Source organism: Nematostella vectensis, chromosome 4 (genome assembly GCF_932526225.1).
Source record: "Nematostella vectensis chromosome 4, jaNemVect1.1, whole genome shotgun sequence".
In the NCBI taxonomy this organism is placed as follows: domain Eukaryota; kingdom Metazoa; phylum Cnidaria; class Anthozoa; order Actiniaria; family Edwardsiidae; genus Nematostella; species Nematostella vectensis.
Genome location: NC_064037.1, coordinates 14,966,841 through 15,038,929, shown reverse-complemented (window position 1 = coordinate 15,038,929; position 72,089 = coordinate 14,966,841). Strand labels below are relative to the sequence as shown.

The 72,089-nt window shown below is 40.2% G+C and overlaps 5 protein-coding genes and 1 long non-coding RNA gene across 6 annotated transcripts in view; 3 read left to right on the top strand and 3 right to left on the bottom strand.

Moving 5' to 3' along the window:
- Positions 1–3,481, top strand: part of LOC5507273 (sushi, von Willebrand factor type A, EGF and pentraxin domain-containing protein 1) — a 32,468-nt gene extending 28,987 nt beyond the window's left edge. Inside the window, exons 7-8 of the mRNA XM_048726515.1 lie at positions 1,886–2,217; positions 2,325–3,481. Coding sequence (XP_048582472.1) covers positions 1,886–2,217; positions 2,325–2,468 — 476 coding nt within the window. The 3' untranslated portion in view covers positions 2,469–3,481. The remainder of the gene's footprint in view (positions 1–1,885; positions 2,218–2,324) is intronic.
- Positions 3,482–6,876: 3,395 nt separating this feature from the next.
- On the bottom strand, positions 6,877–10,920 carry LOC125561811 (uncharacterized protein K02A2.6-like). Its single transcript, XM_048726262.1, has one exon. It carries the CDS (start codon positions 10,918–10,920, stop codon positions 6,877–6,879), a length of 4,044 nt encoding a protein of 1,347 aa, XP_048582219.1.
- Positions 10,921–27,438: 16,518 nt separating this feature from the next.
- On the top strand, positions 27,439–37,779 carry LOC116619888 (fibropellin-1-like). Its single transcript, XM_048726261.1, has 8 exons — positions 27,439–27,796; positions 28,966–29,225; positions 32,250–32,418; positions 33,120–33,233; positions 34,220–34,333; positions 35,316–35,438; positions 36,412–36,525; positions 37,508–37,779. The coding sequence occupies exons 1-8, from the start codon at positions 27,715–27,717 to the stop codon at positions 37,642–37,644; spliced, it is 1,113 nt and encodes a 370-aa protein (XP_048582218.1). The 5' UTR covers positions 27,439–27,714; the 3' UTR covers positions 37,645–37,779.
- A 5,626-nt stretch (positions 37,780–43,405) lies between these two features.
- Positions 43,406–44,063, top strand: LOC5502308 (neuropilin-2). Its single transcript, XM_048726514.1, has 2 exons — positions 43,406–43,791; positions 43,879–44,063. The coding sequence occupies exons 1-2, from the start codon at positions 43,429–43,431 to the stop codon at positions 44,020–44,022; spliced, it is 507 nt and encodes a 168-aa protein (XP_048582471.1). The 5' UTR covers positions 43,406–43,428; the 3' UTR covers positions 44,023–44,063.
- An 18,421-nt stretch (positions 44,064–62,484) lies between these two features.
- On the bottom strand, positions 62,485–65,688 carry LOC125561836. Its single transcript, XR_007307520.1, has 2 exons — positions 64,936–65,688; positions 62,485–62,713 (listed from the first exon to the last, which is right to left on the bottom strand). It is a non-coding gene; the product is annotated as an uncharacterized LOC125561836 (long non-coding RNA).
- A 163-nt stretch (positions 65,689–65,851) lies between these two features.
- LOC125561835 lies at positions 65,852–68,807 on the bottom strand. Its single transcript, XM_048726376.1, has 2 exons — positions 67,800–68,807; positions 65,852–66,797 (listed from the first exon to the last, which is right to left on the bottom strand). The coding sequence occupies exons 1-2, from the start codon at positions 67,915–67,917 to the stop codon at positions 65,887–65,889; spliced, it is 1,029 nt and encodes a 342-aa protein (XP_048582333.1). The 5' UTR covers positions 67,918–68,807; the 3' UTR covers positions 65,852–65,886.
- Between the last annotated feature and the right edge of the window lie 3,282 nt (positions 68,808–72,089).

Here is a 72,089-nt window from a genome sequence, read left to right as displayed (position 1 = left end):
TATTTTTCGTCCCAATTTTTTTTATTGTAATGCAACATATTTTATACAGTAACTATGAATGAAACACGTTAAATACGACATTAGCTTGGTGAACCTGTAAAATAACTATCGAAATAAGATACATTAACATCTCTTCTTGCAGTTTGCAAAAAAAAAATTCGGAAAAATATTAAAATTTCTTTTCTCTAGAATAAAAAGTTAAGGTACTGGTAAATCGCGAAGCTTACTCCCAGAGTGAATGCGTTATTTGTCCGTGACTTGTAACGATACAAGAAGAGAACTTTCGCTGTTCAGTTCAGTCATTCTCTCATTGGCTTAAATCTCGAGAAATAAGACTCGTCATGCCACGAATTCAACTTAAATGATTTTTCAGAGACGTAATACGTTTCGTAACATTTCCAAAACTTACCCTATCGTGGTCAGCATGGATGCGCCTTCATCTAGTATTTTCTTAGCGGATCGCACATCCTAAAATTTAGTGACATAAATGCCATACGCTTCTTATTTTATTGATTTGTGAGGCAGTTGAAACGATTTTCAAACGTCGCCTGCTCCTTTTCGACGGAGGCTCCTCGTCCGCTCTACATCATTTCCCCTATGTGTTCAGCGTGTTCCGTGTTCAGCGTGTTCCGTGTTCAGCGTGTTACGTGTTCAGCGTCTTCCGTGTTCAGCGGAGCGTACCTAATTCCCCAACTGCGTCGGTCAAGGAGTAAAATGGCTGCTTACTCGTTTTAATGGCTAGCGGCCAGGGTAAATGATTTAGCTCGGATGTTTTGCCACATATCTAATGTTAGTGTACCCTGGCATAGGTCTGCGAGATAAAAATATTTCGTTACTCGCGAGTTTCGACGGTATTTGAGTGCTACCGAAAATGGAGCCTCCAACCTTGTCTCTTTCCTTAGTAGGGGTACAGAAGTCATAAATTCCGTTAAGAACCCCCCCCCCCCCCCAAATCGTATATTACACATAAATATGACAACAAGGCATGCTCCAAGTTTTAAAGCAATTTTATTGGCAATATTTTACAAAAAATCGCTACTTCAATACACTTGTTTTACCTCTAAGAATAACAGCTGATTCCAAGCTACGAACAAGCTTAAAAACCATTGCCTGGGCTACCTGTGATAGACGCCGATCTTGTGGCGTTTGAGCTCTTTTCTCAGTTCAATAACGAGGGAAAAGGCGTAGTATTGGCGAAATTCTCAGGCAAGATACGATCGGAGCAGAATAACATCGGTGTTCGGCGGCCTGCTCCAATCTTTTCGAGTTCTTTGGACAAAACGAACCCATAGCCCTCTTTTTCGCCTAGCCTCCGGATTCGAGCTCCCTAGAGAGAGGAATTTGTGCAGACGCCTTTTCCCTTAATGGCAATGTTATTACAGCCAAAATAATGCAAGTTGCTTTTTTTTTGTGCTTTTAAAAGAGTAAGAAACGCAGGAAAGAGTGAATTCCCCTACTGATACTATACGATTTCTGTAATTTGATTCTTCTTGTGTCGTAACTCCCCCTATGTCTCCCTGTGTTTATTTATGGTAATTAGTGGTAATAAGGTTAACCGAGAGGGGACTCGGTCAAATCAGGAGCGCAAAAAGCGGGAATTTTGAAGCTAGTAGGGTGTCTCCTAAAATTCGTAAAAAATAAAACCGAATGAAAAACGGTTTTCGACTCTGCACTCATGAAATAATTGATTTTTATTCATCAAAAGTTGTCTGAAACTGAGAGTCGATCTTTAAATTTGATTTTGCCGACGATCACCCACGTCTGTTTTATATTGGAGTCCTACCCCCGGTCTTTGTGGTCCTCTATGTTTTCCCCCTGGGACGGGATATTTCGCGCGTAGATCGGAGAAGCAAAACAACTCATAATTTTTTGTGATCCTTTCAAGGTTGTGATCTCGCAGCAGTTGGAGTTCAGAACAGAAGTGTCATCCCAGACATAAGCTTTTTCGCATCGAACTACTGGCAAGAGTCTGGTTTTCCCTCAGACTTCTTTTCACCAAAGAATGCTCGACTTAACGGGGATCGGTATTGGTCTGCTGCAAATAGAAATGTTCCATTGTACCTCCAGGTTGATTTGCTGTCGTTATACATGATTTGCGCCGTGGCAACACAAGGCGGAACAATTTCGCATTACGATACAAGAGCCACAAGGTACAAGCTTTCCCTCTCAAAACCGGGGTCTTCCTGGCAAATCTACCAAGAAGGTGGCACAGACAAGGTATGTCATCTGTGTTTAGGGCCAACGAGCCTGACTGTAATCGTAAACAGGTATAATAATTGAACATAAAAACGTAAATACTCAAATTAATTTGTTATATTAAACAGGAGTTTCAAGGGAACTTAGACAAGCCAACAGTTGTGAAGAATGCCTTGGTAAACAGGCCAACCGCCCAATACATCAGATTCATACCAACAGCGTGGGACTATTGGCCTGGTTTTCGCGTTGAAGTTTTCGGAATTCGTCAATGAAACTATCGTTTCTTTTCCAGTATCTAGAGACAGATTATCACGACTTGAAAAACTCAATTATTATCCAATACCCATGTATTGACTACTGAAAAGGCAGACCCTAAGTTCGTGAGGAGGGAGTTTAATTTCATGTCCAGGGGAAAGCGTGACTGAGAATTTACTTCATTAGTGTGATTTGTATAAATGATATCTCCTTGTTAGTGTGATTTGTATTAATGATCTCTCCTCGTTAGTGTGATTTTTATAAATGATCCCTCCCCGTGTAGTGTGATTTTTATAAATGATTTCTCCTCGTTAGTGTGATTTGTATAAATGATCTCTCTTCGTTAGTGTGATTTGTATAAATGATCCCTCCTTGCTAGTGTGATTTGTATAAATTATCTCTCCTGGTTAGTGTGATTTGTATAAATGATCTCTCCTTGTTAGTGTGATTTGTATTAATGATCTCTCCTCGTTTGTGTGATTTGTATTAATGATCTCTCCTCGTTAGTGTGATTTTTATAAATGATCCCTCCCCGTGTAGTGTGATTTTTATAAATGATTTCTCCTCGTTAGTGAGATTTGTATAAATGATCTCTCTTCGTTAGTGTGATTTGTATAAATGATCTCTCCCCGTTATTGTGATTTGTATGAATAATCTTTCCTAGTTAATGTGATTTGTATAAATGATCTCTCCTGGTTAAAGTGTGATTTGTATAAATGATCTCTTCTCGTTAGTGTGATTTGTATAAATTATTTCTCCTGGTTAGTGTGATTTGTATAAATGATCTCTTCTTGTTAGTGTAATTTGTATAAATGATCTCTTCTAGTTAGTGTGATTTGTATAAATGATCTCTCCTCGTTAGCGTGATTTGTATAAATGATCTTTCATCGTTAGTGTGATTTGTATAAATGATCTCTCCTCGTTAGTGTGATTTGTATAAGTTATCTCTCCTGGTTAGTGTGATTTGTATAAATGATCTCTCCTCGTTACTGTGATTTGAATGAATGGTCTCTCCTTGTTAGTGTTTAAATAATATCTCATTATCTGTGTGGTTTCCTTGAATGATGGGGGTTTACCCCCATGGTCTGCCTTTTTATTGTTTGAGTTGTGTCTTTTCATTAAAAAATTGTTACGAAGGTAAGATAATGACAAAAATGTTTGGGTCAACCCCCCCCCCCCCCCCCCTTGGCAGAAAGCCAAAAGGCTAGATATTTAATCCCGGTGTAAATCCGTCACCTCTAGACGCTGGAAAAACGGAACCCGTCTTTGGGGTTGGATGGGGTAGTGTACAAAAACGGTTCCCTATCCCTTCCCCCTAAGTAATAAGGGGTAATATTATAATAAGTAACTTATTATAAGTACTTCAAAATACTCAATTAAACGGAAGAGTCTTCAGAAATTACATCATGAATTGACATTTTTTTTCAGATAGGTATTATATGATACCTATGGCTGCGCTACCCCTCCACTCCCCCCCCCCTCAGCTAATCCTGTTGACGCGCCTGCTATTATGTTCTTTGTTATGATTACCATAAAACGCAAAACAACGAACCCGCGAGTTCCTAAGTCGAGATTAGGAAACTAATTGGCTGACTCACTCGTCCGTTCTTGCTCATTTATTTTTTTAATCTGCCTAATGACATATAAAGTAATACAGTTAGGGTCATAACTAAAATTGGAGGTATCAGTTTACCTCATTATATAATAATAATAATAATAATAATAATAATAATAATAATAATAATAATAATAATAATAATAATAATAATAATAATAATAATAATAGTAATAATAATAATAATAATAATAATAATAATAATAATAATAATAATAGTAATAATAATAATAATACTAATAATAATACTAATAATAATACTAATAATAATAATAATAATAATAATAATAATAATAATAATAATAGTAATAGTAATAGTAATAGTAATAGTAATAGTAATAGTAAAAGTAATAATAATGATAATGATAATGATAATGATAATGATAATGATAATGATAATGATAATGATAATGATAATGGCAATGGCAATGGTAATAATAATAGTAATAATAGTAATAATAGTAAAAATAGTAATAATAGTAAAAATAGTAATGATAGTAATGATAGTAATGATAGTAATGATTGTAATGATTGTAATGATTGTAATGATTGTAATGATTGTAATGATAGTAATGATAGTAATGATAGTAATACAGGGAAATACATGAGAATACAGTGTAATACAGGAGAATACAAGGAAATACAGGGGAATACAGGAGAATACAGGGAAATACAGGAGAATACACGGAAATACAGGAGAATACAGGGAAATACAGGAAATTACAGGGAAATACAGGGAAATACACGAGAATACAGGAGAATACAATACAATACACCAAAAACTGGAAATCGACTCTGCCAAATTTTCGTCTTTAATAAGACTTCTTCAGGGCAGACTGAAGAAGGTGAATCGTTACAAGCTTATTTACATCAGAATAGTGGCGCGAGACGCAAAAACTTTACAACTGACAAAAACGCGCATTTTCTAGAATAGCGCGCGCTATGGATAAAAAGAATTTACACATCTCTACGTGGGTTCCTACTACAAAAAAAGTCATCACTATTAAGACCCCGCGGGTAGATAGACTTAAGCCGATAAGCCCACTGGCCTTCCCTTTCCCTTAGCTGAGCCTCAGAGTTACACTTATCTATAAGTTGTACCATAACATTATTAAGACCTAAATGATTGTCGCAATGAAAATGTTGATAGATAAGGTCATCCTTAACTCTTTCACTAACCGTTAACTAGGGTGCTTATTTAACCTTCTTTTATGATTATTAAAACGCTTCCTAAAACTATTGATAGTAGACCCTACGTATATTGCTTACTACACATAGAGCAAGTAATTAGATAAACAACAAAATCTGAGTTACAGTCCAAGTCAAAATTAATGACATATTTCTTATTAGTAACTGTACTGCGAAACTCCCGCCCTGTCTTAAGAAAGTTACACACCCTACACCTTTTACCGCCACACTTACCACAACCTCTAACCTGAGTACTATCCTCTTTAAGAGAGGAGTGCACCAACATATCCTTTAAACTCCTAGGTTTCCTATAAGCCACCATAGGTACCCTACCAATAGCACCCCTACATCTACTAGAAGATTCCAGAACTGGCTGTAAATTACGAAGAATACCAGGTAAATTAGGTAAAGCTGGATGAAAAGTGACTACAAAAGGTACACGATCATTCTTACCTTTACGCCTGTCTTTCAATGTGTCGTCCCTAGGAATACGTCTAACCCGGTCAACTTCCCTCCCAACAAACCTGCTGTCATAACCCCTATCAACTAAATAACCTTGTAACTCTAATACCCTCTTTTCGAAAGAAGAGTCTTCCGAACATATCCTACGAATACGTAGTGCCTGCCCAAAAGGAATGCCTTTCTTACAAGCAGACGGATGACAGGACGTATGAAAAAGATATTGATGCTTATCAGTAGGCTTACTATACAGATCTGTAGATATAAACCCATCCCTAAGAGTAAGTGAAACATCCAAAAAATTTACCTGACTAGTAGACCACTCAAACGTAAATTTTATAGTTCTATGTATAGAGTTCATGTGAGCCATAAACTCTCTCAGAGCGTCCTCACCTTCAGTCCAGATCATGAAAATGTCATCGATATACCTACGCCATAAATAAGGCTTAACTGGAGAAGAGTCTATGATTTCATTTTCCACTTTAGCCATAAAAAGATTAGCATATGATGGTGCCATTCTAGTACCTATAGCCGTACCAAAATATAGAATACAATACAATATAACACTATAATTTGATAATATGAATACACGAAAATGATACACTTTAATATGGTTACATGAAGTACTTACCACCTCACAGTCGGAATTTTCCGATAACCATCTCCGGAAAGTGTGAGATTGTCGGATAAATCCAAGATAGCGATCCGACCGACTAAATATCTAGTCTTAGTCTACTCAATTTAGTTTTAGTGTTTATTAATTTATATGTCGTCAGGCAGATTAAAAAATTAAATGAGAAAGAACGGACAAGTGAGTCAGCCAATTAGTTTCCTAATCTCGACTAAGGAATGCGCGGGTTTGTTGTTTTGCGTTTTATCTCTGGTAATCATAACAAGAAGGTAAACGTTTAGCAGGCGCGTATTCAAAATTAAGTGGAGGGTGTAATAAAAGGTGTTTACTTCAAAATTCGGTTGTTTTTTTTACAATAAAGCTCTACAAAATCAAATCTACCGAGTGAAAAAACTACAACATAAGACAACGAGGAGCCCTATGCTCGGGGGGCCCATAAGATAAATAAGGGGCCACAGGGGGCCCAAAACAAATAATATTATAACATCTCCCTTCTCAACAAAGTGTTAGGTTAAGTGTTCAATAAATGTTCTTAACAATGTTCAATAAGTCTTTGTGGTTTTTTGATAACCCTGCCAGATGCTGTGCTCATCGGTGTCGTCTCGTGTTGCCTCTCAGAAGACTTTGGTGGTGTAGGCGATGCTGTCACATTATTGCTTAACTGTGTGGGGTTGTTGGTACTTTCTGGTGGTAGTTGAGGAATGGCTGGTATAACAAAAGGACTTGTGCTCATCGATTGATCATTAGGTGTTGAAATGATTTGTCGTCGATTTCTCCTGAAGACACGCCCACGCTCATCTCCTAATAAGTACGATCGGGGCAATACTTCTGCTTTCCTCCACTCAGCCTCCCGGTTTGGACGGATACGCACCTTATCTCCAACTTGTAAAGGAGGGAGATCATGACTATGACTATCATAATACCTTTTTGAAACACTCTGACGATGTTTCAATGTCTTCACAACTTGATTTGGGTCAACAGGCTGAGGCAGTAGCAAACGTCGATGAGTCGGTAGTTGGGTACGTGTTCTCCTACTCATTAGCAGCTGAGCTGGAGACACACCTAAGTCATCAAAGGGTGTATTCCTGTATTTGAGTAATCCTTCAAAAGGATCTTTGTTGTCAGCAGCCGCTTTCTTTAAAATCCGTTTTGCGGTCTGAACTGCTTTCTCGGCAGCTCCATTTGATTGTGGATACTCTGGAGAGCTTGTGGTGTGACGGAAACCCCACTCATCTGCAAACTTTTTGAACTCATGTGAACTATTAAAAAGGTTTCTAGTGTTACTGTACTGGGAGCCATTGTCGCTCAGAACTTCCACCGGGATCCCAAATCTTGCAAAAATCTTCTTTAAGTTATTGATAACACAATTAGCAGTGGTTTGGCGTAACAACTCAATCTCAAAGTACTTTGAATACAAATCGGTAACAAGCAAATAGGAATGTCCGGCATATTCAAAGATGTCAGTACTGATCACTTGCCAAGGCAATCCAGGAACCTCACGTGGTAGTAGGGTCTCTCTTGGCTGTTGGTTTCGGAAGGCATTACATATGGAGCAGGAACTAATCTTGTCTTTGATCTGTGCAGTCATTGAGGGCCAGAAAACATATTCTCTTGCAAAACTGAGACTTTTGTTCTCACCCATGTGTGCGCCATGAATTTCTTCTAGCACCTCTGCCCTCAACGATCTCGGGACAATGATTCTGTCTGCTTTGAATAACAAACCATCTTCTACGCTAAGTTCCTCTCTAAAACTCCAGTATTCTCTCGCTAGCTCATCAAGTTGATGTTTTTCTGCTGGCCAACCTTTAACGACATATTCCATGACCACTTGAGAGGTAACATCGCAGTTTGATGCTTCCTTGAATTTTTGCAAAGTGCTTGAATCTACACCAAGACTGTCAATTAAGTTGATTCCAATCATCTCTTCTGGTTCACTAACTGGTTTAGTGTCACTAACTGGGGCTCTGCTTAAGCAATCTGAGATGAATTGTTTCTTTCCTGGCACATAACGAACATCAAGGTCATACTTTGTCAGCTTTAACAACATCCTCTGCAATCTCGGTGGTGCTTCATTCAAGGGCTTTTTGAAGATGGCTTCTAGTGGTTTGTGGTCGGTTTCAACTACAACACGACGTCCATAAACATAAGTATGGAACTTTTCAGTTCCCCAGACAATTGCCAGAAGCTCTCGCTCGATGTTGGCATACCTTGTCTCAGCAGGTGATAGTGTTTTTGAGCCAAATGCTACAGGTCTTTCGTCCTGCAGAATCACAGCACCTAATCCCGTGCCACTTGCATCAACATTAAGCACTGTCTCTTTGGTGTTGTCAAAATAGGCTAAAACTGGCGCTGAGGTAATGACTGCTTTGAGCTTGTCAAATGCATGCTGTTGAGGTGTCTCCCATACGAATGCGGTATCATTCCTTGTTAGCTGCGAGATAGGGCCCTGGAGATCAGCTTTATGTTCAATAAATTTATCCAGATAGTTTACAGTTCCTAGGAAACGTAGTATGCCATCTTTATCGGTCGGGGCAGGCATCTCGTTGATAGCTCTTACCTTTTCAGGATCAGGCTTTAAACCGTCTGCAGTAAATAGGTGTCCAACGTAGCTGACTTCAGGAACTCGAAGTTTGGCTTTACGTGGATTGAACTTTAGACCTATCTCACGGCTCCTCTTCAATACTGCAATCATCTTGTGATCTAGCTCACATTGATTTCCACCATGTATCAAAAAGTCGTCAACGATTATTTCTACTGGTACTCCTGCGAAGAGTCGGTCCATCTCTCGTTGGTAAATCTCGGGCGCGGAACTTATGCCGAATGGGAGCCGCAGGAATCTGTATCGACCCCAGGGGGTATTGAAAGTCAGGAGCTTCGAGCTTTCTTCGTCTACTGGTAGTTGCCAAAAACCGCTGCATGCATCCAACGTTGAGAATATTTCAGCACCGGTGAGTTTGTTGGCAACCTGTTCCACTGTGGCCATCGGATAATGGGGTCTCTTGAGGGCTCTATTGAGGTCACGTGGGTCTATACATATTCTGATGTTGTCTTTGGTTGGTGGGCTTTTCTTTTCTTTGCCTTTTCGTTTATCGATTACTAACATCGAAGAGACCCAAGGGGTATGTTCTTCTTCTTTAACAATGATCCCATCTTCTTCCATCTCTCTCAGCTTCTGTTGAGTTGGGTCTAACATGGATACTGGGATCTTTCTGGGTGCGTGTATAACTGGAGTTACTGCAGAGTCTACCTCTAGGTGTACTTTGTTGGGTAACATTCCTGGTTTGTTACTGAAGCAATCAAGGTAATCTTTCAGAACAGGGTCACTTGTGAGGGTTGTGGTACTTTTGCTTTGTTCTCTGGACAAGTCGATGTTTGATGTTTGTGCTGATGGTGAATCTAGCAATGTGAGATCCATGAACTGTAGGACTTCAAGATCAAGGCAAGCCTCACAACTTAGTAGTGGGGTGAACTCTCCATCAACTACAAGATATAACAGATCTATCTTTCGATCTTTGTACTGTGTTGGAAGGCGGACACATCCTTTAGGGTAGATGGGCTTAGTCGCAAGCCAGCCCTTCAAAGGCTGGTGTACACGTTTCAACGGCTTGTTGGTGATGCTCTTGTACAAGTTGTAGGGGATGACAGTAGCCTCCGCACCCGTGTCTGCTTTCAGTTTGACCTCTTTTCCTGCTATCATGACTTTTATCAGGCTCTTTTTGGGTTGCTGGTTCTGTAACACGCTTCCGACTTCAATGGATCCAAAGTATGTGTGGGTTTCGTTGCTGTCACTTGAGTCATACTCCTGTTCCACCACATGCACTTCTGGATCTTTTTTCTGTTTGTTTTTACACATCTTTGCAAAATGGCCTGTTTTGCTACAAATCTTGCAATTCCTTTTAAAGGCTGGGCATCGTGTTGGGTGTGCAAATGAATGGCGATATCCACAGAACTTACAAGACGGCTGTTCTTTCTTAACTTGGACTGGTTGCACAGACACTGTTTTACTTGGGACTACTGTCTGTGGAACAAACTTATACTTCTGCAGCTCAGTCGCCTCATAAGTTCTGCAGTAATCATGCGCGGTTTGTAGGGTAAGGTCTGGCTTTTTCAACAACTCCCCTCGCAATTCATCGCTGGTTACTCCCCCCACAATACGGTCTCGTATCAATGAATCTCTAAGTGCTCCAAAGTCACAGTTTAATGAAAGCCGTTTTAGCTCACTAACAAAGTTGTCAATTCGTTCACCCTCCTTTTGGTTTCTAAGATTGAAGAGCAGTCGCTCATAAATGACATTCTTAGCTCCTCGACAAAGTTCATGGAACTTTCGGCACACATCACCATAAGATTCATTACTCTCGCCTGCAGTATACACAAAGTGGCTATACTCTTCAATTGCACTCGGTCCAGCACAGTTAAGTAACAAATTAACTTTTAACTTATCTCCCTTGTCGTCCTTTCCTTTTGCAACCAAGTAAATTTCGAACTGCATTAGGAACTTTCTCCAATTTTCTGATGCATTCGCATCCAACACCAAAGGTCCCAGAGCTCGATGATACATTTCCCCACTTTCGGCCATCGTTTCCTTGTTTTGTCGACTTTTCTTTAACAATTAATATTCTCCAGTGGTTAACCTCTTCTGACACCATGTAATAAAAGGTGTTTACTTCAAAATTCGGTTGTTTTTTTTACAATAAAGCTCTACAAAATCAAATCTACCGAGTGAAAAAACTACAACATAAGACAACGAGGAGCCCTATGCTCGGGGGGCCCATAAGATAAATAAGGGGCCACAGGGGGCCCAAAACAAATAATATTATAACAGAGGGGTTGCGCAGGTATCATATAATACCAGGGTCTCATAAGTAGGGGCATTCAACTTCCCCATGTTCTGGTACTACGCAGTCTCAGACAAAAAGCTATTCTCTCTTCGGTAGTTTGACTTTTTGTTGCTCTCTCTATTATAAATACAACCCTACCTATGACTGTATGACTTTGAATTCTAGATTGAAATTCTTTTGGTAAACAAACAAAACCGACGGATGATAGATAAAAATGTATTCTTCCTAACTGAAATTTGCGCGTGCAGCCCCACGTCACTCGCGCGCGCGACCAACGTCAAAGTAGCTAATTGGCCCGTTCGTGCTACGAACTTTAAAATTTTCAATTAAAACTCGCAGAAGAGTCTACGGAAATTACATCATGAATGGACATTTTTTTCAGATAGGTATTATCAGGGGCTCATAAGTAGGGGCAATCATCTGTATAATATAAAAGTCACAGCGTTTCCTAGGATCAGGCTATTTTTAGACGCGCGGATTAGCCAATCAGGTGCGACCTTGGTGCTAACGTTTTGGCCTCCGCGTTTTGGCTGAGCTCAACTGCACGCGCAGTCTAGACAAAAAGCTATGTTTTCTCTTCGGTCTTACGAATTTGTTATATATTCAGATTGCTATTGTCCTGCGCATTTAAATTTTGGCTTGCAATTTTTTTTGTTGAACAAAAAAAACCTACGGATGATAAATATTCTTCCTAACTGAAATTTGCGCGTGCAGCCTCATGTCACTAGCGCGCGCGACCAACGCGTCAACTTAGCTGATTGGCCCGTTCGTGCGCGCGAGTCTAAAAATAGCCTGATCCTAGGAAACGCCGTGACACTTATATAATGCAGATGATTGCCCCTACTTATGAGCCCCTGTGACAGCCCAAAAAAAATGTGACCCCCCCTAAATCCGTGCCCAGAAAATCTAGCCCCCCTACATGTTTGCCGCCCCCCCAGTGATTAATGACCGCTCCCTTATAATAAGTTACTTATGATGACGAGTATTATCCATGTATATCCATGTAAACCCTTAAAATTAATTGATATAGAAAGGCAGGTATCAAAGACATGTTGCATTGTGAATAAAACTTCATATGCTTAGAGGTACCAGGGGCTCATAAGTAGGGGCAATCAACTTCCCCCAAGGAACGTGATGTTAGAGAACGAATCCCCCGTATTAGGGTATGTTCCAATGATGACGTCCGTGAAAGCTATTTTTAGAACAAGCAGTTATTTTTAGATACGCCTCTGATTGGTTAGCGCTCACGTTTCCTAGCAACATGAGTCAAACGCGCGATCACATCTTTAGCGATGTGAACCGGCAAAGGCTGTTATGGAAATCTTTTTGACCGAAAACCATCCTTTTTTACAAACGCTGTGAAAATGATCTTCCATAGAGTACGCTGGATCCAGTCAACCGTTTCTCGGACATTGAAATGAATAGAGTGCCTGATTTTAGGCTCGGGGATCAAATTCCCCAGTAAAGGTTTTCACGGCTGATTCGCAAATTATAAGTAAAACAACAATCGATCATAAATCTGTGTTTACAACACACAATTCTCTTCCAATTCCCTTTTAATGAAAAAGATACATCCAGAACTTAATACCATTATATTCACACCGATATTGGGGTTATTTTAATAACCTGTCTTAAAAGACAGGTATTTCACAAATGAAAGATTTCAACTCTCCATAATGAAGTAAATCTTATTCCGGTGACAAGGGTTTCAAGAAACCCTTGATTTCTGAACATTTGCGGGAAGAATTGAACTTCATTCATCTTAAAATATTGCAAATCAAAGAAAAATAAAGGCATTCTTGTATTTAAAAACATAACATAGACTGAGAATGCCTAAGTTTTCCATCTCACCGTATTGAAGAGAAAAAGAACTTGTTTAGGAGTCAGCCTGATTGAATGAACTCCAAATTCGCCGTCTACCCGACGTCTTCCCGTTCAATTATTTATATAACATTTAGATAACTTAACATTAGATAACTTAACAGATACATGGACACCATCCTACAAGCAGCATTGTAATCATGAGCCATGAGAAGTAGCTAAAAGGACAAAAACAGGTAGCGAACGAAGTCAAAAAGTGCAGAGGGAAAAAATTGTGAAAATGTACTATAGCTCGCGAGTGCCCATGACCAAATATGGCGCGATAAACCATATATGGATGCTATGATTGATAAGCTCGCGCAATCTAAAAATAGCTTTCATGGACGGCATCATGGGCCACGGGGATTAGTTCTTTTATATCATGGTCTCTTGCTTCCCATATTTGGGAATTTTTAGGTATCACGGCGTTTTCTAGGATCAGGCTATTTTTAGACAAGCGGATTAGCCAATCAGATGACAGGCGTAAAAAATTGACTTTGTCTCAAGGATTTCAAAATGGCGGCCGAGAAGGGGAAAAACGACGCTTGCTTTTCAAAGTCTTCCTACATCGTCATATGCCTCCTAAATTCTGAACCCTTTTAGCCACAGAGAAAAGACCATTTTCTCACTAGCCTTGGAATATTTATTTCTCCATTACTGGACTAGCCTATTTGTGGGCTTTGATAGTTTTTCCGGCAAGAAAACACCGAAAACACGAAGTTCGCATACCATGGCCGCCATCTTGGATAACTCGATCCGAAGGGGGAGGGGGAGAAAAAATGCGCGGCGTAGGGGGAGAGGGACATTTTTTCTTGCTCTTGCTAAAAATACGTGATCATTTGTATCGATCTAAATAGCTGATAGCGATTTTATCATTTATAAGGTTTTTGATACTGCTAACTAACTCACCCACCCATCCACCCACCCACCCACCCACCCACAAGTAACATACGAAAGTCTTGTTTTTGTTAAATATTTTTATTAAACGAGCTCTTCAAAGCTGGAACTGTGTTTGTATCAACACCCATGACCTGTCCTGGACTGACTGTCCTGATCTGACTTTTTATATTTTTTATAGAAATTGTAAGAAATATCCATGCAAAAGTATACTAACGTAAAAGTCAACCTCAATATGGATATTTGTGTATTTTTGTAAATTCTATTTCCATTTAATTAAAAAATTTATACCTGTTATCTATGATCTGTTATGAATACTTTGTTCAAATTTGACTTTCCAAAAAAAGAGAGGATGTGTATTTTAGTTGTTGTTGTTGTTTGTCCGTCGCTACGACGAGGACCATCGTGTTCAATTTTTTCATTTTCACCGTCATCCTGAGCGGGACTAAGGACGCTTGTGGGTGCGCAGATGGCTAATAAGGCCAATCTGTGCACGGAAAAGCCTGGGGCACTGAGGGCATGGTATTGTTGCAGCTTTGGGATCTTGAGACTTTCTGGCGGCTCTACGCTCCTCTGCGGCAGCTGTCCAATTTGCCTCGCATGCCGCAGCACCGTTGCAAATGACACGGCGCCAACCTTGACGGTTTTGTGCCAGAAGCTCCCACGAGGTGTGATCTATGTTGAATGCTTTCAGCGAGAGTTTTAGGGTGTCTTTAAATCTCTTCTTCTGGCCACCTTTGCAGCGTTTTCCGTGCTGAAGCTCACCAAACAGAAGTTTCTTAGGAAGCCGTTCATCAGGCATACGAGCTACGTGCCCCGCCCAGCGAAGCTGAGACTGTTTCAGGATGGTGTGAATGCTGGGCAGACCTGCACGTGCAAGGACCTCAGTATCCGGGATCTTTTCTTGCCAGCGAACATTGAGAATTTTCCTCAGACAGGTAGTGTGGAAATGGTTAAGCTTCATCGCATGGCGCTTGTAGATAGTCCAGGTTTCAGACCCGTAAAGTAGCGTAGGCAGCACAACGGCACGATACACTTTGATCTTTGTATCTGTTCTTATCCCTCTGTTCTTATCCCTCTGACTATCCACTGAAGTCGTTTCTAATGTGACCTCTTGGCTGACCAGAAAATATAATACGTTTTATAATCATTACAAAAAAGGCAAGGAAGGTATAAAAGCATGCATATAATGTAAATCTTCCAGAAAAGCTCTTGTGGGGAAGATTATGCTGCCACTCAAACAGTCTATTATTTTCATGTGATAATAACAGTCTGTTATTTCGCTGAAATAGATATAATAGATATAATTATATGCAATGATAAGGAAAATATCCTGAAGTTTTTCTTTTATCTGCTACATTCATGAATGTGTTTTGCTACTCAAAAAGCTTTATTGTTTACTGTAAAATAACTTAGTTGACACAACTCCCTATTATAATTATCATTTTTTCACTTAATTATCATTGAAACATGCAAACATGCTACTCTTACTATTAAATATTAACTACAGGTATTGGCCTGCCAAAATATAGTGTATTAAAAAGCACCTCTGAATGGTGTCAACCCTTTTCTTTTAAAGTCTGTATTCGTCCCTAACTGTTGACACAGTTCACAAGATCCAGCAGGATAGAAGTTGTCAAGTGGTTTTCTTCCTGGGCTTATTTGGCCCATTTTGCGTACATTCATTTTGGCATGGTGTTAACACAACTTCTAAGAATCTGACATTTTTTTGGTGCAAGGCCAGATTTTTCTCTTCATGGACAGAAGTAGGACACCAACAAATCAAGCTTGTAAATCCTGGTTATCAAAGTCATAGTATGAAATATGAAATATTCTCAACATCTTATCAAACCAGGAAATAATAGCCACAAACTGGGTAAGGGAGTTGGTAGTCATATAGGGTGAATATGTTAACCTAATGTTGTTATGGGAGGGCTTTGCAGAGCTCTTGGTCAAATATTATTTGACCCATTCAAACCAAAATGGAATGTTAGAACAGCTATTACTTTCTAGGCATGTGCACTAAAAAAAAGTTACAATTTATATTGTAACTTTATTAGCACCATCTACATTGATCATGACATTTCTATATCTTTCTCTAAATATTATTTTTCGTTACAAATCCTTTCAGTTGATTGGCTTGACAAGGCGTGGCCATATGAGATGCTTTCACCACTTCCAAATCTTAGGACACTAAAAATGGACTCCAGAGTGCTACCACTGACACGAAATGAATGGACTGATGAAATAATCATCACACAATTGTCAAAATGATAAAGAACCATTCAGCAAACTAAAGGAAACCAAGGATCACAATCCATAGATCCCATGTCAATGTACAAAAAAAAGGTTATGTCAGTCTGAGAAAAAAATCTTAACATATAGGGGTCCAAGCACCAGGAGTCCATTTCCCCAAGTGATCCACAATATTTCATGAGCCTGAAACTGTTTGAGTGACAGCATCATCTTTCCATCAAACCTTTTTTGAAAGATTTTACCATTACTATAATGATAGCAAGTCTATTATTACAGGCCAGGATAACAGATATGCATGCTTTTATACACTTCTGGTCTTATTTGCAATGATTTTAAATCTTATTATGTTTTCTAGACAGCCAAGAGGCCAAAAGAAAGTCAAATTTGAACAAATTAAGATACCGTTAGTATGTAATACTTTAAGTATTCATAACAGATTATAAATTAAATAAGTAAGTAACAAGTAATTTTTGAATTAAGCTTAAAAATGGAAACAGAATTTACAAAAAAAAGACACAAATGTAATGCCTTTTATGTTTTATGTTTGTAATGCCTTTTATGTAAAGTGTTGATATTTATGCGCATCATGACTAAATTCTTTCTTATACAAACACAATTACTTACAGTTTTGAAGAGCTGGTTTAATATAAATGTAAAACAAAAAAAACAAGACCTTAACTTCCATATGTTACTTCTTACACTATTGTAAGTTAACTAGCAGTATGAATGATAATATGGCCTAGCCTTATGAATGATAATATGGCCTCTCAGCGAGAGAATTTCGAGATCGAAACAAATGATCACTCATTTCCGAATTTATTGCTTTGCAAAAGCAAGAAAAAATGTCCTCGTAACAAAGTTTGAGTCCACTTATGGATAAATAAATAGTCCAAGGCTAGTGAGAAAATGTTTTTTTTTTCTTTGGCTTAAAGTGTTCAGAAATTAGCATATGACGATGTAGGGAGACTTTGAAAAGCAAGCGTCGTTTTCCCCCTTCTCGACCGCCGTTTTGGATACCATAGCATACCTGTCAACCTCCGAAAATCTCAAGGCTTGAGAATTTTTGGGGGGGAGGGGTGGGGTATATTCATTTTTTGGGGGAGGGTGGGTTTTACCTTGAAGGCGTTTGCCGTATAGAAAGCTCTCACGAACAAATCCACTTATAGATCTCACGAGGGTGTTAGATAAATTGCGCTACGCAAGGGAATTATTGTTTCAAATATTTTAATAGAAAATAGACAAAATGACGATTTTCTATAGAATAATTTTTCGGAAGCGATAATCGCTAAAAAGCGGGAGATTTGGCGCTCAACGAGGGAGAGCGGGAGAAGGGGTCCAAAATCTTGAGACTCCCGCCTAATGCGGGAGAGTTGACCGGTATGCCATAGTGAAGCTGGCAGGCAACTCAGCAGGCAACTCGGTGAAGTTAGCAGGCAACTCAAATGTGATGATTTGTGTAATATCTCGGCAGGTATTTTGCCGATTGTCACGAAATTTTGACACAATTGTACAAAAAGTACAACAAACATATTCATGCATGTATCCGAAATATGACAAATAGCACATGGGATTTTACTATATTTTTATGTATATTGCAACTCAATAGTACAGCAGCTAACTCGTTATATACTGTGAATATCGTATATGTCCGTTGCTAAATGTGACAAAACAACGACGAATTCGTCGTTGTTAAATATTTACTTTTTGGTATTGGTACGTGATTTACTTTAATAAAAACATATAGCAGGCAACTCGACAGTACAGCAGGTAACTCGTTGTGCACTGTGAATATCGTATTCGTCGTTGTCAAATGTTCACTTTTTGGCATTTGTAAATGATTTACTCTGATAAAAACATATAGCAGGCAACTCGACAGTACAGCAGGTAACTCGTTATGCACTGGGAATATCGTTTTCGTCGTTGTTAAACTTTAACATTGCATGTTCACTTTTTTGGTATTTGTTCGTGATTTACTTTAATAAAAACATAGAGCAGGGAAATCGACAGTACAGCTGGTAACTCGTTATGCTCTGGGAATATCGTATTCCTCGTTATCAAATGTTCACTTTTTGGCATTTTTACGTGGTTATCTTTATTAAAAACATATAGCAGGCATCTCGACAGTAAGGCAGGTAACTCGTTATGCGCTGGGAATATCGTATTCGTCGTTGTTAAATGTTCACTTTTTGGTATTGGTACGTGATTTACTTTAATAAAAACATATAGCAGGCAACTCGACAGTACAGCAGGTAACTCGTTGTGCACTGTGAATATCGTATTCGTCGTTGTCAAATGTTCACTTTTTGGCATTTGTAAATGATTTAATCTGATAAAAACACATAGCAGGCAACTCGACAGTACAGCAGGTAACCCCTTATGCGCTGGAAATATCGTATTCGTCGTTTTTAAAGCTTCACTTTTCTTGCATTTGTAAGTGATTTACTTTGATAAAAACATATAGCAGGCAACTCGACAGTACAGCAGGTAACTCGTTATGCACTGGGAATATCGTTTTCGTCGTTGTTAAACTTTAACATTGCATGTTCACTTTTTTGGTATTTGTTCGTGATTTACTTTAATAAAAACATAGAGCAGGGAAATCGACAGTACAGCTGGTAACTCGTTATGCACTGGGAATATTGTATTCCTCGTTATCAAATGTTCACTTTTTGGCATTTTTACGTGGTTATCTTTATTAAAAACATATAGCAGGCATCTCGACAGTACGGCAGGTAACTCGTTATGCGCTGGGAATATCGTATTCGTCGTTGTTAAATGTTCACTTTTTGGTATTGGTACGTGATTTACTTTAATAAAAACATATAGCAGGCAACTCGACAGTACAGCAGGTAACTCGTTGTGCACTGTTAATATCGTATTCGTCGTTGTCAAATGTTCACTTTTTGGCATTTTTACGTGGTTATCTTTATTAAAAACATATAGCAGGCATCTCGACAGTACGGAAGCTAACTCGTTATACACTGGGAATATCCTTTCGCCGTTGTTAAACTTTAACATTGAATGTTCACTTTTTTGGTATTTGTTCGTGATTTACTTTAATAAAAACATAGAGCAGGGAACTCGACAGTACAGCTGGTAACTCGTTATGCACTGGGAATATCGTATTCCTCGTTACCAAATGTTCACTTTTTGGCATTTTTACGTGGTTATCTTTATTAAAAATATAGAGCAGGGAACTCGAAAGTACAGCTGGTAACTCGTTATGCACTGGGAATATCGTATTCCTCGTTATCAAATGTTCACTTTTTGGCATTTTTACGTGATTATCTTTATTAAAAACATATAGCAGGCAACTCAACAGTACGGCAGGTAACTTGTTATGCGCTGGGAATATCGTATTCATCGTTGTTAAATGTTCACTTTTTGGTATTGGTACGTGATTTACTTTAATAAAAACATATAGCAGGCAACTCGACAGTACAGCAGGTAACTCGTTGTGCACTGTGAATATCGTATTCGTCGTTGTCAAATGTTCACTTTTTGGCATTTGTAAATGATTTAATCTGATAAAAACACATAGCAGGCAACTCGACAGTACAGCAGGTAACCCCTTATGCGCTGGGAATATCGTATTCGTCGTTATTAAAGCTTCACTTTTCTTGAATTTGTAAGTGATTTACTTTGATAAAAACATATAGCAGGCAACTCGACAGTACAGCAGGTAACTCGTTATGCACTGGGAATATCGTTTTCGTCGTTGTTAAACTTTAACATTGTATGTTCACTTTTTTGGTATTTGTTCGTGATTTACTTTAATAAAAACATAGAGCAGGGAACTCGACAGTACAGCTGGTAACTCGTTATGCACTGGGAATATCGTATTCCTCGTTATCAAATGTTCACTTTTTGGCATTTTTACGTGGTTATCTTTATTAAAAACATATAGCAGGCATCTCGACAGTACGGCAGGTAACTCGTTATGCGCTGATCGTATTCGTCGTTGTTAAAGCTTCACTTTTCTTGCATTTGTAAGTGATTTACTTTGATAAAAACATATAGCAGGCAACTCGACAGTACAGCAGGTAACTCGTTATGCACTGGGAATATCGTTTTCGTCGTTGTTAAACTTTAACATTGTATGTTCACTTTTTTGGTATTTTTACGTGATTATCTTTATTAAAAACATATAGCAGGCAACTCAACAGTACGGCAGGTAACTTGTTATGCGCTGGGAATATCGTATTCATCGTTGTTAAATGTTCACTTTTTGGTATTGGTACGTGATTTACTTTAATAAAAACATATAGCAGGCAACTCGACAGTACAGCAGGTAACTCGTTGTGCACTGTGAATATCGTATTCGTCGTTGTCAAATGTTCACTTTTTGGCATTTGTAAATGATTTAATCTGATAAAAACACATAGCAGGCAACTCGACAGTACAGCAGGTAACCCCTTATGCGCTGGGAATATCGTATTCGTCGTTATTAAAGCTTCACTTTTCTTGAATTTGTAAGTGATTTACTTTGATAAAAACATATAGCAGGCAACTCGACAGTACAGCAGGTAACTCGTTATGCACTGGGAATATCGTTTTCGTCGTTGTTAAACTTTAACATTGTATGTTCACTTTTTTGGTATTTGTTCGTGATTTACTTTAATAAAAACATAGAGCAGGGAACTCGACAGTACAGCTGGTAACTCGTTATGCACTGGGAATATCGTATTCCTCGTTATCAAATGTTCACTTTTTGGCATTTTTACGTGGTTATCTTTATTAAAAACATATAGCAGGCATCTCGACAGTACGGCAGGTAACTCGTTATGCGCTGATCGTATTCGTCGTTGTTAAAGCTTCACTTTTCTTGCATTTGTAAGTGATTTACTTTGATAAAAACATATAGCAGGCAACTCGACAGTACAGCAGGTAACTCGTTATGCACTGGGAATATCGTTTTCGTCGTTGTTAAACTTTAACATTGTATGTTCACTTTTTTGGTATTTGTTCGTGATTTACTTTAATAAAAACATAGAGCAGGGAACTCGAAAGTACAGCTGGTAACTCGTTATGCACTGGGAATATCGTATTCCTCGTTATCAAATGTTCACTTTTTGGCATTTTTACGTGATTTACTTTAATAAAAACATATAGCAGGCAACTCGACAGTACAGCAGGTAACTCGTTGTGCACTATGAATATCGTATTCGTCGTTGTCAAATGTTCACTTTTTGGCATTTGTAAATGATTTAATCTGATAAAAACACATAGCAGGCAACTCGACAGTACAGCAGGTAACCCCTTATGCGCTGGAAATATCGTATTCGTCGTTTTAAAAGCTTCACTTTTCTTGCATTTGTAAGTGATTTACTTTGATAAAAACATATAGCAGGCAACTCGACAGTACAGCAGGTAACTCGTTATGCACTGGGAATATCGTTTTCGTCGTTGTTAAACTTTAACATTGCATGTTCACTTTTTTGGTATTTGTTCGTGATTTACTTTAATAAAAACATAGAGCAGGGAAATCGACAGTACAGCTGGTAACTCGTTATGCACTGGGAATATCGTATTCCTCGTTATCAAATGTTCACTTTTTGGCATTTTTACGTGGTTATCTTTATTAAAAACATATAGCAGGCATCTCGACAGTACGGCAGGTAACTCGTTATGCGCTGGGAATATCGTATTCGTCGTTGTTAAATGTTCACTTTTTGGTATTGGTACGTGATTTACTTTAATAAAAACATATAGCAGGCAACTCGACAGTACAGCAGGTAACTCGTTGTGCACTGTGAATATCGTATTCGTCGTTGTCAAATGTTCACTTTTTGGCATTTGTAAATGATTTAATCTGATAAAAACACATAGCAGGCAACTCGACAGTACAGCAGGTAACCCCTTATGCGCTGGAAATGTCGTTTTTAAAGCTTCACTTTTCTTGCATTTGTAAGTGATTTACTTTGATAAAAACATATAGCAGGCAACTCGACAGTACAGCAGGTAACTCGTTATGCACTGGGAATATCGTTTTCGTCGTTGTTAAACTTTAACATTGCATGTTCACTTTTTTGGTATTTGTTCATGATTTACTTTAATAAAAACATAGAGCAGGGAAATCGACAGTACAGCTGGTAACTCGTTATGCACTGGGAATATCGTATTCCTCGTTATCAAATGTTCACTTTTTGGCATTTTTACGTGGTTATCTTTATTAAAAACATATAGCAGGCATCTCGACAGTACGGCAGGTAACTCGTTATGCGCTGGGAATATCGTATTCGTCGTTGTTAAATGTTCACTTTTTGGTATTGGTACGTGATTTACTTTAATAAAAACATATAGCAGGCAACTCGACAGTACAGCAGGTAACTCGTTGTGCACTGTTAATATCGTATTCGTCGTTGTCAAATGTTCACTTTTTGGCATTTTTACGTGGTTATCTTTATTAAAAACATATAGCAGGCATCTCGACAGTACGGCAGCTAACTCGTTATGCGCTGGGAATATCGTATTCGTCGTTATTAAGCCTTATTTTTTGGCATTTGTAAGTGATTTACTCTGATAAAAAACATATAGCAGGCAACTCGATATCGTATTCCTCGTTGTCAAATGTTCAAATTCCCAGTGCATAACGTGTTACCTGCCGTACTGTCGAGTTACCTGCTATATGTTTTTAATAAAGATAATCACGCACAAATGCCAAGAAGTGAACATTTGAAAACGAGGAAAACGATATTCACAGTGCATAACGAGTTTACCGGCTGTACTGTCGAGTTGCCTGCTATATGTTTTTAATAAATATAAACACGTACAAATGCCAAAGTTATCTGCTGTACTGTCGAGTTGCCTGCTATATGTTTTTATCAGATTAAATCATTTACAAATGCCAAAAAATTAAAGCTTAAATAACGAAGAATACAATATTCCCAGTGCATAACGAGTTACCTGCTGTACTGTCAAGTTGCCTGCTATATGTCTTTATTAAAGTAAGTCACGTACAAATTTCAAAAAAGTGAAGCTTCAATAACGACGAATACTATATTCCCAGTGCATAACGAGTTACCTGCTGTACTGTCGATTTGCCTGCTATATGTTTTTATAAAACTAAATCACGAACAAATACCAAAAAAGTGAACATTCAATGTTAAAGTTTAACAACGACGAAAACGATATTCCCAGTGCGAGTTACCTGCTGTACTGTCGAATTGCCTGCTATATGTTTTTATCAAAGTAAATCACGCACAAATGCCAAAAAAGTGAAGCTTTAATAACGACGAATACGATATTCCTAGTGCATAACGAGTTACCAGCTGTACTGTCAAATTGCCTGCTATATGTTTTTATCAAAGTAAATCACGTACAAATGCCAAAAAGTGAACATTTGACAACGACGAATACGATATTCACAGTGCACAACGAGTTACCTGCTGTACTGTCGAGTTGCCTGCTATATGTTTTTATTAAAGTAAATCACGTACCAATACCAAAAAGTGAACATTTAACAACGACGAATACGATCAGCGCATAACGAGTTACCTGCCGTACTGTCGAGATGCCTGCTATATGTTTTTAATAAAGATAACCACGTAAAAATGCCAAAAAGTGAACATTTGATAACGAGGAATACGATATTCCCAGTGCATAACGAGTTACCAGCTGTACTGTCGAGTTCCCTGCTCTATGTTTTTATTAAAGTAAATCACGAACAAATACCAAAAAAGTGAACATACAATGTTAAAGTTTAACAACGACGAAAACGATATTCCCAGTGCATAACGAGTTACCTGCTGTACTGTCGAGTTGCCTGCTATATGTTTTTATCAAAGTAAATCACTTACAAATTCAAGAAAAGTGAAGCTTTAACAACGACGAATACGATATTCCCAGCGCATAAGGGGTTATCTGCTGTACTGTCGAGTTGCCTGCTATGTGTTTTTATCAGATTAAATCATTTACAAATGCCAAAAAGTGAACATTTGACAACGACGAATACGATATTCACAAGGCACAACGAGTTACCTGCTGTACTGTCGAGTTGCCTGCTATATGTTTTTATTAAAGTAAATCACGTACCAATACCAAAAAGTGAACATTTAACAACGACGAATACGATATTCCCAGCGCATAACGAGTTACCTGCCGTACTGTCGAGTTGCCTGCTATATGTTTTTAATAAAGATAATCACGTAAAAATGGCAAAAAGTGAACATTTAATAACTAGGAATACGATATTCCCAGTGCATAACGAGTTACCTGTTGTACTGTCTGCCTGCTAACTTGACCGAGTTGCCTGCTGAGTTGCCTGCCAGCTTCACTATGGTTACCTAAAAACAAACTTTAGAGCAAGCCACCCCATGCTTTTAGATCCACTGTGGTCACCCACATTGTGCTTAGTCTCCAAAAACAGATATGTATCAATGTTGATAAAGTATTTTTATTTTGCATTCTATACATGATTTTGATCAGTTGTTTAAAGACTATGAGCTTATGAGCTAATATTCTATACTATTCACTTGTGTTGTCTACAATTTTTCTAATGTTTATCATTTGAAATCAGGGCTCCATCTCCATTGTTGAGAAAATAAATAAATCGCTTGTGTAGACAAGAAAAAAAAAACACCGGAAAAAAATTCAAGCTGACATCCTACGACAGGAAGTAGCCAGGATTTGCTGAGGAAGAGGATTTGGGGATGGCATATATGTTGATATTTTTTAAAATGGGTTAAAATCTGGGGAATTATTTTGAAAGAATGGTATCACTGCTTTTTGGTGGCCAAGAAGGGTGTATGCACCCCTGTGTTTACCACCTGTATTGCTTGAAAAGTAAAACCAATAATTACTAGCTTTTGATTGGAATACAAAGTCAACGGGGTAAGAGAAGTAAGCTCTAGAAAACATGAATCATGCAAGATGCATCAAACACACTAATAGTAAGAACCTGCAATGAAAAAGCAGAAAAGGGTATGGGCTGCCAGAGAGCTATATGTAACAAAAAAAAATATCCCCTCCCCCCTTTGTCACTGAGCCAAACCCCCCCTTTGGCGAAAAGCTAGATTTGCCCCTGGTTAATCAAGCTACTTTATGATAATTAGCAAAATTTGCTTCTGTTGCTCAAATGAACAGCTAACAATAGCATGTGTTCATATATTTGATAGTGTATACTTGAGAATCTTAATTAAAATTTGAGCATTAAAGTCAAGGAAGAAAGCCAATTCATGGATGCCAGGTGGCATCAAGGGAGGTCAGGATACTATATTATCCCCAAAAATGTTTGGAGGGGGGCAACCATACAACACTAACAAACTCTCTCATTATTTTCTTCCTTCCACCTTCAATATATTTTTCCCTACACTCTACACCTAAAGAAGGTTAACAGGTATCTCTCATGGAGCACTGTAAGCAAACAAAAAATAATAAAGGGAGGGGAGATGTCAGAAATGTCAATACTCTTTCTACATTACACACCATTGAAGAAAAAAAAAATATTTCTCTGGAGATTTCTTAATATATTCAGGGACTAGAGATGGGTATAATTTCTCTGATAAGCACCTGAAATACTCTGATAAGTTTACTAATTTGTTATAATTTTTTTGGTATGTACTTTTAAAAGCTTCAAGGTACAGTATATCATTCCAGCTAAGCCGATAATTAGTGGATAAGTGGATAATACCGTTTTTGCGGAGTTCACTGTATCCACAAGTTATTACCGTATCGGTGCAAAACTTGTACGGGTATGTAGGACTAACGTCAGACCCGTAGCCAAGATTTTGAGTGGGGGGGGGGGGGGGGGGGGGTTGTTTTTCCATTTAGCCGACCTTTTCTCTTAAAAAGCTCGCCCTAGCTCGCTGTGGTACTAAATTTTCCTTGATAAGAGCGGACCTTCCAGTCGTGTGGGGTGGTTCTTCCGAACCCCCCCTGGCTACGGGCCTGCGTAACGTGTAGCACAAATACAAACATTTTGGCAGGTCTTTCTTGCGTGACTGTGAAACTGGTTTGCCGACGTCGCTCCACCATAGTAAGGCTGTCTATCCGTGGCACCATAGTGAGGCTGGCTATCCGTGGCACCATAGTGAGGCTGGCTATCCGTTGCACCATAGTGAGGCTGGCTATCCGTTGCACCATAGTGAGGCTGGCTATCCGTGGCACCAGAGGCTCTCTCGCTTCGCTCAAATCGTTGTCGCCGAGAAGCTCGGAGCCTCTGGTACCCATTATAGGAAAGTAGGGAGGGCTTGACAGTATTATCTTCAAAACTAGACTGCCTGCTAAAATACTTAGACGGTTCAGGAGGGGTTTTGTGGGGAGATTTCCTACGTAGAAAGTATTATCAAAATTGTCAAAATTGTCTTGTGTACCTGACAAAATAGACACGATCAAATCAATGGATTTTTTATATAAAAAAAATAAATAAATAAAAATAAAAAATAAAAAGGATTTTCTTTAGCATTATAACGGGTTTCCTGTGGTGGTTAAGACATTGTGAGCTTGAGCTTGCCTCCCCCCCTCCCTGCGTCATCTACGAGCACAGGCGACCAGGTGGTAGCGCCAGGGACTGGGCCCGATTAATAGTTTCCCTCGTAGAAAGAAGACTTGTGCCAATAATAAAGATATTGCAATTTGTAAAAATGGGACCTCCAAAGTCCGGAGTTGAATACTTTGATAAAACCTCTATTATCCTGACACACGAATATATTAATGGACATTCAAAATTATAAAAATCATCAAACTTGGAAAGTAAACAAGGCAATTAAACAAAAACAAAATATAAAGAGATTTTCAGCCCGAATATTACATTTTATCGTAGACACTACCGTGGGAAAATACCAGATTGGTTTGACCCATCACTGTGTGAGCAATGTTCTATACTTTGTAGGGTATAAGACCACCCACTCGCAGATCAAACTTTGAGTAAAAGTAAGTGAAAGCTTTTTTGTTATGTAAATGCTGGTAATTACTAAAGAAACAAAATCGAAATGAAAAATACCATCAACCACGTTTGACAATAAGTTATTCCACCGGCCACCCAAGCTCATGATTGAAATTCTATAGTGATTCGGGGGATAGAAATCCAGTTAACATACTAAAAGTAGGCATTAAAATGTGTTGGAAATTATGAATAGTCTGACAACTTTTTCATTATCCTTTTTAGTCATATTCAGGTTTTCATAATTGGTTTTGAACATTGTTTCCATACTTCGAATTCGGGAGAAAATATTTTTATTCATTCATTCGCTATTTCATGTGTTGTTTTTTAGTATTAACAAAGTTTTTGATGAGCCCCGCCACAACAAAACAAGTCTTGCTGAGCTTTTAGTTACTTAAGTACTGGAAACCCTCAGTAACTTCATAACGCTCCATTCAAACAATGAAAAGGTTGCTATGATTTCCTCAATTGATACCAAATTTTTAATTTACTTTGGCATAGCAACAAACGTCATGCTGAGCGGTTTTGTCTAAATATATCGTCACCTAAAGCTGCAAACCCACTTTCAGAACATCACATAACATCCAAGCGTGAAACTGGACACATCAATTTCGATGTTGTCCCGAGAACTCTAATCATGAAGAACCCTTCCAGAGTCGCGATTCCTGATAACTCAAGACTTGCTTTGGATACAATTCTGGTCGTACTAATGACAATTGGTGAGTTTTCTATAGTAATATTTATATATACGGGTTCTTGGTCTAACTAATTTCCCATCCCCCTATTTAACAAATATACCGTAGGATGTTCTACAAGATGTCTCCTACGTTTTTTAGATACTTCATGGACGAAGCTTTACTCCTAAGCAAAGTTTAAACAAAGTAATTATCTTCTAAACTGAGTACATGCCTACCAAAGCCTAATATCCTGAATGTCCCCCTTCAATTTTTATCGCTCTTGGCCTGCTAGCTTGGATTGCGATGTTGCGCAGTATAGACGGCTTGATAATTTTCCAGGCTGGTCTTAGACTTATTTTTAGATGATCCATTCTCTCGAGGATAGGCAAAGAGTAAAGTAGTAAAAGAGGAAAGCTTCCCAGTCTTCTAGAGTTAGATGTTCAAGATTTCGAATTTTGACGATCAAAGTTCATATAAACACTATATGAGCTTGGGCTGCCTATGGTTTTGTATCATTTTTTATTTCCTTTGGTATTCCGGATTGTCCTAGTTTTTTTTAGCTATATATATCACTAAAAACCCATTATGCTGATGTCACCACGTGCGCAGTCCCGTACGAGGATGGGCGATGACAAACGACAACCAATTTAACGCAACGATTTTAATATCGACGCTGACAAACACACCGACTCACAATGGTACACTTAAAGTCTTGATTGCGGCGGTTTTCTGACAAATAACAAACAGTCATAAGTACTAAAAAATGACATAAACAACAGAGAAATTACAAACTTAACAAGCTGTCTGCCATTACACATAAGACCAAAGAACGTGATTGGTCACGTGACCTAATCACAGGTATACCGCGCGTTGGTAGCTACACCTGCATATATACAGATAGTGCTTTCGAATTCTCTAGCTTTTCAGAATTTAAAGGATTCATTTTTGAGAAAGACACAAACAAAATAGTTTTGTCTGGAATTTACTCCCGCGTGTGGACGTTTGGCGGGAAAAAATTTTTAGTAAAATTTGGCCAAAATGCAATCCCCCCCGTTATTCTCTATTTTTCTCTTCTCTTTTCCACTTTCGGCTGTGTTTTTTTTTTCAAAATCTACTGGTCAATCAGGTATCATCATGCACTCCTATAAGAAGACTCTAGATCCTGTTCACTTTTTAAATTGTCTTTATTTATTATTATTATTTCTTTCTAGTTCTTTCTGATGGCTGCAAAATAATGATATGGCACCCGGGACACCAAAACAACACCCTCATTAACCACGACTTTAAGACCGTCTGGGCGAGCTCCGAAGCTCAGTGTCGCATCAAATGCTGGGCTGACGATAGATGTCTCTCGTATAACTTTGGACCAGTCAGTAGAATTTCTGCGAAATGTGTTTTTAACCACGCCGATCAAGTGATGTACCCATTAGACTTGGTGGCCACGCCTGATCATGTACACAGATCTTCTCAGGTAATAAGAACGTCTAATTTTCAGTGAAGGCTGAGGCTGAGGCGTTCTTATATTTTTAGCATAGTAGGCAGGAATTATTAGAAAGTCAATTACCCCCACGAGTTCGAATCCAACATGAATTTTTGATATCATTTAGGTTTTTTTGAATCAGTTTTATTTAACTTAATTATAACTTAATGTAATTTAACTTTTGAAATTATTTTTTATTAGTTCAGTTGATACTTATCCAAGTTACATTTTGTTCTATTCAATTTGTTGCACATTTATTATTCTTTTGAATGTAAGTAGCTTAGCTTTCGCTGTTTTCACCCGGTCTAGTTATTTACTAACTTATTTGTATATACCTATATATATATATATTTTATATAGCTTCCGCTCCAAATATCTATATTTATTACATGATTGACACGGTTTCCATTGTTTTCTGTAGGGCTTTATTTCGCGTACAAACTTAGGCAAGTAGCTAAGAGCCCGGGGAGGGTTTTGATATTCAGCAGGGAAGAGCGGGGGCTGATGAATTGAATTAAATTACTCATTTTATAATGCTAGGGATGTATATAAATACATCCCGGGGAAGCTCGTATACATCCCTTGCATTTATAATGAGCAATTAAATCAATTCATCACCTGTACTCTTCCATGATGAATATCAAAACCCAACCATATGGCACTTAACTTTACACTTTTCTAAAAACTGTTGGAACATAAACATGACAAACTTCAAATATTATTTTTTTTACATCTGCAGGTCTTTTTAGGTGTTTATTGCCACTTTCGCACTCGCTCTTTTCGACAATATCAATATCTTATCAACCTTACAAATATCCTCTCAATCTAAATCAACCCCTACAATCGAACATCTTTGATACTATCGAAACCTACGATCCTGCAACGGCTCTGGTTCTAATTCCTCTCTTCTGCCCATTCTTGCCAAGTACGAACAGCTCACACCGTTTTCGTGTTCTCCGGAATCCTGTCGTCCTTTCTCTTCTCAACTGCTTCACTTAGAACCGTCCTTTTAATATCATGGCCTTTGTTTTCAAAGATGAAATAGTTTTCGTGACTATTTAGCACATACCGATGTGGTTGATTGTTAATAGTTTTCCTTTTTAATCGCCGTAGAAATTGCAGAAGAAACTTATCGATATATATGCTAATTTCAAAGATTAAGATTAGGAGACACATTTTTGCGTGCAAACCTTTGTCAATCTGTGATAAGACCGCGGTGATCCTAGAACCTAAAATTTCTTAGAACCTAAACAGAACCGAAAAAGAACCTAATAGCAAGGGGGTAATTGTTAATAACAAAAAAAATCAAAATTACCTATTTTCTGCAAAGAATTGCAGAGAAGGGCTGGAAATACGTCAAAAAGTTTTTTTACAGCGATTTTTACGCTGTTTAGCGGATTTAGGCTAAATTTCTATTTCAGTCATCACTAGCGTGAAATATTCCAAAGGCGATCCTACACATAACACTTAATACAATTGAATAAAAATACGGGAAATCGAATTTGGATTTTGTTCGTATAAACATCAGCTTGTAGGAAGATTTTTTTTCTATTTTTCTTTCTTTATTATTTTTATTTATTTTTGTTTGAACAGATCAGAAACTAAATCTCATAAGGCAAAAAATCCCCTTCTTTCGGATGATTTGATTTTATCCCGATCAATTTGAGTCCAGTTTATATTTGGGTAACTCTCCGTCAAGCGTCAAAAACCAGAAACCTGACAAGGGATTCTAATCAGACATTAGACTAGGATAAAAACAAATTAAAGAATTTGCTATAAATAATCCAGGAAACCATATTTATAAAATGCCTTTTCATCGATTCTAGCTGATTTTACTCGTTAAAAAGGTATTTTTATTATTTTATTATTTTTTTGAAGAAACCCCCCCCCTGAACTTTTTTAGGTTCTGATTCGCGGTTGTAATAAGTCAGTTAATTACCTCGGGATGTATATCGCTTATTGCCTCGGTTCTCGGTAATTAACTCTTACATATCTATATTATTTATATTTATGTTTATGTTTATATATATATATATATATATATATATATATATATATATATATATATATATATATATTTATATAATTACATATTTATATATTTATATTTATATAATTATATATTTATATTTGTATTCGTATTTTTCATATTCATATTCATATTTATATAGACCAGGTACACGGCTGTACCTGGTCAGCGGTATCCATGTTTTCCAAAAGTGCTTTGCGGTCACATCTCTAATCCCCTGTCGCTTTGCTAATGCGAGCACAAGTCGATGGTTGCTTGTATTTTTCATAAAAAAATAAAGCTATGAGCATGTTTGGAGAATGCCCTAATACATCATTTAGTCTATTGGGGAATAGTTGAGTGCTGTGCTTTTGGATGTTTGCAAGCAAAGGTGGATTCACGAGGCTTTACTTGGATGAGAAAATAACTTTCTAATCAGTCACCACAGCTCTAATTAATGCTGTATTCTCTGAAACCATATTGATTACAAAATTGTTTACACTGCTATTCTGGGTCTGAATGACTTGGAATTGATTTGTTTGGCTTTGGGGTGAAAAGATGTGAAAAATATGTGACTGTGAGGAGAGGCGTGTTGACTGCCTCCGGACCTTCCTGTGTGCAATCTGTAATGACAGCAAGATGGTTACAGAAGCCTTCAAGGAGTAACAGACATTGTGTTTTGAGGCCATTGAAATGGACTGGGATCCATTTCTGTATCTATTTCTGTCTTGAGCTTGTCTTGTTTGTCTTTTGAGCGTTTTGTTTAAAGGGTCGATTCTGCTGTTTTTCTTGTTTAATTTGAAATTTGTCTAAGAACCGAGCAATTATTTGGATGAAGAGTAGTTGCTATCACCTTGGTTGGATGTAAATCTTCAAGACAATTTATCCCTTATATTGATACCAGAGTATCTTCATCTTGTCGCGTTTATTTTGCATTTATGATTTTTTTTGGTTGTGGGTGTCAATGGGTTAATGTTTTCAAAACGGGAATTTCCTCTTTATCCCAGAACCCTTGCAATTGTACAAAAGGACTCATCTGTCGAGTGAACTTCAGTGACAACACCCATCGCTGCGAGTGTCCACCTGGGATATCCTCTTGCCACGGCACAGCCACCACAGCCGCCCCAGCCACAGCCACAGCCACATCAACACCACCACGAACGGGGTCAGCCCGAGGTAAGATGAATAAGACATGAATGTGAAGGAGATCAATGAACCGCCTTAGTTAGTCGCATGTTATCGTTTTCATTCAACATAGAAGACAATGTAACGATACTATGTAATGATATCTCCTTTGGTTTTAATTGGTCACCAATATTGCTCACATGGCCTTGAGGAGGGCACTACTTTTGTGTTGTTATCTCCAGGGTTTTATTTGGTCAGTATCTATTTGGATTTTTGTGTCATAACCATCTCCATTCATCCTCCGGTCGAGTGAGTTTTATTTCTTAATAAGCCGGGTCATCGACTATCAGGAACCTGTAAGGCGATGGTGTTTTACTCCCCAATGTCGCTGGCAAACTCCTGAAAACGTCTTGCCTGCGAGCCGTTGGTTAGTTTGCTTAGCATCCGCTTTTAGTGTCACGCACGCCGACTAGCCGGTAGTGGGAATTTCTATTTCGTGGTTTCGGGATTCCTGTGGCGATAAAACAAAAACACACAGAGGAGAGCTGGCTTGCAGGCTAAAACAGGCTTTATTTTGACTTCTAAAGCTTAGATATTTATATAATTTTCTGTGAGACTTTTTGAGGGACATTTGGCTTGCCATTAGCTGGCTTCAAGCTGTCTGATTATATATTCGTGTCAATTCGTGAGCACGTCTGTTATATTAATCTATAAATATGAACGGATCATTAAATCATTATGATTTGTTTAAGATATCGATGAATGCGCAAGCGACCCCTGTCAAAACGGAGCTACATGCAATGACGGCCTAAACAACTACACGTGCGCATGCATTTCTGGATTCACAGGCACAAACTGCGAGACGAGTAAGTCATATATTCAAGTCATATATTCGCCTCGAGGCGAATGGACTGTGATTGAATAGACCATGAGGGCGAAGGCCGTTGTTCTATTCAAAATCATAGACCAAGAGGCCGAGGTGTCTAATTGTTTTAAAATTTACCAACTAAATGGTCAAACTCAGCCAAAAAATGTTAACGAGGATTAAAAATGGTTTGTTTATCGGCGGTTGTTTTAAGTGCTGGTCAATGGAGCTGGTATTGATCGCATTAGAGTCAAACAAGGTCAAGCATGCCCACGCTGGAGCCGATTATTGAAATTATCCTTTGAAATTCTTGGAACGACTTCTAATGGACTCACTTCTCTATTTCTTTTTGCTCGTCGCATGATGTATGAACTCGACCAAATAGGCCAAATTCGAATCACTTTTTCAAATACAAGTCACTTCTTACTTATCCCCTTTTTGTATTGGGAAACAGGGCCGCGACACGGTGACGCCATTCTTTGCAGCCTTTCGCAACCTTTGTTGCCTCGCACCCGGCTAGCCCCCATACCCCGAGAGGTTTACTTTGGCCGCCCGGGTTAACGTTTCCCAATTGGGGTCCATCGTGTTGGTGTCAGGGGGATTCGTTCTTTCTCATCCTGAGTACATTTTAAGCGGCGGCGTTTGATTTCTTCTGAAATGTTGTTTGAACTCGTTTTGTGGTAGAGGTTTTGATCTTATTTTTCAGGCCAGAAAATGCGGCAATTTTCCATAAGCACCCGTTCTGGGCATTGACCTTATCCATGCCCCCCTTTACAACACGCCATCACTCGGATCCATAAAGTAGGAGGGCCTTCACGTTGATGTTGTACAGTCTCAGCCTGGTCTTTGTGCTGTACTGTTTGGAATTTGAGATGGGCTGAAGCCGTGCAAAGGCCCCGCGTGACATGCCCCAACATTATATGGATGTCCTTCTTGCTCCATTGTCTTTGCTTATAACGCTTCCAAGATCATTATGATTTGTTTTAGATATCGATGAATGCGCAAGCGACCCCTGTCAAAACGGAGCTACATGCAATGACGGCCTAAACAACTACACGTGCGCATGCATTTCTGGATTCACAGGCACAAACTGCGAGACGAGTAAGTCATATATTGAACAATTAGTCCTCGAGGCGAATGGACTGTGATTGAATAGACCATGAGGGCGAAGGCCGTTGTTCTATTCATAATCATAGACCAAGAGGCAAAGGTGTCTAATTGTTTTAAAATTTACCAACTAGATGGTCAAACTCAGCCAAAAAATGTTAACGAGGATTAAAAATGGTTTGTTTATCGGCGGTTGTTTTAAGTGCTGGTCAATGGAGCTGGTATTGATCGCATTAGAGTCAAACAAGGTCAAGCATGCCCCCGCTGGAGCCGATTATTGAAATTATCCTTTGAAATTCTTGGAACGACTTCTAATGGACTCACTTCTCTTTTTCTTTTTGCTCGTCGCATGATGTATGAACTCGACCAAATAGGCCAAATTCGAATCACTTTTTCAAATACAAGTCACTTCTTACTTATCCCCTTTTTGTATTGGGAAACAGGGCCGCGACACGGTGACGCCATTCTTTGCAGCCTTTCGCAACCTTTGTTGCCTCGCACCCGGCTAGCCCCCATACCCCGAGAGGTTTACTTTGGCCGCCCGGGTTAACGTTTCCCAATTGGGGTCCATCGTGTTGGTGTCAGGGGGATTCGTTCTTTCTCATCCTGAGTACATTTTAAGCGGCGGCGTTTGATTTCTTCTGAAATGTTGTTTGAACCCGTTTTGTGGTAGAGGTTTCGATCTTATTTTTCAGGCCAGAAAATGCGGCAATTTTCCATAAGCACCCGTTCTGGGCATTGACCTTATCCATGCCCCCCTTTACAACACGCCATCACTCGGATCCATAAAGTTGGAGGGCCTTCACGTTGATGTTGTACAGTCTCAGCCTGGTCTTTGTGCTGTACTGTTTGGAATTTGAGATGGGCTGAAGCCGTGCAAAGGCCCCGCGTGACATGCCCCAACATTATATGGATGTCCTTTTTGCTCCATTGTCTTTGCTTATAACGCTTCCAAGATCATTATGATTTGTTTTAGATATCGATGAATGCGCAAGCGAACCCTGTCAAAACGGAGCTACATGCAATGACGGCCTAAACAACTACACGTGCGCATGCATTTCTGGATTCACAGGCACAAACTGCGAGACGAGTAAGTCATATATTGAACAATAAGGCCTCGAGGCGAATGGACTGTGATTGAATAGACCATGAGGGCGAAGGCCGTTGTTCTATTCAAAATCATAGACCAAGAGGCCGAGGTGTCTAATTGTTTTAAAATTTACCAACTAGATGGTCAAACTCAGCCAAAAAATGTTAACGAGGATTAAAAATGGTTTGTTTATCGGCGGTTGTTTTAAGTGCTGGTCAATGGAGCTGGCATTGATCGCATTAGAGTCAAACAAGGTCAAGCATGCCCCCGCTAGAGCCGATTATTGAAATTATCCTTTGAAATTCTTGGAACGACTTCTAATGGACTCACTTCTCTTTTTCTTTTTGCTCGTCGCATGATGTATGAACTCGACCAAATAGGCCAAATTCGAATCACTTTTTCAAATACAAGTCACTTCTTACTTATCCCCTTTTTGTATTGGGAAACAGGGCCGCGACACGGTGACGCCATTCTTTGCAGCCTTTCGCAACCTTTGTTGCCTCGCACCCGGCTAGCCCCCATACCCCGAGAGGTTTACTTTGGCCGCCCGGGTTAACGTTTCCCAATTGGGGTCCATCGTGTTGGTGTCAGGGGGATTCGTTCTTTCTCATCCTGAGTACATTTTAAGCGGCGGCGTTTGATTTCTTCTGAAATGTTGTTTGAACCCGTTTTGTGGTAGAGGTTTCGATCTTATTTTTCAGGCCAGAAAATGCGGCAATTTTCCATAAGCACCCGTTCTGGGCATTGACCTTATCCATGCCCCCCTTTACAACACGCCATCACTCGGATCCATAAAGTTGGAGGGCCTTCACGTTGATGTTGTACAGTCTCAGCCTGGTCTTTGTGCTGTACTGTTTGGAATTTGAGATGGGCTGAAGCCGTGCAAAGGCCCCGCGTGACATGCCCCAACATTATATGGATGTCCTTTTTGCTCCATTGTCTTTGCTTATAACGCTTCCAAGATCATTATGATTTGTTTTAGATATCGATGAATGCGCAAGCGAACCCTGTCAAAACGGAGCTACATGCAATGACGGCCTAAACAACTACACGTGCGCATGCATTTCTGGATTCACAGGCACAAACTGCGAGACGAGTAAGTCATATATTGAACAATAAGGCCTCGAGGCGAATGGACTGTGATTGAATAGACCATGAGGGCGAAGGCCGTTGTTCTATTCAAAATCATAGACCAAGAGGCAAAGGTGTCTAATTGTTTTAAAATTTACCAACTAGATGGTCAAACTCAGCCAAAAAATGTTAACGAGGATTAAAAATGGTTTGTTTATCGGCGGTTGTTTTAAGTGCTGGTCAATGGAGCTGGTATTGATCGCATTAGAGTCAAACAAGGTCAAGCATGCCCCCGCTAGAGCCGATTATTGAAATTATCCTTTGAAATTCTTGGAACGACTTCTAATGGACTCACTTCTCTTTTTCTTTTTGCTCGTCGCATGATGTATAAACTCGACCAAATAGGCCAAATTCGAATCACTTTTTCAAATACAAGTCACTTCTTACTTATCCCCTTTTTGTATTGGGAAACAGGGCCGCGACACGGTGACGCCATTCTTTGCAGCCTTTCGCAACCTTTGTTGCCTCGCACCCGGCTAGCCCCCATACCCCGAGAGGTTTACTTTGGCCACCCGGGTTAACGTTTCCCAATTGGGGTCCATCGTGTTGGTGTCAGGGGGATTCGTTCTTTCTCATCCTGAGTACATTTTAAGCGGCGGCGTTTGATTTCTTCTGAAATGTTGTTTGAACCCGTTTTGTGGTAGAGGTTTTGATCTTATTTTTCAGGCCAGAAAATGCGGCAATTTTCCATAAGCACCCGTTCTGGGCATTGACCTTATCCATGCCCCCCTTTACAACACGCCATCACTCGGATCCATAAAGTAGGAGGGCCTTCACGTTGATGTTGTACAGTCTCAGCCTGGTCTTTGTGCTGTACTGTTTGGAATTTGAGATGGGCTGAAGCCGTGCAAAGGCCCCGCGTGACATGCCCCAACATTATATGGATGTCCTTCTTGCTCCATTGTCTTTGCTTATAACGCTTCCAAGATCATTATGATTTGTTTTAGATATCGATGAATGCGCAAGCGACCCCTGTCAAAACGGAGCTACATGCAATGACGGCCTAAACAACTACACGTGCGCATGCATTTCTGGATTCACAGGCACAAACTGCGAGACGAGTAAGTCATATATTGAACAATAAGGCCTCGAGGCGAATGGACTGTGATTGAATAGACCATGAGGGCGAAGGCCGTTGTTCTATTCAAAATCATAGACCAAGAGGCCGAGGTGTCTAATTGTTTTAAAATTTACCAACTAGATGGTCAAACTCAGCCAAAAAATGTTAACGAGGATTAAAAATGGTTTGTTTATCGGCGGTCGTTTTAAGTGCTGGTCAATGGAGCTGGTATTGATCGCATTAGAGTCAAACAAGGTCAAGCATGCCCACGCTGGAGCCGATTATTGAAATTATCCTTTGAAATTCTTGGAACGACTTCTAATGGACTCACTTCTCTTTTTCTTTTTGCTCGTCGCATGATGTATGAACTCGACCAAATAGGTCAAATTCGAATCACTTTTTCAAATACAAGTCATTTCTTACTTATCCCCTTTTTGTATTGGGAAACAGGGCCGCGACACGGTGACGCCATTCTTTGCAGCCTTTCGCAGCCTTTGTTGCCTCGCACCCGGCTAGCCCCAATACCCCGAGAGGTTTACTTTGGCCACCCGGGTTAACGTTTCCCAATTGGGGTCCATCGTGTTGGTGTCAGGGGGATTTGTTCTTTCTCATCATGAGTACATTTTAAGCGGCGGCGTTTGATTTCTTCTGAAATGTTGTTTGACCCCGTTTTGTGGTAGAGGTTACGATCTTATTTTTCAGGCCAGAAAATGCGGCAATTTTCCATAAGCACCCGTTCTGGGCATTGACCTTATCCATGCCCCCCTTTACAACACGCCATCACTCGGATCCATAAAGTAGGAGGGCCTTCACGTTGATGTTGTACAGTCTCAGCCTGGTCTTTGTGCTGTACTGTTTGGAATTTGAGATGGGCTGAAGCCGTGCAAAGGCCCCGCGTGACATGCCCCAACATTATATGGATGTCCTTCTTGCTCCATTGTCTTTGCTTATAACGCTTCCAAGATAGGGGAATTCTTCCACAGAGTCAAGGGTCTTCCCTTGGACTGTAATTGAAGAGGGATGATTGTTTGTATTCATGGTCATGACTCTGGTCTTGGAGCTGTTAATATGGAGACCAGTTTAGCTATAAAATTGTAAGATCGTCAGCAAAGTCTAAATCCTCAAGGTGGGAGAAAAGTATTCATTGTATTCCTCTGGGCTTCTCTGATGTTGTCTGTCGCATTACCCAGTCGATGGTCACTGGCAAAAATAAAGGGCATAGGATACATCCCTCGACGTACATCAGAATTTATGGAAAATTGCTCTGGGATGGTATTACTGCCAGTGTAAACGCTGCGCTTTAAATAACTATAGAACAGGTTGTCGAGTATAATGATCTTAAAAGGGATTCCATATTATAGAATTATAATGATGTTGTAGTCAAGGTCAGTTCAAGGTAGTTCAAGGCCAGCTTGAAGCATTTCAGCGTGGATGGAATCAAGCCCTTGTGCTTTGCCACTCTTTAAGGCTTTTATAGATTCACTAACCTCCAAAGCTGTAGGAGGTCCTGTATAGATGTTAAAAACGTAGAGCCGTCCTGCCTTTTACTGGTGGAGACTGGCTGGTGTAGCTGTAGTTGGTTCTTGATCTTGTAAACGGTGCTCAGTTCTCCTTTCATAGCAGCAACCTCGGCCTTGCTGGTCTCCTCGATAAAATTTTGCTTGTCCTTCTTTTGGCTCCCTTTTACTTTTCTGTCTTTGGACGCATATGTCTGCTGGGCCAGTTCTTGTAGTCCTGGTGATCTTTATCTTCCGTTAAAGACCTTTCCCTTCTTCTATCTTCTTCCATTACTCTCCATTGCTTACTGTTCTTCTTCTTGTAGCCTATTGTGCTAGATATGATCGTTTAATATCTGGTTTTAACCGGAATGTTTTCAGCAGTATCGATGTCGGTGGAGCAGTCATAAGCTTTAAAAAGGATTTTAGGTAAAGCACAAATTGCATTTGGATCTCCAACCTCTTCAGTTTGGCGACATCAAGTTGTCTTCTTTGTTGGTCTTGCTTCTTCATCTTGCGGAGTTTCAGTTTCACTGATGCTAAGACTAGGTCGTGATCACTCGACATCAGCTCCTCGGAAAGCTCTAAAATCTATGAGGGATCGCCATCATTAACCATAGATGATGATATGGTCAATTTGATTTTATGTTCTTCCGTCTGGTGAGTTTTTGGATGTTCTTGTGTGGAAAATTGTGAAGTCGTTGTTGAGACAAAAATCTACAAGACACATTTGCCAATATGTTGTTCATAGTGCCACAGTCGTGTTATGTTTGCCCATAGTTCTTTCGTAGTTGATAGTGTCGTCGTCTACCTTGGCATTCATGTCTTCAGTAACTCAAAGTATGTCGAGACGGGGTACCCTGGATACTTCTTGGGTTTGACGATCATACCAGACATATTTCGCCTCGTCATCGACTTCGTTTGCTGGTGCGTAACACTGGATGATTGTAAGCTTGCAGTGTTTGGAGTCAAAGCGGGCTCTCAGTAGCCGGTCACTGATTGGCTTCTATTCTAGCGAGGTGTTGACATATTTCTCGACAATAATTTCCCTAAATTTAAAAGGTTCAAGACATCATGCTTGTACGGATGGAATTAATAGCTATGCATTTGTCCCGTTGGTTAAAATGTAATCACATTGAAACTGGTAAAGTACTATTTTGACAGTGATAAACATCTCATTTCCTCGTCTCATTCACTATCTACTTTTTTTGTTGACGCGTCTCTATCGAAACAATCAGACAAAACGCATTTTCACATGCAACCTATCAATTCTCAAATTAATTCCATTGTTTTCTACCGTCGCCGTGCTCGTATCTTTAAGTCCCTATTAGGGCCCCTAGCACGGTTGAAAGCATCAAGAAAGAGCACAGACGCCCTAGACAACTGCTCCGTAAAACCCATTTATAAAAGGGTTCCTAATCCAATTAGTCGCCTGACTAGACCTGACGCCTTTTTTCCAATTAGCGCCTGTGAAAACAGTCTCGAAATTTACATATCAAGAAGGAAAAGAAAAAAAAAACTATACGCTAAACCACGGGCTAGAGGATAATTTGACTCCAAAATTAGGTCTAATGTCCTGTTAGTGTTAAAAAAGCACGTATTCCTACTTTGACTGGATGTATTTGCCTTGGTTTCGCCCCTGCAGCGAGCTCTGTGCCAACGCGTTTGCGACCTTTCAAACGACGCGCTGTGTACCGCCGCCACATGGTAAATAAGTAACTCGACCCCGAGCGGCACGTTTTTCTCTTCCCCATGATAAAATAACAGAAATTAGATTAATCGTCAATGATAACCGTCACGAATATAGGGGTCGCATCCTTGTGTCACTAATATGGGTTAAAGCACGAATAAATAACGGCCACGAAATAAAAATGATTGCAACATCAAGCACGTAACGTTAGTCTATGGCAATACACGGCAATCCACGTTAGTCAATGGCAAGTCATGGTAATCCATGGTAGTCAGTGGCAAGTCATGGCAGTCCATGGTAGTCAATGGCAAGTCAAGGCAGTCCATGGTTGTCCATGGCAAGTCATGGCAGTCCATGATTGTCAATGGCAAGTCATGGCAGTCCATGGTAGTCAGTGGCAAGTCATGGCAGTCCATAGTAGTAAGTGGCAAGTCATGGCAGTCCATAGTAGTAAGTGGCAAGTCATGGCAGTCCATAGTAGTAAGTGGCAAGTCATGGCAGTCCATAGTAGTAAGTGGCAAGTCATGGCAGTCCATAGTAGTAAGTGGCAAGTCATGACAGTTAATGGTAGTATGCTGCCATTGACTGCCATGGCTTGCCATTGAGTAATGTGGCAGTCCATGGTAGTCAATGGTAGTAAATGGAAAACTATGGCAATCCATGATGCCATTGACTGCCATGGCTTGCCATTAAGTAATGTGGCAGTCAATGACAGCATACTACGCACCTTGGAAACTCATGTAGTTATGGCAATCCATGATAGTGGACTGCCATTGACTGCCATGGCTTGCCATTAAGTAATGACTAGTCATTGACTTCCATGACTAGCAATTGACTACCATAGACTGCCATGTCTAGCCATTGGCTAGCATGGACTACCATGACTAGCCATTGACTACCATAGATACTGCCTTGATTTGCCATTGACTACCATGGGCTGCCATGACTTGCCATTGACTACCATGGACTGCCATCTAGTCATTGACACCATAGACTGTCATGATTTGCCATTGACTACCATGTACTGCCATGACTAGCCATTGACTACCACGGACTGATATGACTAGTCATTGACTACCATGGACTGCCATGACAAGCCATTGACTATTATGGACTGCCATAACTTGCCATTGACTACCATGGACTGCCATCACTTGCCATGGACTACCATGGACTGTCATGATTTGCCATTGACTATTATGGACTGCCATGACTTGCCATGGACTTACGTTGATTGCTTAATGTTTAACCTTTCTTTATTTCGTGATCGTATGTATTGGTGCTACAACCCACATTAGTGACACAAGGATGCCAGCCCTATATTCGTGACGGTTATCATTGACTCTCGACCAGAAATTAACTGTTAGCTTTAGAATAGGAAACAGAGAAAGGTGAATTTATACTCCAACCGACCACCCACTCCCAGACCGCAAAACTTTCACGTCGTGTTTTGGCGGAGAACGGTTGGAAATCTATCAGACAGAACGCATTTTCACGTGCAGCCTTTCAATTCTCAAATTAGATTACATTGCTTTTTAACGTCGCCTTACTCGTAGCCGTTACTCGTATCTAAAGGTCCCTATTTACTAGGTGGCGGCGGCTACACAGCGCGTCGTTTGAAAGGTCGCAACGCGAGATCGCTGGAGGAGCGAAACCAAGGCAAATACATCCAGTCAATGCGATTCTGGTTCCTGATTCGCAGTTCCTTGTTCGTCTGTTTCCTTATTCGCTCAGTTCCTTACTCAAATCCGGGGGAGTACTTACATGATACCTTCTAATTCGAGTTGAAACAGTTTTAGGCATTACAGTTTAACTCAGAATAAGTCGGATAATTCTGGTTGCATTCACGTGCTCTGCTACTAAACGGAGCTGTGAAAATGAGATGGTCTCTGTAAAATAAGGACCGGACCTTCACGGACCTACGCGGACCCAAACATATACATAATGCAATGATGCATACAATTGTTCATTTCTAACAAGAACCTCGGTCCCAAAAATAATTTAGAAGCCGCTGGTACCCTTTTCGATGATCCTATCGATGTCAGGGCATTCTCCGATGTACGCAGAAGGAATATTACCTGTTATTTTATAATAGAGCTGAGCGGGCCGTAAGTTCTCTTTCTTGTGCCGTGGATTTCTTTAATTGCCGCGCACTTTTGGGCCACCGTGCATAGTTTCAAAATGCTTTCGTATTCAATCAGGGGCGGGTCTAGGCGTAAGCATAGCGCACCCACCCCCTTTTTCAAATATTATGCTTAAAAATGGCAACAAATATAAGGAAATCCACTGAATAGCTATGAATCCGCCCCCCTTCTTTTTTGGACCCTTGCTTCGGCCTCCACTTTCTGGGACTCCTAAATTCGCCATTGCTAACGGAGGAGCCTGTAAGAAGCACATGCGTTATAATTGAAGCACTACGTAAGACTAGTTTTAAAAGTTATGAACCTCTTATTTCCTTTTTTATTTACCATCAGCATGCTTTGAAGACCAAAGTACATATTTTTCGTCCCTATTAATGAATGCGCAAAGTCGTTCCTGTCAAAACGGAGCTACGTGCAATGACGGGGTGTATCCGTTTTGAATAAGACTTACCATTCAAACATTTCACAGGGGCTATTTCTAATGAAACTCATAATTTTTGTATACTTTCAAGGTTGTAATCTCGCAGCAATTGGCGTTCATGACAGAAGTATCATACCCGACCAAAGCTTTTCCGCACCGACTTACTGGACATCAAAAGGTTTTCCCTCAGATTCTTTTAAAGCAAAGAACGCTCGACTAAACGGGGATCTATTTTGGGCTCCTGCATCAAAATCTAGCCCAGGGTACCTCCAGGTTGATTTGCTGTCGCTGTACAAGATTTGCGCCGTGGCAACACAAGGATCGACCCTCCCCCAACTAGATGTAAGGACCACAAGATACAAGCTTTCCCTCTCAACAACGTCGTATTCCTGGCAAATCTACGAAGAAAGTGGCGCAGAGAAGGTATGTTGGAACACAAGTGCAAATGTCGTCCAGAAGTATAATTGACATAAAAACGTAAATACCAAAATCTCTTTTTGAATAATACAGGAGTTTCATGGAAACTACGACAAGCCAACAGTTGTGAAGAATGCCTTGGTAAACAGGCCAACGGCAAGATACATCAGATTCATACCAACACAATGGGCATTTGGGCCAGGCTTTCGCGTTGAAGTGTTTGGGGGGAGGGTGTGAGTTTTCTGATAAAAATCTGACCACCGCCGAAACAACAAAAAGGATTTTTGAATGCACGTTCGAACCAGAAGTGGGCTTTCCACCGATGTGGGAGGGAGGGGGGGAGGGGGGGGGGTACGAACGCGCCCCATACCCCCCCCCCCCCCCTATATCCTATATCCGGTCCGGGCCGGATATAGATATTATTACTCATTATCTTTACAGGAAAAAGCTAATCTATTATGCTCAACCTTCTGACGAAATTGAATTTAAAATGATGAAAGACGATGCATTAACAGATAATATGATGTAAATAATTCGCCACGCCGCATGAGATAAAAAGCTTATTTGGGTCACCAAGACTTTCTTAGAACGGCATCATTCGGGCTAATTTTAAAACAAAAATGTTAGAGTATATATATTATCAGATAATATATGATGTAAATAAGTCTACACGCCGCACGAGAAAGAAAGCCTATTTGGGTCACCAAGACCTCTTAATTCATTAAGCAATTAGGGCTAATTTTCAGGTCCCCTTACAAAAATGTGTTTAAGGAGATAACAAGCAGTTAAGAGAATTTTAGGGTTTGACGAGATACTTATAGGTGTCGTACATTTTTTTTTTTTGCGAAAACCAAACGTCACCTGCGCTTATTCCAAGAGATGAGGAAGATAAAAATGTGAGTTTGTGTGCATTATAAGTCTTTTTTTGTAAACATTAAGGCAGATTCTTGAATGTTGAAATGACCTGAGCTAATAGCTATGCTCTATTGATACTATGGGATGCCTTGACCTGTTGTATATATGAAGATAAAGATAAATGTGTGTTTGTGTGCTGTAGGGAAGAGTCGTTATTACTTGGGGAGGGAGGGTGCTATGTTTGGAAGAGGGCTGAGATTCTTTTTAGCATCGATTTGTGGGAGGGCCTTATTTTTAACAAGTATTCTGAACAATTCGAGGCTACTTAAAGTTTGGAATTTCAATTTTTTTCCCTCGGGAGAACCCCAGAGCCCCCACAAAATAGAATGAATGTGGTGCGCCTTCTTCTTGAACTTTCATGACCTTGCGTTCCGATCACGGGAATTAGGATGCTTTGTCAGTGATTTTTTAATAAAATAAACAAAAATGCATTTCCAATTTGTATTGAATATTGCATTCAGAGAATAAAATATGTCTAACCTTTGTGCAAAGTGTCTCATGCCGTTAATCCTGGCTATTATTGAGCTTAATTTACAAAAAAAAACAGACTGAAAACAGCTACTTTCCCCCATATTTTGAGTTTGATACAGCCCGTCAAAGTAAACACCGCTGCACCTATTCAGCAGTTTCCTAGCTTTTCAGTAGTGCTTCGCGGTCCCCACTTTTAATCCTAGGACATCATGAAGTCTATTGGGGCATAATTGATTGCTGCGACTATGGATATTTGCAAGCAAAGGTGGTGATTGTTTCTTGTTTGGCATTGCTTGGATGGAAAAATAATTTTCAAATGAATCACCACAGCTCTCCTAAATGCTGTCTTTTCTGAAACCAAATTAATTCCAAAATTGTTTCACTGCTATTCTGGGCCTGTATGACCTGGAATTGATTTGTTCGGCTCCGGGGTAAAAAACATCTGACTTTGGGGAGAGGAGTGTTGACCGGCCCTCCCCTCGTGAATGTTTCCCTGGATCTCCCAGAATACTTTGCAAGCCGTAATGGAATCCAAGTGGTTTTAGAAGCCTTCGTTTGTGTATCTACATTTATCAGCCCGCCAGGTACATGCTATTCACTTCACTCTATGCTTCCAATTCGTACCGTTTCTGCTACCTGTACCTCCGCGTAATATTTTTGCTCAATATGGGCCATCGCATAAGCTCATCACTTATCAGTCACTATCTTAGAGCCCGCATCCTTACACACTCTCTCTACACGTCACAATAAAACACTCCGTACTCAAGGAGCCAACTGTCCTTTACTTATATAACCATTATCTATCTCCTATTCGCCATCCATTTCTTTTTTTTTATACCCTATCTGCACGCTTTCGGATATTAGTCCCATCACAGGCCTTGTTTTTCCCACAAGCTCACATTACACTCCACAAGATTGAATATGTTATAACAAAGAGGTTATCAGCAAGTAATTATCAACTTCCCCCGAAGGTCAAATATACAGTTGTCCCCTAACATTTTACTGAAAGCCTTTTTCCACCTCCCATTTTATAGTCACAACTCCAACTCTTACACCACCATTGCAAATATTCCATATAAAATAGCCACATACTAACGTCTATAACCACACATTTTATCACCCCATACAGCCACAGTTGAGCCCCGACGCCTGGTACGAATACCAGATTAAAACGAAAACTAAACACTACCACGCCAGGAGAAGTGTTGTTGCGAGCCCATTGTTCAGGGGTTTAAATACTATTGTATATGGGGGTCTGGGGGCATGTGTAGAGCCCACAAATGTAATAACTACCCACAAATGCAGTTCGGCCCTGGTGCCAATGTGTGTAATGCTAGTGTGCTTTTAAAGTCCACATTTATGTATACATACTCGCAAGGATAGTTTGGCTATCCGACGGAGTTTTAGACTAGCAAAGGTCGCTTGCGTGATCCGCACAATTGGCATCACGCTAGCCCGGTCGCAGCCCAGATCTCACATGGATCTGAGCTGTGGTTTAAAGCACTTCGTTCGAGTCGAAGTCGCCCTGCAGTTTTTTTGCCGATGAAGTTTAACTGAGGCAAACCGGCTATGCCATGCTGACGAGTCCTAATAAGGACGAAACAGCTGTCCATGGTTGCCGAACTGCACGGGTAATAGACTGTGCTAGCGTCCCGTCTTGGCCCGACTGGTGCCAATGTGTGTAATGCTAGTGTGCTTTTAAAGTCCACATTTATGTATACATACTCGCAAGGATAGTTTGGCTATCCGACGGAGTTTTAGACTAGCAAAGGTCGCTTGCGTGATCCGCACAATTGGCATCACGCTAGCCCGGTCGCAGCTCTAGATCTCACATGGATCTGAGCTGTGGTTTAAAGCACTTCGTTCGAGTCGAAGTCGTCCTGCAGTTTTTTTGCCGATGAAGTTTAACTGAGGCAAACCGGCTATGCCATGCTGACGAGTCCTAATAAGGACGAAACAGCTGTCCATGGTTGCCGAACTGCACGGGTAATAGACTGTGCTAGCGTCCCGTCTTGGCCCGACTGGTGCCAATGTGTGTAATGCTAGTGTGCTTTTAAAGTCCACATTTATGTATACATACTCGCAAGGATAGTTTGGCTATCCGACGGAGTTTTAGACTAGCAAAGGTCGCTTGCGTGATCCGCACAATTGGCATCACGCTAGCCCGGTCGCAGCTCTAGATCTCACATGGATCTGAGCTGTGGTTTAAAGCACTTCGTTCGAGTCGAAGTCGCCCTGCAGTTTTTTTGCCGATGAAGTTTAACTGAGGCAAACCGGCTATGCCATGCTTACGAGTCCTAATAAGGACGAAACAGCTGTCCATGGTTGCCGAACTGCACGGGTAATAGACTGTGCTAGCGTCCCGTCTTGGCCCGACTGGTGCCAATGTGAGTAATGCTAGTGTGCTTTTAAAGTCCACATTTTCGAATACACGGCTGTTGTCGATGACGTCATAACAGTATCTATCAAATCTAATTTGATGTTTGATGTTCATATCGACAATGTTGTTTCCTTGACCTATTAGCATGTAGTTCACTGCTGTCAACTAGTTATTTAGCAATTTTTGTCATTAATTGTAATGATATCAGTTATAATAATCTATTAGATATTAATCACGCCCAGATTAACATGTAATCCGAACCATAATCTCTCTCTCTCGCCAACACAAGCGCTCAGCGAGCAAGATAATACAGCATCTTGTATACTTGATTAAATACTGAAACGGAATCATTTGGTGTCAGAAGTGGGATACAATCAAAACTAGAGCGCTCGATGGACCGCCGGTAAGTCATGCGAACAATAAAGACAGTCCCTAAATAAAGTTGTCCCTTTACGGTTGTGTAATTACTGCACAATAGCCGTTGAATTTACACCCCCAAGCAAGAACTGGGAGGCAAAAGACACCACGATTCAAACAATATTGTAACCTCGTGTTTGACGGACCATTCACGAAAAAGAACGACACAGAGAGAGCATCATATATCCTTTTGTGGATCGGCCGGAACGGTGTTGACATTTACAATAGTTTTGTCTGGAAATCAGACGACAACAAAACAAAACCATAAAAATCTGGGAGAAATTTGAGAAGCATTTAGCTCCCAGGACAAACTTCAGATTGGCGCGAGACCAACTCCAGCAATTCAAGCAACTAGCTAGCGAGACACCGATGATTTCATGACAAGGTGTAGAAATCAGGCGTCTTAGTGTAAATTTCGAGACCAACAAGAAATTAATGAGCGTCTAATCGAGCAATTGATCATCGGTATAAAACACAAAACAGTGCAGGAACGCATCTTAGAAAAAGATGAAAACCTAACCCCCGATCAGACAGTAGATTGCACAATCTGAGGTTGTCTGTCATTTGTGAAAATAAATCGGGGAGAGTCACCATTTATGGGCTTTAAATGGGGGCAGAGTCGAAATTTTTGAACCGCAAAAATCCAACCAAAAGTTTACGAAGCACCTGCTGTACGGTAACCTTAAAAATTACAAAAATCATGCAGTTTTTCCAAATAAGGAATATATTAGTTTCCTAATATGAAGGTGACCGCGTTTGGCAAAAACGACAATTTTCGGCTGAATTTTCTTGATATGCCGAGGAATTTTCGTTTTTTTCAGATACTTTCTCCATTGACCAAGGATGGTCACAGACACTGTTTTTCTCTTCTGATTACAAGTCATAAAGTATACGAAGCACCTGCGGTACGGCAACCTTAAAAATGACAAGAATCATACAGTTTTTCCAAATTAGGAATATATTATTTTCCTTATATGGAAGTAACCGCGTTTGGCAAAAACGACAAATTTTGGCTAAATTTTCTTGATATGTGGCCTTATTAGCTCCTTCTCAACTGAAATCTTATTCACAAACATTTTTTTCTTTGCAGTGACCAATCTCCTTTTTCTGTTTGAATTGCCCTGATTGCACGTACGTCATTTGTGGGCAACTTCTTATTACAATTCTGGGTGTATTACATTTGTGGGTGTTTATTAGCGGAGCCCCTGCAAAACCCCAGTTATAGGAAAGTGGTGTATACGATAAAGTTCCCGTGGTCATGATGGGATACCTGTGGATTTTCCCGTGTCTGGCTTGTCTGGTTTTTTTGGCGCGAGAATGGGGACGTGTGTAAAACTAACAGAGAAAATATCTCTGAAAAGAAGCACTCACTCGGTTGCTTTTTTCCTCCACTTCTAAAAGTGGAAACAACTTTAGGGAAAATGTATATATAACAGAACAATAATTATTGAGACGACTTGAAGTCTTCCCAGAAGTAAGTGACTACACAGAAACAAGAACAACTAGACCCAAGAAAAGACCCAAGACGCTAAGATTTTCAAGTGTTGGATAAACCGAAGAGCCAAAAAAAAAAAAAAATGAAAGAAATAAAGCAGATATAGCTCGAGAGACGGTAAGTTCATTTTATTGTGAATTAAAGTTATCCGATACTTGTGTGTTTTGTCGTTGGGAGTAAACAAAAGGATAAAACTGGGGGAGGCAAAGCAACATCTTAATATCGCTAGTGTACAGTTCAATGTTTAGCTTGAGTCCAAACCGTTTGCATGCAATCAAAGCCAAATCATTTATCTAATCCCAACACTCTACTCGGTCGTCTGGAAAGTACGGTGTCCCATATCTGGCAAGGCGAAGGAAATTAGCTTAAGCAAAAAAGAAGCTTACAAAGAATAGAAATAGCTCACCAAGTCAGGAAAAAGGGAAAAAGAAATGACTCACGGCGAAAAGAAATTTAACTCACAAAGAAAAACAGAATACCGTTAATTACCAGTCCCGTTTACCGGGAGAGTTTTTTGGGACACTTTTCCGAGTGGGGAGAGCGTTTCTTAAAGCCAGCGGTTGATCACGGCTTCCCGCACCGTGCGCCAAAAAATGTAAAAAGCTTTGCGAAGGTATTGCAAGTTTTGCTACAAAATGAGGCTTTATCTACTTTTTTTGTCCTTGTTTCGAAAAGTGCCGATGCCACTGCAGTGTTTGGGGTACCAGTTGTCTACATAAATCGGCAAATCTAGGATTTTTATTGAAATTCAGTAATTATTTAGCCAATCTATTCATAAAATACGGAAATTATAATTTGCTTATCCTAAATGTTAAATCATTTGACAGAAATTAAACCCGATTGGATGGTAGGGAATCCCATAGAATGATGTTAGCCGTGATTGGCTCACTTCTTGTCGGGAAGTGGAATGGTTTTCTAAGTGATGAAAACTCTCAACTCGACACAACTTGAAAATGAAGCGATTTAATCGGCAAAAAAAAGCACCAAATAAAAAGGATAGAACTGGGCACAATTCATAACAAACAAAATCGAGCATGAATGTTTTGAAAAGTCTTTGATACTCTGATAAGATAAGATAAAATAAGATAAGATAACTGTTAACAATTTCTAGCCCCCCCACACTCTATTCAAATTATGTTGAAAAGCAGAGAGATGTCCACAGATGGTTTTTGTTCTAATCTTCTATTTTCTCTTTTCCAGAAAACACTTCACGTAAGAGCTGATCATAGATTATGTCAGCAAAGACAGAGCTATGGCAAGAACAGGCCACCCTAACTTTTACATTTTTCAAACATAGTTTCATTTAAGAAAATTCCTAAATTTTTCAAAATTATCAAATTTAATTGTAACAATTTTGCTACATGAAAACTGTAACGCTGAATGCTTATAAAAACCATTTCAATAAGCAAGTCTTCCACCTGCTATGTACTGTTTGTACATTTTTTAGATCAATTAAATTATTTCTTCTTTTATGTATCAAAACAGAGAATCATTAACCTAAAGATAATATTTTGTTTCTTACATAAAAACTGCTTAGGGATTAATTTCTGAAAAATATTCTAGACCTACACGACTGTCGAAACTCAATCGAATTTGGGGGCTCCGCTTTTAGGCTGTGCCTAAATATATCTAGTACATTTGTATGCCGTGCACTCATACGGTTATATAATTTTGTGGTGCATCTCACAACTTTGAGTATAATTTCAATAAACTAACCAATGAGCTTTTTTCTATCTTGAGGGCCTTTTTTTTCTTTTTTGGGGAGGGCCACCATTTTTGTGCTTTAGATTGAGGAAGGGTCGAAATGTTTTTAACAAAAAAAAAAAATTCAACTTAGCAGCCCCCTAAATAATGCCCTTTCCCTCATTAATAAAAACATATAGCAGGCAACTCGACAATACGGGAGGTAACTCTACATGGAAATATCATATTCAACACAAAGCTTCACTTTTGGCATTTGTACGTGATTTATTTTAATTTGTTAAGGCAAATCACGTAAAAATGCCAGAAAAGGAAGCTTTAATAGCGCTGAGTACAATAGTTTCCACTGTATTATCAGTTAGCTGTTGTACTAATTGGAGATATCGGCTTTTTTCCAACGGTTGCGTTATTGATGACGTCAAAAAAAATTGTCCTAATTCCAAGGTGCAATTTGTCATATTTTGAAAGTTTCGTACTGTTTTCTCACTCAAAACTCAAGATAGCGACTTTTTTCCCACGGTCACGTGATTGACGACGTCATATTTAAAAAAAAAATCATGATTGTAAATTCCATGTGCTATTTGTTATTTTTTGAAAGTTTTGTACTGTTTTCTCACTCAAAACTCAATATATTGTCTTTTTCCATAGTCACGTGATTGGTGATGTCATATTTTTAAAGTTCATTATTGTAAATCCCACGTGCTATTTGTCATTTTTTGAAAGTTTCGTATTGTTGTCCAACTCATAACTCGAGATATCGACATTTTCCCAAGTGATTGTCACGTGATTGATGACATCATATTTGAAAAGTTCGAAATTGTAAATCCCATGTGCTCTTTGTCTTACTCCGAAAGTTTGTTAATGTTTTCTTACAAGGAACTCGAGATAATGGCTTATTTTTCTCACGGTCACGTGATTGGTGACATCATATTAATAAATAATACGGCGTTGTCTTCATTATAACATTTGTACACTGATGTTACAATTTGATAATTATCGATGAGAATGGGAAGTAGATATTGCCACAATTAGGGCTGTCCCAAAGATGCTCCAGATTTCCTAAAAAGATGCTCTAAAAATCCCCAAAAGTTGCTCCAAAAATAGAATGAGAATTACCTAAAAATTGTCCCAAGTGTAAAAAACTTGCCAACAAATCTACCAAATTTTACAAAGGGCAGAGAGAATGCTGCTTTCTATTTCTCTTCGACATTTTTTACAAATATATTTCTTTGATTCGACATTAAACGCAAATACGTAATACTAATATACATATACAATGCAAAATGTATTTAATGATGATGCAATAAAAGAGGCATCTTGTAAAAACAAAATGATTTGGTTCAGAGTTTAACTCAAAGGCAGGCTTTGGCTGTTTGGCTGTTTGGCAGTTATGTTGTCGCTTGTTGTAAGTACGCAGCTGCTTTGTCTCCTATTATCTTCAATCTACAAAGGAGTTCTTTTGTCTCTATTCTTCTCGTTCTTTGTGTCGAGGTGCGGATATTGTTCATCTGCCCAATCAAATTGCAGCTTTTAAGAGCTGCGTACTGACCCCTTCTTGTTGTTGTTGCTCGCTTGTTGTCTAATAATAACTTCATCGTCATTCGAGGACTCGCCATTTTGAATAATCGGTAAGTACTTCATGTAACCATATTTAAGTGTATCATTTTCGTGTATCCATATTATCAGATTATAGTGTTATATTGTATTGTATTGTCCTGTATTTCCCTGTAATCTCCTGTTTTTCCCTGTATTCTCCTGTATTTCCCTGTATTCTCCTGTATTCCCCTGTATTTCCCTGTATTTTCCTGTGTTCTCCTGTATTTCCCTGTATTCTCTTGCATTTCCCTGTATTCTCCTGTTTTTTCCTGTATTCTCCTGTATTTCCCTGTACTTCCCTGTATTTTCCCGTATTTCCCTAAATTTTCCTGTGTTCTCCTGTATTCCCCTGTATTTCCCTGTATTTCCCTGTATTCTCCTGTATTTCCCTGTATTTTCTTGTATTCTCCTGTATTCTCCTGTATTTCCCTGTATTTTTCTGTATTCTCCTGTATTTTCCTGTATTCTCCTGTATTTCCCTGTATTTCCCTGTATTCTCCTGTATTTCCCTGTATTTTCCTGTATTCTCCTGTATTCTCCTGTATTTCCCTGTATTTCCCTGTATTCTCCTGTATTTCCCTGTATTCTCCTGTATTCCCCTGTATTTTCCTGTATTCTCCTGTATTTCCCTGTATTTTCCTGTATTCTCTTGTATTTCCCTGTATTCTCCTGTATTTTCCTGTATTCTCCTGTATTTTCCTGTATTCTCTTGTATTTCCCGGTATTTTCCTGTATTTGCCTGCATTTCCATGTATTCTCCTGTATTTTCCTGTATTCTCCTGTATTCCCCTGTATTCTCCTGTATTTCCCTGTATTCTCCTGTATTCCCCTGTATTCTCCTGTATTCCCCTGTATTTCCCTGTTTATTACTGTATACTTTTAGTGTGTTTTTCTTGAGAGACACGAAGGTCTGAAGGACATTAGTCCTTTTTGCTCCGGGAAATAAATTATTTTTGTGCTTCTGTGAAATCTTGAAAATGGCGCCTTTGCGAGTGTGATCCTCTCGCTTACAAAAACGCGTGAATTAGAACTTTTCTATCCGGTATAATTTTGAAAGAAAAAACATTTTGCACACCTCCTCTCCGGCAATGTGTGGAAATGGCGTGGTTTCGGAGTTTTCTAGCTCAACTGTTTTTTTTGTAAAAGGTGGACAACCGTCCATTCCTGAGCGTATTATAAATAGTATAGATTATTTCCCTTTAATGCGCTAAAACTACGTATACATATTCTAAAGCTCTCAACAGAAAATAAATTCTTACAAAAGCATCTAGTAATCGACATAACAAATTGTAACACGGTCAGCGGGCTTTCTGCACGCCAGCGGGCATTAAATGGGAAACAGCGGGCCTTATGTACGCTAACGAGCATTGAGCGGACTTCAGCGGGCGGGCCTTTGCAAGACACGAGCAGGCTTCAAGAGACATCAGTAAGGGAAAGGCACGCTAGCGGGCCTTGAGGTCATTTAGACTTGCGGGCTGAGCGAGCTTTTAGGTCTTTTTACAAACGGGCTGATTGTGCACGCTAGCGGGCCTTGAGGTCTTCTAGACAAGCGGGCTGATTGCACGCTAGCGGGCCTTGAGTTCTTTTTAACAAGCGGGCTGATTGCGCTCTAGCGGGCCTTCAGGTCTTCTAGACAAGCGGGCTGATTGCACGCTAGCGGGCCTTGAGGTCATTAAGACGTGCGGGCTGATTGCACGCTAGCGGGCTTTTAGGTCTTTTTAACAAGCAGGCTGATTGCACGCTAGCGGGCTTTAAGGTCTTTTTAACAAGCGGGCTGATTGCACGCTAGCGGGCTTTTAGGTCTTTTTAACAAGCGGGCTGATTGCACGCTAGCGGGCTTTTAGGTCTTCTTAACAAGCAGGCTGATTGCACTCTAGCGGGCCCTGAAGTTTTTTTAAACAAGCGGGCTGATTACATATACGCTAGCGGGCTTTTAAGTCTTTTTAAGAAGCGGGCTGATTGCACGCTAGCGGGCATTGAGGTCTCTTTGACAAGCGGGCTGATTGCCCGCTAGCGGGCCCTGAAGTTTTTTTTAAACAAGCGGGCTGATTACATATACGCTAGCGGGCTTTTAAGTCTTTTTAAGAAGCGGGCTGATTGCACGCTAGCGGGCATTGAGGTCTCTTTGACAAGCGGGCTGATTGCCCGCTAGCGGGCCCTGAAGTTTTTTTAAACAAGCGGGCTGATTACATATACGCTAGCGGGCTTTTAAGCCTTTTTAAGAAGCGGGCTGATTGCACGCTAGCGGGCCTTGATGTCTTTTTGACAAGCGGGCTGATTGCGCGCTAGCGGGCCTTGAGGTCTTTTTGACAAGCGGGCTGATTGCAACGCCATCAGGCAAAATCTACGCTTGTTACGCCATCGGTTACCAACATCATGCACATATCCTATTCGAAATTTTATTTGATAATTTGCCGAGAAGTTTCCACTCTTGAAACCAGTTTTCGATTTTTTTAAGCAAAGCTTGATAATTTTGTTGACTATACTTTGTTGTCGTTTTTTGTGTAAATATAGAGATATTTATCCCCCGCATTAAATTCACACAAACCTTTTTGTAATCTCTTGACTTCGAAAAGAAACAGTGGTTCTGGAATTTCGGCCCATTTGTCGATTTCATACAGCACGCGGGGGTACACCCTTGACCTCACTTTGACTTTAAAGCAGCATCTCTCACAAAATTCCTAAAAATATCCCAAGGTATTGGAATGACCTAATACCACAGTTGAGATATCAAGTCTAGGAATGCTTACAGCCATGGTACGTGAAATCAATCAGTCGCAGGCTTAAAGTGTGGTTTCCATATGATCGCAAATTCGCAGGTTGAGTCACGCCTGCGATTATATGGAAACCAGCCAAAAGAAGGCGAGGTTGCTAGCAAGGGCCTTGTGTAAAGTATTTGTTCAGCTCAAGAGATCTCTTGATAAGTCTCTATAGCTAAGTCTCTGCTAAGCCACTATGTATAGTTAAGAGAATATAGAAGTGCTACTTAGATGAGGATTGACAAATAACAAACTTGACGCATGGATCTATGCCGAGTATGTCTTACACGCAGACTTGCGACCTTAATAAAAAAACTAGACTCATTTAAAAAGGGATTTAAAGACTTGAACAAGAGAGTCTTTCCCACACGCGTCTGAACTTCAGGCATGAAGAAGCCATTTTTTTCAATTAACAAAAAGATCTCATTTTTGCGTGCGTTCTGTCCTTTGATAGATGCACAGATGACGTCACAGGGTGTCATTAACAAAAAAAAGTACGTGACTATTGTTAATGACACACTGTGGCGTCTGCTATGTATCTATCAGAGGACAGACGCAAAAAAATGCGATCTATTTGTTTAACACAACAATGAAAATGTCTTCTTACGCTGCAATCTAGGTTTGGGGAGCTTGCCACATGCTGAAGCCAAGCGTGTGTGTCCTCTAATAACACATGGAACCCTGACCAATCAGAGCGCGCGATTTACTAGTGTCGTTGTATAATCCATATTAGCTTTTCCTATTCGCGAATATTTCAAAACAACTTTTTCAGCGCAAATGGTAATTGTGAAGAGAGATACTTTCAACAAAATAAATCCCGGCTGTTTTGTCTTGATTAGTCTTGTCACATCCGGGATTATTACCGAGGGTAGTCTTAATTGACAATATGTTATGTTAACATGTGTTTTATTTATTCGTGAGCACCGCGAAACGCACCGCGAAAAGATACTGGAGAGGACGCCTCTCGTACAATAGCCGTCGGTTCCTTTCGTTCCCGAATGATTGTCCATATTCAAAACACTAGCACCGAGAAGCTGATACACTCTTCTAAGAATTTAGGCTGTCAGTAGATTTTTCCTTGGTTATCCTCCAGCATCGTTTATGAATTTAAAAAGTCGCATTTGATATTTTTTTTTTTTTTTATCACCCGCTAAAAGTGATGTGGAGTGATCTCATTCTTGCGTGCGTCTTCGATGGATTCACAGATAACGTCACAGGGTGTCATGAACAAAAATTTACGCAACGAGACGCAGTCGAGTGTCCGGGGCCCACCCTGACCGGACCTCAGGGTTGAAATGAATTTTGCTGACGATCACCCTCGTCTGTTTTTATTGAAATGCCCCTCCCGGCAAAAGATGCGATCACTATTGCATTCATAGTTATCAACACATAACTCATCAAAAGCGATTCTTCCTATTATACTTAGTAAATCGTCTTTATTTCAGGATTATAACATGATAGGTTTATCAATCGGCTTTGCGTTTATCTCATCATCGCAGTCTAGAACAACCAAGAAATTGGCTAAAATATACTACTATACTACTACAATCCTATACTGTATATATATATATATTCGTTCTGTAATTTATCATTCTGCAAAAACTTCCATGCATATTAATCTATATATAAATCTTGTAAAAATAGGTAAAATTGCAAAAAATACCTACTTACACTCGCCATAAGAGGCATAATAATATTTGTCTTACAAATATTATTGTATTTTACACAAGGGATACTGTATCCAAATAAATCAAACTTCGTTTATCATTCTATAGAAAATGGCGTTTGTCACTTAAATACATCGACAAGGCGACAGTTAGCCATCCACTCTGCCATGCTCTCTTTCATGCTTTTCCTATTCAAAGACCTTAGTGTTTTGCTTATCCATTCATGCAAGATTGGTCGCTTTTGCGGCGAACCGAAGCCCTCTATTATAGTGTTTAAGGAACGTTTAGGTTACGCTTTAAATGATAAGTGACTAAACTTCGAGAATAGGATGCGTTTAGCTGAAAACCTTTCAGCACGCTAGTAATTACTTAACCGTGTGTCTTTCTTTTCAGTTATGACTCACTTTGGATAAAAAGAGAGTTTTTTTGTAAATGTTCTAATGACGGATACAGCATTTGCATATTTTTGCCAACTCCTTTGAATAAAACTTACTCATAATGCCGTAGCAAATGGGATGGAGAGCATTGGGCACGCAAGTTAAAACGTACACATACGCCCTTAGAATATCAAAATAATAGAAATTGTGCCACGACAAACCAGCAAAATTTTCCAGTAAGAAAAACGTTTGATAAGGGAAGTAGCATACCAGAAATATGATGACAATCGCGTAAATCATCTTTAAAAGGTCCACTTCATATTCGGCGATCTCACTTTCGGTCTCGTCATCTCTCTGATAAGAGTCATCATGCTTTTTTGTCTGCGGCTGAGCTATTTTGTTAGGTTTCACATTAGGGCTCGTGTCGATGTCAAATGCTTCTGTGCATGTTTCTGTGCTAGATGGGTTAGTGTAAACAGTCAACTTTACATCCCGGTGTTTGTCGGTGGAAAGGTGCATTTTGGGGCAGAAACCCAGGCGGAGGAGGATAATGCTATATGATACCACCATGATTACCGCCGAGACTACGAAATTGAGCATGAAGTGGAATAGAATAAGTACACGGTAAGGCTTAGACGGGTAGTCTTGAAGTTTGTCCCCGGGAAACATCGTTAAGCACCAAGACACCCCATTGGTTGTATCAATCACTTTGTTATACATGAAAAGAGGCACAACAGCAAAAAGCGAGGAAGTCCACAGTCCACAGCAGACAGCCAAAGCAGAGAGTTTCTTGAAGCGCGTTCTTCGAATTTTGAGTGGCCACAAGACGACGCTGCATCTGTAGAAGGCGAGGGCGGATAGCGTTCCAGTAACAACTAACCCTGCGAGCTGTTGTAACGGCGCTATGATATGACAAGCGACTTCTCCAAATGGCCAGCTCTTCAATTCCATGTATGCAAACAGGAACGGCAAACAGCTCGTGCTGACCATCTCGCTAAGCGCTAGGTTACTGACGAGATAGTACGTTATAGTCTTTGGTCCTTTTTGGATCCACACCGCTCTGAGCAAAAGAGGGTTTCCGACAAGCGAGACGAGGATAATAAGGGTGACTAAAAATAAGCGTAGCGTGTGCAGCAGGACCGACTCGACGTACTGTGACACACCATGGTTGTGCTCTGAACTTGAATTGAGCAAGAACAAGCTCTCATTAGTATGATGCATTATTGACAAACGCTTCCGATAAAGAGAATCTCCCTTGTTAAGCGCAATGTACTGTTCGTAGTTGAGATGTGAGCAGGTTCGTTCCTCTTTCTCGTCTGGCGCGACTAAGGCGTTGCGTCTGACTTATATCCTTTAAAAAATATGCTGGAATTGTTATTGAAAGAAGACCGTTAACAACAAGTGGGCCTTGAAAGGTGCCACTATTAGCCTCGTAACCATCTAAAGAATGATCATTAAGCATATTTCTAATAAGGGGATAATAAGGAGGAGTGTAATTGTGAGGCGAATGACATGACATGACATAAAGTAACATTGTAACTTTATCACCTGTTTTGTGAAACTTGCAATTATTGCATTAAGATTTCTAGTTTAAACTCAATATACCATTTGTCTTGTTTGTGTTTTTTTATATGCAAAAGAACATACACATACTCTTGGAATCCCTGAAAGCTGTCGTGGGCGGGACACAGGGAAAGCCTGCAACCTTAATGATCCTTGAAACATTAACTCCTGCGTAAAACACAATACTTAGCGTGTTATGGTTCTAGAACAACATACACTTGAGTTGGAGCCGTGCTCTGTTGTGTCAACCTTACCGCTTTTAGAGTGGTAGAAGCCTAAATAAATAAATAAATAAATAAATAAATAAATAAATAAATAAATAAATAAATAAATAAATAAATAAATAAATGAATGAATGAATGAATGAATGAATGATTGAATGAATGAATAAATAAATAAATAAATAAATAAATAAATAAATAAATAAATAAATAAATAAATAAATAAATAAATAAATAAAAATAAATAAATAAATAAGATTGCGTTACTTTTGTTAGGAATGTGTTATTTCTCTTTATCGTGATGGCCGCGTTGGCCGCGTTGCATCCCTTTAATTTATAGCACTCTTCAGTCTGCTATAGCTAGTTGACTGTGCGCACTTAAAGCCGGCGATTATCACCAGGTTACTTCCGGTGGATTACGTTAACAATCTCGTTTTAAAGGAAAACGCAAAAAAAAAAAATTCAAAATATTGAAAGCAGATTCCTATTGCAAGTTTCTTCGAGGATGTGATTGATAATTTAGAGCGGATGGCATGTTAAATATCTCGGATTGTAATAGATTTTTTTGTCTTTTAACGGTCGAGGTTTCCGTCGGAAGTGAACTGGTGATAATGCGGCTTTAAGAAATCAACCTTTGCTTTACCTTAACAATGGGATCATTGCTTACCGTGGCTAGACACGTGATTTGCCTGCACGTGCCGGTATTTCTTAGTGTCTTCTAATCATTTCTCACGATTATCGACAGAGAATTACAACACTCAAATCCCAAATCTGTCGCCAATACTGTTCGAGACGTGATCAGGTCAAGCTCAGGGTCAGTTTGATACTCTCTTAATCAATGCCACTTCTAGCTCTTATTTATAGCCAAAACTCGTAGCCTCTTCCCTGCTAGCAGAGGCCTCTTTTCTCTGTATTTCGCTGGTCTGGCGCGGAAAAGCTAGCGTGCAACCAGGGTCGTATGGGGTAATTTTTAACAAGTTGCAGTCAAAGCATTCAGAAGCTGAATGAGGGCCTGGCCCCGCATCCCCGTGAAGATTTCATAGCTCCCGCTTTTGGGTTTGAAATTGGCGTCAATGCGTCAGACTTTTGAGAATATTACACGATCCTCTGTCATCCTCGATATGAAATAGGACTTCAGTCGTCGCGTGGCACTGACCGACATAACAATATGGAAATCATTTGTAGACTACCATGATAAAGAAACTTATGGTTTTTTTTTATCCTCATCATATATATAAAACTGAAGCCGAAGGGGTAAACATTTGAATTTTTACCCCTCGTTATGCCAATAAGTGACTGCAGGGCTAAAGACTGCGTACGCCCCTGGCAACGAAGCATCACGACAACCGAGAACAAGCCCTGGTCTCGTTCCGGAAATGAGTTATTGTCAATCGTCCATCTAAACGCATAGACGAATCGCATCTTGATTGGTCAAGGTGGTATGATTGACTAGGCGCTATCCCCGAACGGGAAAGGTCCAGACCTATTGAACTAAATACAATAACTGTAATCAAACTTGGTTTGGCAGTTAATCACGATTGTTCTACTTGCTGCAGGCTATAAAAAACCAACAATAAAGCAGTACACTCTTGTAATATATTTTTTTTGAATGTATAAGAACATTTTTATAAGAACATCCAGCCTGAATTCAGCCTAAATAACAAGTTAAGTCTCACTTGAGTCTCAGACAGTAAGAAAGTATTGTTATGTTCAGTGTGAAGCCTTCTAAACTGCAGAATAAAACTGTCTGTGTTCATGATAACCTAATGATCACTTGTGTATTTCTAATTCTAACACAGCAAAATTCAAAACAGCATGAATAAGACCACAGGCAAACCAGACGAAATGTTCGTGTATCGAATATCAAAGAGTGGAAGTTGTAAATGCCAGCTCGTGGAGCTTCCTACCCTGTTGTATTTTATTACGAGTGGGGAAAAGGTGAATCGAGATAAGAGAGGAAAATGAATCACGGCTAAAACGGAACCAGATCAATCTATGACAACAACTCCAATAAATTGGCTTTAAAACAGATATATTCGGTACACAGACACGAACATTTCGTCTGGTTTGCCCGTGATTTGGACAGGGGGTTCGGGTACTACCCGTGAGCTCGCCCCAGGCTCTTTTAGACCATTTGGAAAAAACACTGCCATTGATTGATATGAGAGCCAAACAGACTACAAAATTAAGAAGAAATGATTGATACATGTATTTTTTTAAATATTGTGCCAAAATATAAGAATAGAAGCTGCGAATATTATCATATCGTTTCGAGTTCTATAAAATTGGGAAATCGGAAAATCATGAAGAAAATAATCGATACGTGTTTTTTTGTTGTTGTAAATATTGTGCCAAAATATAAGAATAAAGAGGTTGCGAATATCATTATAGCAGAAATTCTAAACATTCATGAGATGTGTATCAACTAATAACGACAAAATAGGCTTGTGGATAAACAACCTGATAACCCGTTGCGCTTTTGTCATTTTACGGTAATTTGTTTCACATAACCAAGTTTCTTGTGCCATCAAAAGATGATGAGATGTACGATTTTGATACTCCCGTATCACACCCGCCGCCATCTTGGACTGAATGCGCCACGGGACCACAATCAGCGACAAAAATGATGAAAAATTTAACGCCCTAAACGTAGTTTCAAATGGAAATCTAAATTATGTAGCATAGTGACTTTGATATCCTCCCACCAAACCCCCTCCCCCAAATCAATGTTGGATTATTTTACTGACAGCCCAAGACCGCAGCTTTAGTAGTAGTGTTTTGGCGCAGCTGGCGCAAGATTTGATCGATCGCGCAAAAGTTTTTTTGATCGCGGTCTGCGCATGCGCGAGTTCGCCAAAGATCTCTTGCATGCGCGAACACGGCCACACCTACCCGTCAATCATTTGTCACGTGATAGCCACGCCCACCTGCCAATCATTTGTCACGTATCGCACCTAGGCAGAGGGTTTAGCTGTCGTTTGTCCCAAGGCTTGGCGGAGGTGTGCGTAGACTTTAGACCCCACCGCCCCCCACGCGGACCCCTTCGAAAGTCTTAGCAACCACACACATCACACCCAGAGGGAGCTCGAGGGGCTAGCCTCTCGGCTTCACATCTAAAAAATTTTTGAAAAAGTGGCTTAAAGACATGAACAGTTTAATAAAATGGAGGAACGAACGGTTGAACGTATGGCTGAAGATCAGTCACCACCATCACATAATACTCTCGACGGACCGATGCCTGAGGTTAACATCCCCATTCTCGTGTCGGGATTTGCACTGTTTGATCAAGCCCTCGCCAAATACGAGACTAGTAGAGCCTCCTTGGGAGACGAGGGTAGTAGTGACGCCCTTTGCAATCATGACGACCTAGTCACAGAAAACGGGGTCACTAGTTGCTTAGAGTGTGGGGAACAGATGCAGCGCGTGATCGCGCACGAAAGGGAATGGCGTTTTTACGGACATTCCGACGGCAAACGGTCTTCGAATCCAAGTCGGGTCCAGGTACGTAGGTCTGAGGATAGAAATATTGACAAGGATGTGGAAAACATGGGTTTTAGTGGGGTAATTGTAGCCAAAGCTAACGAGATATACACTCAGGTGACGAGGGGCCAGATTTTTCGCGGCGACCCGCGGAAGGCGATCGTCTTTGCATGCATCTACTACGCCTACAAGATGTCCGGTAAGTGTCAGACACCGAAAAACTTGATGGAAACTTTTGGATTGAGCAAGAAGAGTTGCCTTAAGGGTCTAAAAATCTTTAGTGTTAGCGCACCTAAAGATTACTTACTACACGGGGCGTCTCCCACCGTTGTGCATCACATTCACGATGTGATGGGTAGATTCTCGGCTTCTCTTACACAAAAGGAGGAGGTAGTTCAGCTTTACTACAGGACTAAGAATCGCTCGTCTAAGTTGAATCGCGCTCGCCCACAATCCTTTGCGGCCGCTTTAACCTATTACTGGATACGGCAAAAAAAGATCGATATTACGCTTAAAAATTTCTCCGAAAGAGCCGGCATCTCCGAGTTAACCATCGGTAGGAAAGCGAAAGAAGTGGCTACAGTCCTGGGTACACCTGATGTGGTATGATATTTCCTGATTTCCAGAGAAATCAGGATTTCCAGAAAACTATCAGTTCGGAGTAGATGTAAATTGGCGCATCTAAAAAAATTCGAAAAAATGGTTTAAAGACGTGGGCGGTACAATAAATAATGTCGGAATTGTCAATGTGGGAGGCCGCGAGGCGTGGAGACACCGGGTACTTGAAGAGGTGTAGGGAGTCGATGTGGTCACGTGGGGATCGTCAAGCGGTGTAAAGATTGGGGTGCCACCAGCTTCAACAAGGCTATACAGGACGCGGCGGGTGAGGGTCACGTGGAGATCGTCAAGCTTTTGAAAGGGTGGGGCGCGACGGGGTTTGATTTGGCTATGGAGTCCGCGGCGGCTGGTGGGCACGTCGAGATCGTTAGGCTGTGTAAAGAGTGGGGCGCTGTGGAGTTTGACTGGGCTATGTCTGAAGCAGCGAAGTGCGGTCACGTTGAGGTCGTTAAATTGTGTAAAGAGTGGGGTGCCACCAACTTTGACGAGTCCATAGCGTCCGCCGCTGCGGACGGACACGTTGAAATTGTCAAGCTGTGCAAAGAGTGGGGCGCGACGAACTTCAACTCGGCCCTGTTATGGGCGGCGGAGCACGGTCACGCCAACGTCGTCGAGTTGTGCAAGGGTTGGGGTGCGACAGACTTTGAGAAACCAATGTGGGAGGCATATGAGGGCGGCTTTGGTGAAGAAGCCGAGGTGTGGGAGCGCGAGAGTGGTTTCGATAAGACCGTGGCGCTGTGCCGTGGAGGTCTTTGGTGGGACGCTATACACGAGGAACTGTTCAAGTACCACCACAAACGCAGATTTCTCAGGGACCTTGAGGACGAGCTTTTACCCAAGACTTGGCATCCAGATAGGTTTTGGGATTGGTGTCTTGATGAGCAAGAGAAGGAAATGTTGGAAGAGTGTTTCGATGGGTAGGCGTGAGAGACATGCTTTGGTATGTGGTGTCAAAAAATTGAAAAGCGGTTTAAAGACGTGAACAGTTTAATAAAATGGAGAGACGAACAGTTGAACGTACGGTTGAAGAGCAGCCACCACCGCCGTCGGGTAGTCCCGAAGAACCCATCCTGTGCTCGATTTGTTTAGAGGAGGTGCAAAAAGAAACAAGCGCCGAGTTAGAATGCGGGCACGGAAATCATCTGAAATGTGTGCTTAGACTCCGCTCTGCGACCTGTCCAGTATGTAGGAGACCGTTAGTGAGCGATAAGCTATGCGTATGTGACCTGAATATTATGAGTATTGGATACAAAGAGCTCTCCGGCGAAGAATCTTTCGATTATGAAGATCACAGGAGGGAGTGCGAATCGTTTCATGCCTACTGCCTAAGTGTAGGATCGAGGTTCAGAGAGAAAGCATTAGAGTTCATGATGGAGACGGGGATTCAGCAAGCCATGAACGAGAGTCGATACGTCATAGACGAGAGTCGTAACGAGTATGGCTTGCCGACCGTGCGGGATTTCCCGCGCGAAGTGAAATTTTTAGTTTACCTTGGACTGTTTGGCGGTGAGAATGATACCGAGACGCGGCGTGAAATCTTCCCGTTGATTGACGAGGGTGGTGATGTATTCGCCTCGTTTCTTAGAGGTAAAACCTTTGTGGTTGATAGAGATTTCGTTCGCGAGTTGGACTACCAGATGTATCTTATGATGTGGGCAGAAGAGGAAAGGTTAGGGACGCGATGCGAGACGTTCGAACGGTCAAGATGGGATAGTTTACCGTTCGTAGATTGGTTTTTAACACCTCGTACTACCAGCCGACTTTAGCTCACATCTAAAAAAATTGAAAAGCGGTTTAAAGATGTGAACAGTTTGATAAAATGGAGGAACAAACGGTTGAACGTACGGCTGAAGAGCAGCCACCACCACCACATAATATTCTTGATGAACCGACACCTAACACTTATAAATGTCCTCACGGCAAAGTAAAATATTATTGCAAAGATTGTCACGGATCTCAAATATGCTCCCATAATCGGAGAAAAACGCGGTGTAGAGATTGCAATGGTAGTAGTATTTGTGAGCACAGACGAGTGAGATATATCTGTAAAGACTGCAAGGGGAAAGGGATATGTGAGCACAACAAACAGAAATTCTTTTGTAAGTTATGCGGAGGGTCTCAAATATGCAAACACGGCAGACAAAAGCATCATTGTAGAACGTGTAGCGAAAATTAATATTGATCCAGTTAGTTTTGTAACGTGTCTCGCGTTACAAAATGCGTATTGCTTCTGACCCTACTTCGCAAGAGAGGCTCGTATGATGATGTGACGTCATACATTCCTAACCACCCCAACAACGAGCGGTTCTGAAAATAGGTTTTGTATCTACATCGAGAGTTCGTGGTTGTTAGGGAGATCTGGTATGCAGTCTATTGTTTAGCACGTGAACAGGTATTGTTTTCTTGTGATACGTCACATCCGTCCACGTGCATCTCACATGCTACCGAAATAGATACCAAGCTAAACCAGCCGTGAAGGCTGTGATCATGACAAGGTTATTTTCGTGCTGCGTGTTCAAGGGTTTAGTCACGTCCGGCTTTGGGTTTGTTTTCGCTTCAGGTTTCGGTTTGTGAGCCGTGACTGACTCGGTATGAGGTAACACAATCTTTGAATGACCCATATTATGTTTCGGGATCGTTTTTATCTCGTTATTTATTGGATTTAGCCCCAATTTCATATCAGTAGTGGCTTTTTGTAATTTGTTATTATAACCAGCGATTGAAGTGTTGTTATTTATCACAAGATACGATGGGCTCAACCAACAACCGAGGGCGAAAGCCAAGTCTAGTTTTTGCCTCGCCTGTTGTAAAGCAAACTGATACCTTTGTATACTTTTTGATATATCGTTTTCTATCACTGCGCTTTCAAAGAGTTTCGAAAAGACTTGTTTCGTTTCTTGGGCTGAACCGCTATCGCCGACGATTGACGACCGAGTTTGAACTTGTGCGCCTAGAATACAATAAACAAAGGCTTCTATGCTTTGATTTATCCTAGACAACCCAGCCTTGGTTAGTCCCTTTGATTTTTCTGGAAAGAACCACTCGTACTGAAACTCGGTTCTAGGGTCTTTCAGGTACTCGATCTCAAAGTGATTCATGTGTTCGTCGTCGCTTTTAGCAGCATCCCATTCGTCGTGTAATTGGTCAATGGTACCATAGGGTTTATACTTGTCGTTAGAAGATGACAATCCGTGATAATCGTAGTTATAAACATTTCCTAACCCATGATTTATCGGTCCAAGGAACCGGAAATCGCTGCCAGTTCGGAATTCTGTTCTTAGTTTTTGGTAAGCTGCTTCGCTGTAGAAGTTTTTATTCCAACTAAAGAGCTTATCTTTAGGAAGAGGACATTGTGAAATATGTAAGAAAGCAAGCCAAAAAGTTGGTGTGTTGGTAAGGCTTAGAAATCTAATCCCAGTAGACGCCAAATTACAACTTTATAAATCAGCAATTTTACCCAATCTCACATATTGTCACACGGTATGGCACTTTTGTAAAGCCGCTGATGCTAGAAAGTTAGAGAGAGTCCAAGAGAGGGCTCTACGCGCAATATTTAATAACAGAACTGACACTTATGCTGAACTTTTAAGGAGAGGGCGATTGTCAAGCTTAGAGAATAGAAGATTACAAGACATTCTTATATTAATGTACAAAGTTAGAAATTCCCTAGCTCCTGAGCATATTCAAAGTATATTTTTTCAGCAAGACAGGAGTTACAACTTGAGGAGCGATTTTCCTGTTCCAAGATTTAATACAATCACATATGGTAGACACAGCATAAGGTTTCTAGGCCCCTATATTTGGGGTAAAATAAGTCAGGAACTTCGTAATAAGACCAGCCTACAGGCTTTTAGGACGGGAGTGCGCACTCTTGATGTGCTTGGCCTGCTGGATGGCGCATGTGACTGCATCGCATGCTCATCCTAGTGGGGTGGGCACGTGGGGTGGTCCCGTGTGCTGTCTGGCGGTCGGGCACATGAGGAGTGTGCACCACCCTTGTATCATATTTTTATATTAATTTGTTTTGTTATTTATTTATATGTTGCTTGTTTGTTTGTTTGTTTGTTCTTGTGTCTATTTGTATACACATGTCTGTTTACTTGTATCTACGCCTGTGATAGTTCGTCTATATAGTGTTTGTGTATATAATATATTATATTAATATGTATAATACGTATAGTTTTTCTATAATATTTTTAATATTTTAAATATAGCTTGATTAGATTCTAAATCATACTATTTATTAATTATCTGACTATTTATTTTTTATAGTGTCCACAATTAGCTTTTTTAGCTAAACACTTTTGACACTTAAATAAAGTTTATGTATGTATGTATGTATGTATGTATGTATGTAGCTCATTTAATATTCGTCTGATAGTGAAAATGATATGAAATCTGTAGAACGACCCCACTTGAGAGTCGTCAATCATGTCACGCGTCACACCACATACAGCAGTAGCGCAAAACATAGCAAAATTTAAGGCTTGACTCCAATAACTGAGGTTCGGGGCGTCGAGCCACCTACTAGCCTCCTTTGCTGTTCTGAATACTAGCTCGCTGTCGGTGAATATGTCCCTAAAAACAAAGTGTGTCTTCACCTTTGGTGTTATAAAAACATCAAAAGAGACGTAGTTATTTTTCGTAGGGTTTTCGTCCCATGGCGATATTCTGTATTCTGTATTCTGCACGCGCGTCTAGTCTATATTGTTTTGGAAATCCAAACAGTTGCTGAATCGTTTCCTTGTATGCCTGTGCGTCATCGGTGACCAGAAAATCCTGGATATTCTCGGGTTTCCAGCTATTACCAGGGAAGTGATATAACGTTTTGACTAGATTCCCATTCTTGTCGAATGGATCGTATTCGTCCCCATTGAAAACGAATTGCACATCACCATGCTCGTCGGCGGAGAACCTAAAGCGTGAATAGTAAGGGTACCTTTTCACAAATTCTGTAAACTTCATCTTATATGTTCTTCATTTAACATATAAGATTTTTTTAAATCAGTTCTTTGCATATCTCAATTCGTAGATCCATCCAACGGGGGTTCTTTCGAACAGAAATTTTACCGAGCGGGTCGATTCGCCAGGTCTTTCAAAATCTCTTCTCTTACTGTTTCCCTCAGCTTGGTAATGTTTACGTTTTTTTCGTCCTCTCTTCCCGACTTTTGACGAATCTGGAGCTTTAGAGCCTCAAACTTATCCACCTCATTCAAGATCAATGAAAACTCTTCATCTGATATTTTGTTGTCTTTCAAAGCTTTAGAAACCAAATCATGTATGCTATTCACCTTTGCCCTTGCCACCGCCGCCGTTTGGTCGTGCTTAGAGACTTTTCGTGACAGTCGTTTAGAAACCGCCGCACAGCCTACAGACGTGAGACCGGAAACACCGGCCAAAGCACCTAACGGGACCCCAACGACGATACCCAAACCTGACAGAGAAGTTCCTAAACCACTAGACCCAAAAATGACGGATGCGAGTCCTAAGCCCACACTTACCTTTGAAAACACGCTCTGCGCCCGTTTATACTTTTTCCTCACATTCTCATAATGTTTAACTTCTTGTTCCAAACTTCCCAAAACATCGTGGGTCTTTTGAAGTCTGAAGTTATCACCACGTTGTGGTACATTTGGGTAGATTGAATTGTATTCTTCCATAGTTTTATTATGGAGAGAGGCTATTCTTTAAGTAATTTCTAAGATTAGACGTATCGGGTAGAGGCCACTCTCTATTGTATTTCCGTCGCCGTCCTTTACACTAAAATGGAGACTACTCACGTAACCGACTGATGTGGTACTAAGCTGTATCGGACTGTGTGGACTAAAGTTTATCTTTCCTTTATCAAGCTCTATACATGCTAGGATTTGTGAGGGCGCCCCTTGTTTGAGGGAGCTAGACGCGTTCGCAAGGTCGCAGTGGATAAAAATAGCCTCAAGACCCTTCATCCGTATCTCGTGTTGAGTGTTTGCCTCCAGCTCCTTGGTCTTGAGTCCTAACAGGCAGGCAAGCGGCTCATTCAACACGACGTTTCGGTGAGCTTCGAGTGACGAGTCTTCAATAGAGATTGGCTTTTCACCAAGACGCAAACCCTCATCTATTTGACGTTTTAGCGTTTCGATCGTATACCGCCCCGCAGGGATCCTAAGGATAATGTGTTCACCATCGGAAACAGTTCCCTCACTTGAAAGATTATTCCAGCAATGATTATAAAACGTACAACCTCGCAACGCAATAAACCGTGGCTTTTCAATAGGGTGTTTTAAATAGACGGTAAAGTCACCAACGTTCCCTTCGATGTAGAGTATCACCATTTGTTATGATCTACGTCTCCTTTTAAACCGTTCTACGAAATACAGGACGGCGGCGACGATGAGAAGCCAAGCGTTTTTAGCTAAAAAGCCAACAGCTTCACCTGCCGTTCTAAATATGAAACTAGCTATAGCACCAACCATTCCTGGGAGTATTTCTCCTAATTTTTTGCCTATTGTTTTCAGACCATTTCCAACACCTTTTGCAACACTAGTCAGCCCAGCTTTCAGATTGCTTACAATAACACCAACTATAACACCAGTGGCAGTTAAAACAGCAGCGACTGTAAATCCGTATTTCTTAAAAATCGCTTTGACACGATCTTTCAACGACATTCTCTCTTCAAGATTTTCTCTCCCCAATTGATTCTCTTCCAAAGTCTCATCTATGACAGAATTTCTTTCGCTGAGCTCTTCATTTTTACGATCTATAGCTCTTAGTCTTTCTTGGTTAGTTGTTTCACTTCGTTCCTCATTATTTTTTCTCATTTGCTCGGTGTTTCTCTCTTCTTCTTCTCTGAGTGTATTAGCTGTAGCGTCTAGTTCATCGAGTTGAATCTGAATTTGCTTGTACTTTCCGGATCTGATTTTGGTGTCAACACTCTTCCGCACCGTTTTATCCTCATTATACAACCTTTCTGGTCTAGTCCAACCACCTTTTCTTGCAGAAAAGAAGGAAATGAATTGTTTTCCTCTTTCATCCGTTGAAATCTGAACTAAATTTTCATCAAGATCTGGATATTTCGATAACAAAAGGTTTACCCTAAGTGTGTCCGTTGAAGAAGAACCTCCCATATTCTGTAATTCCATGTATTCGGGGACAACCCTCCCAGGGTTTCGTGTTTTCCATAAATCAATCAACCTCCTACTCACATAGCTTGCACCTCTACCAAATCTATTTGAAATCCTTTCATTCCATGATTCTCTTCCCTCACCATCGTTTGGAATAAGAGAATCATAATCTTCGTCTACAGTAGTATTCAAATCTTCTCTACCTTCTTCTGTTGTGGGATCAAAATCTATATCCATTTCTTATTTTGTTTGAAGATAAGAAATCTTTAAGTGATCTTTACACCGAATATGCTCAGAGCCATTTACTCGCTACATAGCCAAGAGCTACCATTCCACCTCCAACATATGCCATCTCTCCCATCTTTTGGTTGCTACTCGGTCTGTAGTAATCTGAGAGCTCAGGCTCTTTCAAATCAAAATCTGGATGTGTTTGAGCGTATAGTTTGAAAGCCTGATCGGTCTCCTTATCACTCTGGTCTGCACGAAGTTTATTATTATATTCTTCCCCCAACCAATCCTGGTATTCCTGTCTTTTTTTCTGCCAATCACCCATTGCTTGTTGATACTTTTCAAGCGCTTTATCGTGTCTTATTTTTTCTTTATCGACATGAGTAGCGTCAGAAGATAAGTATCTCGCTAGGTAACTCCCTCCAACGAATGCCGTCGCATTAAGAATAGCTCCACCAATCATCAGCGCTATACTTGCCATTTATTAATCAGTCTATAAAATCTTTAAGTCGCCTACAGCGGTTTTGGCAAAATCTTTTGTGTTTCCAGATAATCTTTCAGATACATACTACCGGACAGGACAGCAACCCATTTAGCATAGTTTGTAACACTCGATGAAGGGTCGTTGATAAATGATTCTTTCATAGCCTTTTTAGCGAGATAACCCACACCGGCGGCCAATCCAATAATGACTGCTGAGTCGGTAACCGTTTTCACAAGTTTGTTTTCAGTTGACATGATTTTATTTATTACAGATTCAGATAATCTTTAAATCACAACATTCCTATTTTCGGCGTCGCGTTCGAGAGGCTAGCCCCTCGAGCTCCCCCTAGGTGGGGGGTAGGCCTCTCGAGAGTTTCGGTCTCGTTGACGTTAATCTTAGACGGTTCGCCCTCTTTCTTTTTGTAAAAACGCATATACATATCCAATGCGGTAAACCCTATTCCAACTAGAGACAGTACAGTTGTAAACGATAGCTCTGGAATCCAGGCGTCCGCTTTGCGGTGGGGTGTCTCTGCTCGTGTAGCGTCTTCTGAACTCGCCTCCGCGTCACGTTTCATCTCCCTAGCAAGTGCTTCTCTCGCCTTCCTATTGTATTCAGCAACTTTCTTACCAGCAGCGACTTTTTTAGGATCTTTCTCCTTGCTCTTTGTCGGTTGTGGGTTCCTAGTAATCTGTTCAACCTCTTGATTTTCGTCAGACATTTCTTATTTTGATTTACAATAAGAAACATAATCTTTAAATGGCGTCTTAGTAGTTTGCTCAAGAGCTTGCTTAGGTGTGCTCAAGAGTTTGCTCAGTTGTGCTTGAAA

Coding starts and splice junctions, on each gene's coding strand:
- LOC125561811 (XM_048726262.1), bottom strand. CDS start 10,920: ATGGCCGAAAGTGGGGAAATGTATCATCGAGCTCTGGGACCTTTGGTG.
- LOC116619888 (XM_048726261.1), top strand. CDS start 27,715: ATGAAGAACCCTTCCAGAGTCGCGATTCCTGATAACTCAAGACTTGCT. Junction 27,797..28,965: donor GGTCGTACTAATGACAATTG/GTGAGTTTTCTA, acceptor ATTTCTTTCTAG/TTCTTTCTGATGGCTGCAAA. Junction 33,234..34,219: donor AGGCACAAACTGCGAGACGA/GTAAGTCATATA, acceptor GATTTGTTTTAG/ATATCGATGAATGCGCAAGC.
- LOC5502308 (XM_048726514.1), top strand. CDS start 43,429: ATGAAACTCATAATTTTTGTATACTTTCAAGGTTGTAATCTCGCAGCA. Junction 43,792..43,878: donor AAGAAAGTGGCGCAGAGAAG/GTATGTTGGAAC, acceptor TGAATAATACAG/GAGTTTCATGGAAACTACGA.
- LOC125561835 (XM_048726376.1), bottom strand. CDS start 67,917: ATGTTTTGCGCTACTGCTGTATGTGGTGTGACGCGTGACATGATTGAC. Junction 66,798..67,799: donor ACGAATATTAAATGAGCTAC/ATACATACATAC, acceptor TACATATTTCAC/AATGTCCTCTTCCTAAAGAT.